This window comes from Mobula birostris, chromosome 5, assembly GCF_030028105.1.
Source record: "Mobula birostris isolate sMobBir1 chromosome 5, sMobBir1.hap1, whole genome shotgun sequence".
In the NCBI taxonomy this organism is placed as follows: Eukaryota; Metazoa; Chordata; class Chondrichthyes; order Myliobatiformes; family Myliobatidae; genus Mobula; species Mobula birostris.
The window spans coordinates 163,984,021-164,056,109 of record NC_092374.1 but is presented as its reverse complement, the minus strand read 5'-3'; positions in this window follow the sequence as shown (position 1 = coordinate 164,056,109).

Below are 72,089 nucleotides of genomic sequence, written 5' to 3'. Positions count from 1 at the left end.
CTGCAAAGACAGTTTGCTAAATGTGCCAATTCTGGACTTGCTATTGACCAAATATTGCCCTCAGTGTCTGAGCTTTGTTTCCATTGAAGTTAATGGAAGAAATTTTCAGAAGCAAATTTCAATGCGCAGTGGAGCAAGAAATAATTCTGCAGGAAGAATTCAGCAAGGTTCAAAGTATGTAGATATTATACAACCTTGAATTTAAACTCCTTGCAGACAACTACAAAACAAAACAAAGAAACCCAAAAGAGCCCATTTAAAAAAAAGAAGACTGTCATACACATTTTAAAAGAAAGACCATCAAACACCCAATGTGCATAGAGAAAAGAAATCGAGGAGCATCTGTGGGAATAAATGAACTGTTGCCATTTCAGGATGAAATCCTGCATCAGGCTGATCCCTATACCCTTCTCATTACCCCTTCTCCTTTGCAGCCTCTACACTGACATGGATCCCATTAAGCCAAAGGTTTCAGGGATTTCATTAATGCTAATAGCATAGACTGAAACCTGCACTTGAATGGTCTGGTAGTCAATCTCCCCAGAAAGTTTGCTGGTTTCAATGGGCTTTAGTTACTGTTGACTTCTTTGCATCCTGAAGATCACAGCTAAATTGTTCCAGTAGTCTGAGGCATTACCTGCAATTGTCTCAGTGGCATGTCTGACATGCTTGAGGAAACAGCTATCTACCTAATGCCATTTTTGTGACAAATTTTGTGTAAGCAGTTTACTCCAAGAGCAATCTAGGCCTCCTCAGTCCCGAGAGGCAAATCCAACCACTGACTTGTAAAATTCTTCATGTAAATTGAATGATTTCTATTTTGAAGATTTCCTGATTAAACCTCTGACTTACACATGGTATTGTTTTGTATAATAGAACATTAAAAATGAAACAATGAATAAATTATGCAGATTACAAAATGCATAGTGATATATTTTTACCTACATAGAATTTCCAACTCAGTGAATATATTAGTTCAGAACTGTTTTCTATTATAAATAAGTGGATTACTTTTTACCTATATATCTTAAATTAGAAAATTACTGTAGAAATATCTTAAAAGAATTGATACATAAACATGAGAGTCAAATTTCACAATTTGTAAGTAATGCAAAATGTGAAAATGGATTGTAAGAAGTTGACTTTTCCAGGGTATTGTGAGGCGAGCAGGGTGGGCAGACTCATGGTAGCTAAAGTTTAATATGGAGAAGTGTGAGTCAGTGCTGAACTTGGGATAATTACCTGGAGCTTTTGTTTGACCAGCAATCTTAAATTGATCATAAGGGATATTATTTCAAACTATTTATTATTGATATTTTTACCCTTTTTGGTAGAAGCACGGAGAAAAGCAGATTTCATGGTACAGCTTTAACCAATGCTGAGCTCTAGAGGCACTGAGTATAAGAGTTGAAATATATTACAGCTGTACAGCACATTAATGAGAACACACTCAGAATATTATGTGCACTTCTGGTTGACTGGATACAAGACTACCAGGTTCAGGGACAATAACTTTTCTACAACCATGAAATTCTTACACTGATCTGAACATCCCCAACCTTACCTCAGCAATGGAACAACTACAGACCACATCTTGTACTCTCATCGACTTCTCTTTGATGTATCTTTATGTTCTTTTGGAATAAGGTTTTACTTTTGTAAGGACTTGTTTTCTCACTGTATTGTATAATATTATGTATAATTTATGTATACTTTAAATTCTGTGCGCTATTTGTGATGCCACTTCAAGTAAATTTTTCATGTACCTCACTGTGCTTGTACACATTACAATAAACTCAACTTGACTTTACTAAGTCTGGAGGGTTTAAGCTATGGGTAAAGACAGAACAGGCTGGATCTTTTTTTTACCCACAGCACTGGAGGCTCTGAGGTAACTATACGAAGCTTTAGAAAATCATGAGGGGCATAGGTAAGGGGATAGAAAAGAACTTTATTCCTAGACCAGGGGTGCCAAAAACTGAAGGGCATAGGTTTAAACTGAAAGGGAAAAGAATGAAAAGAGACCAGAGGGACAACAATGATGTGGTACAGTTCTGGTCACTGAATTATAGGAAAGATGTCAATAAAATTGAGAGAGTACAGAGGAGATCTACTAAAATGTTGCCTGGGTTTCATCTCCTAAGTTACAGAGAAAGGTTGAACAAGTTGGGTCTTTATTCTTTGGAGTGCAGAAGGTTGAGGGGGGACTTGATAGAGGTATTTAAAATTATGAGGGGGATAGATAGAGTTGACACGGATAGGCTTTTTCCATTGAGAGTGGGGGAGATTCAAACAAGAGGACATGAGTTGAGAGTTAAAGGGCTAAAGTTTAGGGGTAACATGAGGAGGAACTTCTTTACTCAGAGAGTGGTAGCTGTGTGGAACGAGCTTCCAGCAGAAGTGGTTGAGGCAGGTTCGATGTTGTCATTTAAAGTTAAATTGGATAGATATATGGACAGGAAAGAAATGGAGGGTTATGGGCTGAGTGGAGGTCGGTGGGACTAGGTGAGAGTAAAAGTTCGGCACGGACTAGAAGGGCCGAGATGGCCTTTTTCTGTGCTGTAATTGTTATATGGTTATATGGTTGTTATATGGTATATGGAATAATCCACTAGAAATTGATCAGGGCAGGTATCATTAAAATGGTTAAAGGACGCTTACACAGGAACATAGTTAAAAAAGTTTAGGGTATGTCCCAAATGAAAGGAAATTGACTAGCTCAAGTGGACAAATTGGTTGGCATAGACAAGTGGACCAAATGGCCTGCTTCTGTGCTGTGCAGCTCTGTGATTATAACTTGGACTGTAATTTTCAGGAAGAGAGGAACCAAGTGTTGTGAATATGTAGCATACAAAAGGAGTAGTTATCAGGGCAGTGAAAAATTTAAAAAAAACTACAGGTGATGGAAATCTGAAATAAAATAAGAAAATGCTGGAAAAATCTCAGCAGGTCAGGCAGCACCTGCTAGAATGGAAAAAGAGACAACTTCAAAGATGCTTCACCTGCAATGTTAACTCTGTTTCCCTTCAATCTGAAGCATTAACTTTATTTCTCTTCCCACAGAAGCTGCCCAATGGGTTGAGCATTCCCTTCAATTCCTGCTTTTATTTCAGCTAATAAAGCTGGTCACATCTTGGGCTTCTTGCAAGAAGAGTAAAGATACTTATTCAAGGCTTTGGGCAAGAGACACGGGGAGGAGAGGAGGGTGTGAGTGAGGAGATTGTGAGGTTGAGGGGAAGTAGTGGGTGGTTACAATCTTGAACATTCTGCCTGTGAGACTGGTAGATGATCAAATGGGAATTGGATTGTTACCAGAAGAAAAGAAATCTACAGTGCTGCAGAGAGGGGTGGGGGAGGGTGGGGGAAGATGATGGGAGGGGGAGAGTATGTGTGTATGTGTGAGATAGGGACAGAGAGAGAGAGATGGGGAAGAGAAGGAAAGAAAGGGAACTGATGGGATTACAGGATTACTCCAGAGAGATGGCATGACTGAAAGGGCCAAATGGCTTCCTTCTGTGATATGATGTGATGAATCATTTCTTACAGAGACTATCTAAACTGCAGTCCTGTTGTAGTTTTACCAATAGCACCACACAATTGATCTGTAATGGTCTTGGTCACTGTCAGCAAATCGCATTTATTAATCTCCCTTGTGGATGATGATCTATACTGTCCCTTGATTAAACAGTGCCCTGAGATGAAGCTTCTTACTGGTGTTTTCAAATCTTGCAGCAGTGTTTCTCCTCCCTCTCTCTGCTGTCTTTCTGAACCTCTTAACATTTCTCTGCCCAGCTGATTCTGCTCCCATGTGCAGCACTGAATGGCCCACCATTGGCAAGTGTTCCTTCACTATCTCTGAAACTTCCTCCCGATATAAAGCCATAGTCATAGAACACCACAGCACAGTAACAGACCCTCATAGACCTCCATAACCCTTCCATCCATGTAGTTATCCAAACTTCTCTTAAATATTGAAATCTAATCCGCATCTGCTACTTCTGCTGGCAGCTTGTTCCACACTCTCACCACTCTCTAAATGAAGAAGCTTCCCTTCATATCCCCCTTAAGCATTTCACCTTTCACTCTTAGCCCATGACCTCTAGTTCTAGTCTCAGCCAACCTCGGTGAAAAAAGCCTGCTTGCATTTACCCTGTCTGTACCACTCATAATTTTATACGCTGCTACCAAATCTCCACTTGTTCTCCTACATTCCAGGGAGTAAAGCCCTAACCTATTTCACCTTTCGCTATAGCTCAGGCATCAAGTCCCAGCAAAATCCTTGCAAATTTTCTTTGCATTCTTTCAATCTTATTGATATCTTTCTAGTAAGTAGGTGACCAGAACTACACACAATACTCCAAATTAGCCGTCACATGCATCTTGTACAACTTCAACATAACTTCCCAACTCCTGTGTTTAGTACTTCGATTTATGAAGGCCAATATGCCAAAAGCTTTCTTTATCTCCACCCTTTTATCTCTCCTTTTTCCTTTAAATCACTTCATAAAGTCCAACTCTTTAACCAAGTCTTTAATGATCCGACTAAATACATTAGCCAGCAATGTTTGATAACACTCCTATGAAACCAATCTCTTGAACATGCTACAATACGTAAATGAAAATTGAAATTAAGGAATATTTGTTGAGATTTATGGAAGATTGTCTTGTTCATTTTGTTTTTCTATGAGATAATTAGGAGTACAAAACATATTGAACTTTACAATATTCCATTTTTAACAAATGCTCTTATAATTTTCCAGTTATAATTATCTTTATTACAATACTCTTGGACATATTCCATTCTTATCATTATCTTTAAATGCAAATGTATAGAATATTAAAAATTCTGTTGACTGAAGATTCCGAGAAAAAACTGCAAAATAGCCAGAAGCTGACCAAAATCTTTTCACTGTGCATTTCCAAACTGCTGAGTGGCATGGGTCAAATATTGTTGCTGATGAGCTACGAGCCATAAATTTTCAGACCAGTCTCACAGAAAGAGATGAGTGTTGATTTTCAAGGCATAGGCACAGAAACTGGGATGATCAAGGACCTTTTCTTGATATAGGAGATTTGTTTTGCTGATTTCCCTTAAGATATGCACAATTTTCTTGTATATTTAAGTGTAATGGTAGAGGATTCCAATTTTTTTAGCAACTTTTCAAGTTTTAAAATAATCTATCTTCAATATCCTTAGATACTTCAACCTCTAACCTCATCCAGCAGGCAGATTAAGTTGAAATTCATTTTGGCAGCAATTTTAAACTGACCACAAGAGATATAAATTTAACTTGTTTTTAATTAACATATCCCCTTTTCAATGTATTAACCTTGATCTCTCCCAAAATTTCTCAAATCTCTCAAAAATCCAAGGGAATGCAGATACTGGAATCTGGAGAAAAAAAAAATCTGCTGAAAGAATTGGTACTAGTACTGGTATTAGTTTACTAATGTCATATGTACTAAGATACGGTGAAATTCTTATCTTGCACACTGTTATACAATTCAAATCATTATGCAATGCTTTGAGCTAGAATAAGGTAAAACAATGACAATGCAGAATAAAGCATAAAAACAAATGAAAAAGTGCAGTGCAGGAGAACTGTAAAATGCAAGATCATAACAAGGTAGAATTTAATGGGTCGAGCCGCATCAGTGGAGGGAAAAGAATTGTTGATATTACAGGTCAAAGCTCTGCAGCAGACTTGGGGGTAGGAAGGTTGATTTGAAATGCAACAATTCATTTCCTCCCACAGATGCTACTTGACAAACTCAGTTCCTTCAATAGATTATTTGTCGATCTCTCGCAAAGTCACTGTTCAGAAGTTCAGATCTATTGCTTATCCTGGGTCTGGTGAATTTCATTCTAGTAGCAAACAGCAGCCAGGAATTTGTGGAGAAATAAGGGATGTACCTTATGGAACCACAAGCATTTTCACATGGTAGCGTCACCAAATTCGGAATTCCTGCCTTAATGCTGGAATCAGTAAAATCCCTGGATGACCTTCTCCAGTGATTTCCCAATTACACTCTGAAGTTGGGTTCCTTATGGATTGTATAGCCTTGTATAAATTTGAGGTAGTGATCACCATATTCCAGCTTTGCTGTGTTCAGATGTTCCTCCTAAATCCCCTGTTTATAACTAAGGTTTGCCCAGCCGAGCGCTTGTTTAACTTGTGAAAATTATTTAGCAATGTGACTGACATGAAATACAAGTGTACAAATGCACAATAAAAATGAGGAAATATTCACAGGCTTAAATTATATTACCTTTCATCTGGTACATTAACATTTTAATGCCATATGTTGCCCTCTTATTGTGATGGATATCCTCTACTATGTGAGAACTTTAATTACATTTCCTTAGCAGCTACCCTGGAGAAACTACCCCTCTCTCACCCTCCCTGAAGCCAGTCTGTCCTCTTTCCCACCTTCTCGCCACCCACCCAACACTAACCCTCTCATAACATGTTTTATATTTAAAGAAGCATATATTATTATCAAAGTGCAAAGATCCCATCAATGTACACATCCAATATTTCTCTTGAATTCAATTGTGTTTCCCTTTTCTGATCTTGAGCAACACACACAAACTGTTGATGGAATTTGATAGGTTAGGCAGCATCTATGAAGTATCCTGAAGAAGGATCTTGTCCCAAAGCATCGACCATTTATTTCCCTCCATGGATGCTGCCTGACCTGCTGAGGTCCTCCAGTATTTTGTATGTGATCATCAAAGTTAATACATCCTCCCGTAATACTGCATTCATTGTTAATGAACAGTGACATTAACTTATAATTGTTGGAAAATGCGATGCCAAATAGTTAAAATGCCATTGTTGTTCGTCCATCGTCGATGTCGATGAAGACCTCGACACCATTTAATGGTGTCGAGACTAGCGCTTGATTTGGATTTAAGTGAGGGAGAGTTGCGCAGCGCCAGCCTCACTCTCTCTTCCCAATTCCCATCTGGATCCAGTGGCAAGACAAGAGTCGAGACGGCTGGAGATGGGACTAGGCACAGTGGATGACCGGGACATCTTGTGTATCTTGTCGTGCTCTACACGTTCTATGACGCTTGCGGAGACCACCTTCTTGACCATTGGACCTTCCATTGGTCTCGTCCGCTCAATCCGCCGGAGTCTGTCTTCACATGCTGATAAAGTTAAAATCCCATGCTGGGATAGTTAAAATATGCAGTGAATGAAGCTACCAGGACAATACCACCCATGCTGCAAGATCCAATTTGTTTTTTTTTTAAAACCCCCATATGTGCAGGAATATAATTGCATGCAATAACTTTTTTTATTGAGTATTGAACAGCGTTATGATGATGTTGTCAACATTATGCCTTCTGCATTCACAACTTCTCCGGCAGAAATTTGAATACACCCAGAAGGTCAAATGAAAACATTAAGCATCCTATGAATTGAACTACTCTTAATAAACTCTACAATGGATGCAGCTAATGCTCTGATTCACATACCACAGGAGCCTATTGCAAAACATTCATAGCCTTGAACAGTTTTGTGAAATATTTCGAGAATAACTTTGCAAAAGTAAATTACATTAATAGACATCATTATACTCAGATACGCAATTCTTGTTGCGTGCCTCTGAAACAGCAATACTTTAATCTAACACTGTTGAGAGACACCTCTGAAAATCATTTTAAAATAGTGTTATTGGAACACAGCAGTTAACACCAGCTAAATACTATATGGATTGAAATGTTTCCCATTTGACTGGGAATTGAGAGCTGTCGGCCACTCATCATCAGGCTCTAAATGGTTTATACCTGATTGTTATTGGTGGCTTTTGGTCAGATTTATCTGGAGTTCCACAGTCTGCATCCAATTTAAGAGATTAGTTCATCTGGTTAAACAATTATTCAAACAGATCTTGGTGTCAGGTCAATGGGGGAAGTGTAAATTAGCACAAAGATTGGTATATAAGACACATTCTTGTGGGACAGGGACATAGGCAACTATTTGGAAAGCGATAGGAAATAAAGGTTGACTTTTTTAAAAGCTGCTTTTATCAAGAAGGATAGATCTGCAATAAACTAACTGGCTTTTAGAAACCTGTAAGATTGTTATACTCTCAGGCTGTATGTGTGGTTGAATTGTATCCTATAAGGTTGTTACCCCCTCTGCTTATATGCATGTTTGAAATAAAGCCAACGGATATTGACAATATTGATACTTTTATTGAGTTGAAGGGAATTGAGAGTTTATGGTTAAGGGGCAGGAAAGTGGAGCTGAGATCATTCAGATCCACCGTGACCTTACTGAGTGGCGGAACAGGCTTAAAAGAATTAAATGCCCAAATCTCACTCTTAATTCCATCAGCTTCCTTCTACATTCAATAATTCATATACATGTTCTTGACATCTCAAGACTTTTAAGATTAAGAATATTAATACTTGGACATATTATTCTTCTCTTAAGCAGATTCTCTTTCTCCAAGCCTACTTATTTGGCATGGATTCTCTCCTACCAATGACTCCTCCTGTCTTCAACCTTGCTCCTATTCTGTCGCCTGCCCACTCTGGATCTTTTTGTATGTGATACTGAATATTACGGGTTTTTAAAATCGGTTCTTTTGGAGTTTCTTTGGTTTGTGGCAGCCCGTAAGGAGACGAATCTCCAGGTTGTATAATGTATGCATACTTCGATAATAAATGTACTTTGAACTTTGAACTTTGAATTGTAAGAGAAAAAAAGGGAAAAAGAAGTGGAAGAATATCATAAATGGCAGGCAGTTAGAAAACTGGAAGGAGGTCTGGGCTGATATGAGCCATCCGCACTGAAGTCTTTAAAAAGAAGAGATGATGCAGAACGTTTTATAAGAGGTGGGATAAATAAGGAAGGAAAAAGCAAAGATACCAGATTCAACATAGACATTCCTCAGTCATGAGAGGGGGAGGAAGTTGTTCAACCTAATATCCAAGGCTTTAACCAACAATACAAAACCAGACTTTGCAGGGAAAAAAAATATGTTTCTTTTCTGACCAATAAAACTCTGTTCAGGTAATAAATGCCAATCACACAGATTTTGCATTTCCATTCCTTTTTCTATTAGAATGCTGTGCATGGCTTTTATGCAGACCATCAAACAATTCCATTTGTTTGAGAGATGCTCTTGGTCAGTGCTGTAAGGGAAGGGAAAAAGTGCTTTTGAATAAAAAAAATCTGTCTGGGAAAGGTGGGAAAAATGAAATATGCTCATGGATATGAAGGGGAACGAAGGCTTCAGAAAAATAATTAAGTTTAACTCTGAACTAGCTCTAAATCACAGTTGTTATTGATAATATTTCAGCATGATATTCTGGTCACTGAAACTTGATTCAACATGAGCAATATTTTTACACTAACTAAAAGTATCTTATTTTGTCAAATACAAGTAAACCTAAAAAAAACCCTACAAATTAGACCAAAAACAGACAAAAAATTTCAAGTGTAAATAATATCTCAGGAAGGAAGGATATTATATATTTTAATGATCAATATAATGTCTTGAAATGTGTTCATTATTATTATTTTGTTGCATATTTCATGGTGGGATGGGTTGTTATTACAGATAAGTAGGTAAATACAGCCAAATGAAAACAGCTTGGGTTTTCGTTTTCCCGTTCCTTTATTACACTGGGTTGCCCCAGAACTCAGATACAACTCAGATAAGATGGGAGCAATGGACTAAGCCATCGTCGCCATCAGAGATTGTGCTCACATGCTCACACCTGGGAGTTGCTCTGCAAGTAGAAAAAGTGAAAAAATCAGAGCAACAGGCAAAACTTCCATTTCAAACTGGTGAGAGGACTTCCACCGATAAATATTGCAGCACAGATGGCAAATTTGCTATTCCCTGACAGGATTCTGTTCATCTTGGACACAAAATTTTGTGCTATTAAGTAAAATATTGCTGTAGTGCAAACCTGATAACTAATTTTACCTCATGTTTTTTGTTGACTGAGACTGTTGCGATGTTGCAATCTATCAACTTTTCCTTTAATAATTCCCTCTATGCTGAGTCTCTTGTTGATATTGCACATAGCCTGGATGCTTCACAAAAAAAATACTGCAAGTGATATTTGCATGTGTTTCCCTCAGTCACAGACTGCCCAGGGAATCTGGTGTATTTATAGCTTGGGAGTCTAGCTAATGCATGGGATATATGAAACAACTATCTCAATGTACGACAATGCATAACCCAGAGCAATAAAGTGAATGGTATGGGGAACGGGGGAATCAATTCACTTTCAAGAGTCACTCCTCCTCTCAGAGAAATCATCTACTGTAAAACTCTTTCCAGTCGTACTTAATATAGTGTTGATCTGCAGTGGTGCTCCTGTGAGCTTTAGCTAATCGATATTCAGATTGATTATGTACAATGTCGGCTAATTTTAACATTGTACAAGACATCCTAGACTTGAATATTTGATCCTGCTTCTTGGACAAAAAGAAATGGTATGCCTGAGAGATCCGTGGCTTACGCTGAGGCTGTGAAGGTTATGATGATAAGTATCATCATGATAACTGGAACATAGGCAAAATATAGCTTTCTATGTCACCATTACTAGTAAATTTGTACTTTAAGCATTCCTTCATTTTTTTTTCAATGGTACAGTGGAAAAAGAAGGAATTTAAAACATCTTTCACAACCACAGAATATCCTTGGCTATGTTACAAGTGACAAGGCCTTGATAAAGTTGAGTCCAAACTATCATGTAGGGAAAACAGATCTATTGCATCCACCCAGGGCAACAGAACTGGGATTTGGTTTAACCCAAAAAGCTGGACCCACTTAAGTGACAGACTTATGCCCCAGAGAAACAAGTGCAGAATCAGAATCAGGTTTATTGTCACTGAATCAGTCATGAAATGTGTTGTTTGCAGGCAACAGTACAGTGCAGGTATAACAAATTCCTATAAGTTACAATAAAAAAAAGTGCAAAAGAAGAATAGTGAGTTAGTGCTCATGAACTGTCCAGAAATTAGATGGTGGTGGGGGGAGAGGTGTGGAAATTGGGTAAAAAGCCATTCCTAAAATGTTGAGCATGGGTCTTCAGGCTCTTGTACCTCCTCCCTGATGCTCGTAATGAGAAGAGGGCATATCCCGGATAGTGAGAATCCTTAATGATGGATGGCACTTTCTTGAGGATGTCCTCAGTGGTGGTGAGTCTTGTGCCTATAATGGAGCTGGATGAGTCTACAACATTTTGAAGACTCTTATGATCCTATGTACTGATGCCTCCATACCAGAGATGCAAAGAAGTCAGAATGCTCTCCACAATACTTTGGAAGAAATTTGCTAGAGTCTTTGGTGATGTACCAAATCTCCTCAGACTCCTTGTGAGGTATAGTTGCTAGCATGCCTTCGTTGTGATTACATCCATATGGTAGGTCCACAAAAATCTGATACTCAAGAACATGAAACTGCTCTACAGTAAATTGGTGTCAGTTTTATCTGTTTATTGTGTGGACCTTTATTGTGGTGAGATTGAAGTCTAAAGGAGTTTCATTTTAAACAATGTTGGTGAAATAGTTTATTATTGTCACTTCTAAAGAGGTATGATGAAAAGCCTTGTCTGCATGCCATCAATATAAAACAATAACCCATTGATGACCATGTAAGAGCCATGCAGCAAGGAAACGGACCCTTCAGCCCTCTGTGTCCATGCTCACCAACAACTACCCATTTATACTTAGCCTACACTAATAGCTTTTGTTTCATTCTCCCACATTCCCATCAACTTCCCCCTGATTCCACCACCCACCAACACAGCAAGGGGCAATTTACAGTGGCTAATTAACCGACTAAGCTGCATGTCCCTGGGATGTGGGATGAAACGAGATCACCCTGAGGACACAGTTACAGGGAGAACCTGCAAGGGCCACACAGACAGTAACCAAAGGCAGGATTAAACCCAGTGAAAGGCTTTGTTTGCACGCCGTTGGCACAGTTCATTTCATCACATCAGTACATCAACGTAGTACAAGAGAAAAGCAATAGCAGAATGCAGAATACAGTGTTACAGTTATAGAGAAAGTACAGTGCAAGCAGGCAGGCAATAAGGGGAAATTACATAATGCAGTAAATTTTGAGGTTAATGGACGGTGGGGTGGAGATATGTCTCCAATAAAGTAGGTGTAAGGCGTTCAATCTCTCCACTAGACTGCGGGTCACCCTTGGGCAAGGTGTAGCACCTGCCTGGCCTCTATATCAGGATCACATGAAGCCATGGGTGCATGTAAGCAGCTGGTGCATATTACAAGTCCTGGTTAAGTGACCGCTGATGCCCGGCAGACAACCCGTGGTAAGAGCTGAGGTCACCCGTCTTGTAAAGACACTGCCCAGAAGAAAACAAAGGTAAACCACTTCTGTAGAAAAAATTGCCGAGAACAATCATGCTCCAAGACTGCAATCACCTACGTCGTACGACACGGCACATAATGATGATGATAATGTGAGGTTAAGACTCCATCTAATCATACAAAAGGTCCATTCAATAGCATGATAGAAGCTATCCTTGAATCTGATTGTATGCGATTACGGACTTATGTATCACCTGCTCGATGGGACGGGGGGAGAAGAAAGAATATCTAGGGTGGTAAGAATCTTTGATTATGTTGGCTGCTTTACCAAGAAGTGTAGAAGGAGTCCATGGTGGGGAGGATAGTTTCCATGAAGTGCTAAGCAGTGTCCACATTCTGCAATTACTTGTAGAGTAGTTGCTATACCAACTCATGATACATCCTAGGGATGCTTTCTCTGGTGCATCTAAAAGTTGATGAGGGTCAATATGGATATGCCAGATTTTTTTTTTAGCTTCCTAAGGAAGAAGAATCACTGTTGTGCTTTCTCAATCATGGAGTCTAAGTGTTTTTCCAGGACAGGCTATCAATGATGTTTACTCCTAAGAACTTGAAGCTTTCAGCCATCTCCACCTCAGCACAGTTGATGCAAAACAGAAGCATGTGCACCACCCAGCTTCCTGAAGTTAATGACTAGGTCTTTTGTTTCTCAAGCAAGACATCTTCATCAAAGGTCAGTCTGGTGGTACAGTAGTATTGTAGGTAGTGCTAATGCCCCACAGCTCCAGTGATCCAGATTCTGATCCTGGCCTTGTGTGGAGTTTACATGCTTTTGCTGTGACTGCAAGCATTCCCTCCCAAATCTCAAAGACAGGCTGCTTGCTAGATTAATTGACAGTTACACCTCATGTCAAAAGGTCAAACTGATTTAGAGCAGAGATAAGGAAAGTATGAGAGCAAAGAGGTTACTGTGATATAAGAATGGGAGCTGAATAGCCACAATCTATTTCTTGAGAAAATATGTAAAATGTAAATATCAGATGGACACCAGTCAAGACCAAAGGACCACTGTGTTACCTTGGGAAAAATAAAGCAAAAAAATTGTCAAAGAGCAGAATTATTTTTGGGTAGATTTCTGGACTTTAAGAAAGCAGGTTGTATTTAAAAGGAAGTTAGTCAGAGGAATGACATTTTAAATCATTGGCTTCAAACAGTCAGAACATTATTGAAATGCTGAAATTAAACTTCCAGTTAATTGAAATTAATTTTAATGTGCTTTATAATAGGAGCCAATAGATCTTTAATGGCATCGGTCGAATTTAGTTTGGGCTGTGAGATACATTTGTCTAGATATTGGATCAATTAGGCCAGATTTTTAAATGCTAATCATGCAATAATCAATCTTATCCAGAATAGGTTGTGCTGGAGATTGATGCTGGGGGAGAATTTATCCAGTGTAAAGTTGGACAGGGCACTTCCAGAAGCTATACATGTAAGAGTGCCTGAAGCTTGCACTGAATGAGATGTGTATGAAATGGCTTCCCACAGTCAGCATCCTACCACTGCTCTAGTTACAATTGAATTAGAACTTCAGCAGGGAGAAGGACCATCATATTCAACCAAAGAGAAAACAAGAAGCCCAAATTTTCGAAAGCACCAACTGAGGCACATATTAACAGGTCTCATTTTGATGGTGCTTTTGATCACAATATCTGCTGGACTCCCATTCTAATCATCAATACATTTATCCAATCATTCCTTTCTTGTTTCATCACTATTTGCAGTCTTTTGAGTATTGTGCATCCTGATGCATCTTGATGTTATACTTTCCTCACCGACCACAGAACATCACAGTCCTGGAACAGGCCCTTCAGCTCACAACATCTGCACTGACCATGAAGCCAATCTGAGCTAACCCCTCTGCCTGTACTTGGTCCATGTCCCTCCGTTCCCTGCCTGTTCATGTGTCATCCTGAACGTTGCAGTGGCATTTTGGCTACTCTTAACATGGGGCTTCAGCAAATGGGTTGAGTTGGGGGCACCCATACGCACCAAAAGATCAACACCCACTTATTTTCCCATGCAGTAGTTGCAATAGGGATAAATCATTTGCATTTCAACAATCTTACTGGTTCGTGTTTCGACAAAGGCATAGCAATTACAATATTCCAAACATATGCCAGGATGCAGAGCTTCTGTTATGTGAGGAGCAATGACCACGATTCCAGTAGTCCTTGGAACCAATTTTGCAATATTTCAGAAGACTTGACATAGCAGTTGCATCCAATTTAACATCATTCTAGTGCACATGAATGAGCTTAATCCAATTTCTAAGCAATTGTCCTGTATATTCAAAGGATGCAAGTGTTTAGAAACAGCTGATGTTTTATTTCTCAACCATGACCTTGAAATCAATTGTCACTGCTACAAGAAGTGAATAAATATAAATTCAATTTCATATTCTGTGTGATTTTTTTGGTACTTGAATGGCTAAATCCTCTGGATTTATGACATAGACATAGACTCATAAGCATCTGCTGTGATAGTATTTCAGGCAGGATTTTGGAATTGTAACAGTAGAGTAACTTCTACTGTAAAATTGACCAGCAACTTCTGGTGAATGCAATTGAGCAGTCAAGCATGTGACTCCAGCACTGCTGTGTTCATCTTCATGTTCCTCCGCAGGGAGTATCATTTTCTACTTTCTCCAGCAAAATCTTCATGAATCGATGATCTAGTGAGAGATTCATCGTTGACCACCAACCCCAGGCCGGCTTGCTACCTTGCTCTCTCAGAGAGCTCTTGGTCGTTTTCTTGTTGCAATTTCAATGGTTGTCAAAAGACAACTAAATCACAGGAGTATCTCAACAAAGAAATGAAATTCAGTGCCAAAATGAAACAGCAGCAGATGTGCATTTTTAAAGCTCTGCTTAACAATAATTTTAGCTTCAATCATAATAGTGGGACTAATGTCTGTCAACTGCAAGACTGCTGTTTAACTTAGAGCAGGCATTGCATGTTAGAACAAAGTAGAAACTAACTGAAGGACACAGAGCTGTAAGGCTTGGTGAAGCCCTTATTCAATGGTAAAATTTTGAAATAGCTTTTTTATTGTCTATAATAGCCTACCAGCTTTCACAATGGATATTGTGTAACCCTTAAATATTTGTTTCAATATCTACTGAGGCACTAATTATAGCTCTCTTGAGTGCTTTGTTACAGTGAAAATGCTCTTAAATTGGAAATATTTTACTTCATTGATCTGGAAATATTACATTGCTGGGATTTGTTGAAAAGCGAAAGAAAATAATCCTGATATAAAATATATTACCATAAATTGATTCTTTTTAATGCTTAACCAAGTCTGTATATCAAGCAATGCCAGACAATGCTCCTTAAAAGTCTATTCCTGAGAATGTATTCATTATTAGGTGAAATCTAAGAGGATTTAGGCAATAGGAGTTGCCCCAGAGTTTGCACTCTTGCTACTTATACCAGAGCGTGTCCAGAGTAAACCACTTGTTGAAAAATACCGTCAACTCTCTGAGTGCCAGACATGATGCGAGTTTGTTCTCAGCTTTGGATTCTGGTATTGAATAAAGAAATGGGGATTGATATTGCAAAGATAGGATTGAGTAGCACCAGTACTGCAACTGAAGAAATGTTCTGAATTTTAATGAACACACTGTCCATTAATTGTACCTCCAAGGGTTCTTGAATGTGAGACTGTTCCTCCATCTTTAAGTAACTGTAACAACAAATATAGTATATTTTTTCCATGCATTTCCAATTCTTGAATTGCTTGCATCTTAGGAATAACAAGTTAGTTACCGCTTGCAAATTAGGAATGTCTGGCAACATCAAATATATCTAATAACACAAGGCAAATAATTAGTTTCCAGTATTTTTTTTCACCAGTGTTTTAATGGAAACATTAAAGTCTATTAAGTGTTAATCTACTATTACGATCAGCAATAATGATTGCCACACTTGAGGTTTCTGACGTTTCCTAACCAGGGATAATTTTATGAAGCTAGATTAACTACATTTTTCAACTAAACAGACTACTTAATGTTTGAATCTTAGATTTTGCAAACAACATTAAGTCTGAAAAGATTCCCCGCAAATCTTTTGGCTTGAAGGAAAGAGCATGTTGATATTTGTGCCAAAGCTTAGGTAGCAAGTTTTCCTGTGTAATGAACAACAGTTTTTGGCAAATTTTATATCAAAAATACACTTTTGAAATGATTTCTGAATGTTAATCATTTTCAGGACTGTCAATAAATGGTGAAATAAATCATTGCTCACAGAAATTATATTGGAACGAAGTTTATTGGAGTATCAGGCTGCTAAATAAAGGAAACCTTGCATTTAAGTGCCAAATATCATAATCTCAGGACGTCACTGAAGGATTTGGAAATCATAAAGTGTTTTGTTAGGTGTTGAAAGGAATGTGGTGTGCTTGCTGTTGTTGGCAGAGGTAAAAGGATCAGGAGTGAGAGATTTATTCTTCGCATATCAAGGATACTTTGTCCATAAAGTATCTTGTACACCTCTAACAGTTTCTTTGTCACTGCACTGCTGGAACAATGTGACAGAGTTGGAAAAGCGGTTTACTTGAATATCGCCAGCACTGGAGAATGGAGAAATGTGTGCTTAAGTTAGAGTTATTGTTTTTTGCTACAAGGGAGAGTGAGAGCCTATTTTAATGAAGGTGAATGTAATTTGAGCGTTCAGGACAAGTAATTTCAAATTGTGTGAGTGAAAGAGATCAATAGCTAGAGGAAATAAATTTAATTAGTTGGTAGAAGGATTGGATAGGAGTTAAAATAAAACATTTTCATCAGACATCTGTGAGGTATAGAAAGCAGGACCAGCGAGACTGCAGCATTCGTTAGACTACAACAGATTAACTGAATACTATTCTTGTCACTACATTATAAGAAAAATGTGCTTGGACTGGAAAGAGTTGCTGAAGGTGTGTACTCTGATGGTGCCAGGACTGGAAGTTGTTATTTCTGAAAAAAATAATTGGTTAAACTGAGAATATTTTCCTTGGAACAGGAGGAATAGAACTGAGGGAAACAAAATCCTGTGTGTGGTAGACAGGAAGAAGCTTTTATCATTGGCTCTTGTGTTTAAGCACAGAGCACAGTGATTTAATTGAAGAGTTAGTTGCGATCTGAGGACAGAGTTTTACATTTGTGTCTTTGAAATCTGGAATATAGATCTTGAGAAGGTATTAGTGGCGAGTTCTTTAAATTTCTTCAGTCAGGAGAATTGAACATAAGTAGCATTTCATCCTCTCCAAGCCCTAATACTGGTGCCCCCCAGAGTTATCTGCTCCATCACCTGATACAATACAACATGAACTCAATCTTTAAATTTGCTGTTGACACCACTATTAGAGACTAGATTAAGAACAATGATGAGACAGGTTTCAGGAAAATGATCACGAATCCTGTGTCATGAAGTCAATAAACGAGTCTAGCCCATAACGTCAGCATGGTGAAAGAAATAGTTATTGAGCCAAGGAAGTGATAGGTTTTAGCTTAGTGGATGAACACAACCGTATTCTCATCAATGATGCTTACAGAGAAGTGTGACAGCATCCTGGCATAGTGTCTCCTCTGCCCTGGACCAATGGAACTTGCAGAGAGTGGTGAACACTGTCCAGTGGCATGCTTGTCATTTCCTTTCATTTTGTTCATCTTCACAGTGGGTTGCTTCGGGAAGGATGCTTGCTACCCTACCTATTTCCTTTATCCTCTTTTACCTTCTGGGAGAAGAAGCAGGAGCTTGAAAACCTGATGACCAGACGCAAACACATCTTCTTCCCCATGGCTATCAGACTTCTGAGATGCTGGCCTCTTTCACATCCCCTTCCCAGCGGTACTGACATATTCTTGCACCTTTTAAATCTACCTCTTCCATCACTGTCACTCCAGCATTGCTTTTTGCACTACTTCGTAATGGATATATAAAAGCATCATTCTGCTGCACTTTACCCCATTTGTTCTATTTAGAGATCATAATCAGCATCGGTTTTACTGTCACTGACGTAAGTTGTGAAATGTGCTGCTTTGTGGCAGCAGTATAGTGCAAGACATAACAATTACTCTGTTACAATATAATTAAATAAATAATGCAATAGAGGAATAACGAGATTGGGTTCATGGACCATTCAGAAACTTGATGGCAAAAGGGAAGAAGCTGTTACTAAAATGTTGAGTGTGTGTCTTTCGGCTCCTCTACCCTTCCTTGAGGCTAGGACCTCTCCCCTGGTTTCTGTGACTGGGAGCAGGCAGTGCAAGTTTGCAACCTCTGTCTGAATATCTGAAGGGGCTGCTACTGTAATTCTGGCTGCATTTTAGCTGAACACTCCTGATCTTTGGCTACTGGGACAATGAGTAGAGTGTGGGGGGCTGGGTCACTTGGAATCTCCTGGTCAAGTTTGAAGGCAGAATGCAGGGCCAATGGCAGTATTCTTAGCTGTGTGGAAGAGCAGAGGAACCTTCGTTTCCATAGATCCCTCAAAGTTGCTGAGCATATTGATAGGGTTGTTAAAAAGTCATACGGTATGTTGGCTTTCAAACATTGGGGAATTGAGTTCAAAAGCTGTGGAATATTGTGTTCAGTTCTGGTTGCTTCATTATAAGAAGCATTTGGAAGCTTTAGAGAGCATGCAGCAGAGATTTACCAGAATGTTGCCTGGATAAGAGAGCATGTGTTATGAGTAAGCTAGGGCTTTTCTCTCTGGAGTGGAGGAAGATGAGAGCTGGTTGATGGAGTTGCACAAGGTGGTAATAAGCATAGATTGAGTGGATAGCCAGAGACTTTTTGCCAGGGTAAAAATGGGTAATATGAGGGAGCATAATTTTAAGCTGATTGGTGGGAAGTATGGTGGGGGGGGAAGTCAAGGTAAGTTTTTTTTTGCATTCAAAATGTAAGGAGGAGGGGAGAAGATGGCAGCGCGATGCAGCTCGCAGCAGCCACTCCGGTGGTAATGTCTGTTATTTGTCAAGTAGGGTGCCATGCACAATCCTGATTTGATGGAGATGGACGTGAGAGTACGGAGGAACATCTGGTGAAACTTCTGAAATGCCTGCTTCGCTGCTGCTGCTACTGTGTGGTCCGAAATCTCTGGAGGGGAAGGCCTCGAGTCCTTGGCTTTGCTTGTTACTTGGCGGTCGGGGCGGGGTCGAAGGGCTTGGCAGGAGATGGTGCTCAGCGTCGAAGGGCTGGTTGGAGGCTCGAAGTTTTCGGACTGACTCAGAGTCCGCTGCAGTCGGGTTCTTCCAATGGTGCTGCATTGGCAAGTTGTCGGCGCTTGGAGGTTCATAGCAGGGAGAGTTTCTCCCTTCTATCATCTGAGTAAGATGATGAGGCTATTGGGATTTTGAGACTTTTTTTTTACTGTGCCCATAGTCCGCTCTTTATCAAATTACGGTATTGCTTTACACTGTTGTAACCATATGTTATAATTATGTAGTTTTGTCAGTTTTAGTCTTGGTTTGTCCTGTGTTTCTTGTGATATCATTCTGGAGGAACATTGTATCATTTTTTTAATGCATGCATTTCTAAATGACAATAAACGAGGACTGAGTGTCCTCATAATCTAAAAACTGGTGGGTGCATGGAAAATGCTGCCAGGCATGATGGTAGAAGCAGGTACATTAGTGAGATATAAGATACTTTTGCATAGCTACATGGGTGAGAGAAAATAAGGGAGATGTGGGAGGGAAAGGGTTAGATTGATCTTAGAGTAGGTTAAGATGTTGGCTGAATGGTGGGTATTGTGCTGCAATGTTCCATGTTCTGAACCTCTTTACACTGCTCTCCAATTCTAAGCACTAAGCCCATTTACTACCACTTGGTTCATAACCTTTTGCACCCTGACTATGATGCTCTTGTCTAAATACTACTTATATTGTGTTCCAGATTCCAACCACCCTCTAGGTGAAAAATGTCTTCCTCTTATGTCCTCTTACTTATATACCTTTTCCATGTCAGACGGCCTTGCTATGGGAGGAGAAAAAAGTTCCCAATATCTACTCACCTCTATCTTTGCCCCTCATCATTTTCTGTAGCTGTATGTAGCGTCTCCAGTGACAGCACTAGGAGAGACATTACATTAAGAGTCAGGGACGCACTCAGATATTCTGGGTAAATTCCACTGGTCTTCTGAGTGGCTGGTTTGGGTGCTTGCACCACTCTGAGAACACCTTGAACAGAACATTCAGCGGTACTGCTGAGAATGCACCTGGAGAATTGTATGCAGTTCTGCTCTCCTTGAGGAAAGTTATACTGACTTTGAAGTCAGTGCAGAGAAAGTTCATGAGCTTGATTCTGGAAATGAGGGGGTTAGCCTATCATGAGAGATTGAGTCACCTGGGTCTATAATCACTGGAATTCAGATGAATGAGAGGGGATGTTATAGAAGCAGATAAAATAATGAAAAGGATAGATAAGATAGAGGCAGGAAAGTTGTTTCCATTGGTAGGTGAGACTAGAACTCCAGGACAGCTTAAGATTTGGAGGAAGATATTAAGGAAAGAGATGAGGAAGCAGCAGAGGCTACCTCATTAAATATATTTAAAAGAGTTAGACAAATTTTTGGATAGCAGGGGAAGTAATGATTATGGGGAAAAGGCAGGTAGGTGGAGCTGTGTCTATGACCAGATCAGTCACAGCTTATTGAATGGCAGAGCTGGCTTGACTGACCAACAGGCCTACTCCTGCTCCTGTTCCTTACATTCTTTTCTAATTCAACATGGAGTGCTATCTGCTATACACACTGGACAACTGAAGACTTTGCTGGTGTCAGAAATATAGCATGCACTCAGGATTATGATACACAGGCTGAAAAGCAGCAAGATTAAAAAGAGAAGGAGGAGGAAGTAGGTCAAAAAGAAATCCCAGCAGAACATCAACAGTCTTGTCTGAAAACAGAATGGAGGAGGTTGGCATTGGCCAAATAGTCATGAAAGATCTAGTAGAGCCACAGACCCAAGCATAGACATTTCAATCCATAATACCAATACAGGTCACTATTAACCAGCTGGGAGATCAGACATCATTATCCCTTCCATCCAACCCCACATCGTAAGCAAACTAACTTTGTCCATTCTCTTCTTATACAGTAGCTCATAACCTCTAATCCAGGCAGCATCTTGGTAAACCTTTTCCAAAACCTCTCCAAATTTGAATAAGACCATAAGACCATAAGAAATAGGAGCAAAATTATGCCATCTGGCCCATTGAGTCTGCTCCATCATGGCTGATCATTTTTTTCTATCTCCTCCTCAACATCAGTTTCAAAGCCTTATCCTATTAACCTTTGATGCCATGTCCAATCAAGAACCCTTCAATCTCTGCCTTAAATATACCCAGTGACCTGGCCTCCACAGCTGCATGTGGCAACAAATTCCACAAACTCACCTTTGGCTAAAGAAATTTCTCCGCATCTCTGTTTTGAAAGGGTGTCCCTCTATCCTGAGACTATGCCCTCTTGTCCTAGACTCTCCCACATGGGAAACATCCTTTCCACATCTACTCTGTCTAGGCCTTTCAATATTTGAAAGGTTTCAATAAGATTCCCCTTCATACTTATGAATAATAATCTCATTTACCAGCAGTCTGTCACAATCTTTCATTCCTTGGTTATAGTTGTCATGGTCCGGTCCGAGAAGTCCGCATTCCAGTTCACGGTCCAGTCCGTGGACTCAGGACTCGGGGTCTTCCAGCTGTTCCTTGTTTGATTGAGTTAAGCATAGGCATCTGATTCCCATCTCGGGGCTTTGAGTATAAGTAGCCTTGGGGTTGAGTGTGGGCTGCTGGTTTGTCTTGTCAGTCTCCCTTGGAGTGACCTGCTGATGGAAGGCTTGTGAAACCATTTGTGATCTCTAGGCCTGGTTGGAGGACCACTGCTTCATGGAGCCTTGTTACCACTCATTGGTGTAGTCTTTGCTGTATGGATTTGGCTGTTTCCTGGGCCAGCTGAGTGGCTGTCAGCCACTCTGAGCTAGGTAGGGATCTGGCTGTTTCTGTAGCTAGTGGAGGTTGCTGGCTGTAACTGTGACTTGGAGCAACCCTGAAGCAGAGATGGAACTGTCTGTTGTTCTTTGGTGTTTGTTTCTTCTTGTCCTTGCCTCTGTGGGGTAAGTAGGGCTGTTTTGTTGTTGACCTATGGGGGGACATGTCTTTTCTTGTATTTGCCTCTGTTGGGTAAGTCTGGCTGTTCTGCTGTTACCCAACAGGTGGACCTATCCCATCTTGGTGTGGAGAGGTTGAGTCCTGGCTTGTCTAAGTATAAATACTGGAGCCTATCAGAGAGAATGCAATTCTAGATTTAGTGTTTAATGATTAGATCAGGGACTTTGAGGTAAAGGAGCCATTAGGAGGCAGTGACCATAATATGATAAGTTTTAATCTACAATTTGAGAGGGAGAAGGGAAACTTGGAATTATCAGTATTACAGTTGAACAAAGGGAACTATGGTGCTATGAGGGAGGAGCTGGCCAAAGTTCAATGGAACAACACCCTAGCAGGGATGACAGTGGAACAGCAATGGCAAGTGTTTCTGGGAGTAATGCTGAAGGTGCAGGATCAGTTCATTCCAAAGAGGAAGAAAGATCCTAAGGGGAGTAAGGGAAGGCCATGGCTGACAAGGGAAGTAATGGACAGTATAAAAATAAAAGTGAAGAAGTATAACATAGCAAAGACGAGAGGGAAGCCGGAGGATTGGCAAAATTTAAAGAGCAACAGAAGGTAACTAAAAAGGCAATACGTGGAGAAAAAATGAAGTATGAAGGTAAACTAGCCAAGAATATAAAGGAGGATAGTAAAAGCTTCTTTAGGTATATGCAAAGGAAAAAAAATAGGTAAGACCAAAATTGGGTGCTTGAAGACAGAAGTGGGTGAATTTATTATGGGGAACAAGGAAATGGCAGATGAGTTGACCAGGTACTTTGGATCTGTCTTCACTAGGGAAGACACAAACAATCTCCCAGATGTAATAGTGGCCAAAGGACCTAGGGTAATGGATGAACTGGAGGAAATTTATATTAGGCAGGAAATGGTGTTGGATAGACTGTTAGGTCTGGGGCTGTTGGGTCTGAAGGCTAAGTCCCCAGGACCTGATGGTCTGCATCCCAGGGTACCTTAAGGAGGTGGGTTTAGAAATCGTGGACACATTGGTAATCATTTTCCAATGTTCTATAGATTCAGGATCAGTTCCTGTGGATTGGAGGGTGGCTAATGTTGTCCCTCTCCAAGAAGGGAGGAAGAGAGAAAACAGGGAATTATAGACCGGTTAGCCTGATGTCGGTGGTGGGAAAGATGCTGGAGTCAATTATAAAAGATGAAATTCCGACACATCTGGATAGCAGTAACAGGATCGGTCCAAGTCAGCATGGATTTATGAAGGGGAAATCGTGCTTGACTAATCCTCTGGAATTTTTTTGAGGATGTAACTATGAAAATGGACGAGGGAGAGCCAGTGGATGTAGTGTACCTGGACTTTCAGAAAGCCTTTGATAAAATCCCATATAGGAGATTAGTGGGCAAAATTAAGGCACATGGTATTGGGGACAGAGTACTGACATGGATTGAAAATTGGCTGGCTGACAGAAAACAAAGAATAGCAATTAACAGGTCCCTTTCGGAATGGCAGACAGTGACCAGTGGGGTACCACATTGTTCAGTGTTGGGACCGCAGCTGTTTACAATATATATTAATGATTTAGATGAGGGAATTAAAAGTGACATTAACAAATTTGCCGATGACACAAAGCTGGGTGGAAGTGTGAAATGTGAGGAGGATGTTATGAGAAAGTAGGGTGACTTGGACAGGCTGGGTGAATGGGCAGATGCATGGCAGATGCAGTTTATTGTGAATAAATATGAGATTATCCACTTTGGTGGTAAGAACAGGAAGGCAGATAGTTATCTAAATGGAGTCAAGTTAGGAAAAGGGGAAGTACGACAAGCTCTAGGTGTTCTTGTACATCAGTCACTGAAAGCAAGCATGCAAGTACAGCAGGCAATGAAGAAAGCTAATGGCATGCTGGCCTTCATAACAAGGGGGATTGGGTATAAGAGCAAAGAGGTCATTCTGCAGTTGTACAGGGCCCTGGTGAGACCACACCTGGAGTACTGTGTGCAGTTTTGGTCTCCAAATTTGAGGAAGGACATTCTTGCTATTGAGGGAGTGTAGTGTAGGTTCACAAGGTTAATTCCCGGGATGACGGGACTGTCATATGTCGAAAAATTGGAGCGACTGGGCTTGTATATTCTGGAACTTAGAAGGCTGAGAGGGGACCTTATTGAAACATATAAGATTATTAAGGGATTGGACACGCTGGAGGCAGGAAACATGTTCCCGCTGATGGGTGAGTCCAGAACCAGAAGCCACAGTTTAAGAATAAGGGGTAGGCCATTTAGAACGGAGTTGAGGAAAAACTTTTTCACCCAGAGAGTGGTGGATATGTGGAATGCTGTGCCCTAGAAGGCAATGGAGGCCAAGTCTCTGGATGCTTTCAAGAAGGATGGATAGAGCTCTTAAAGATAGCAGAATCAAAGGTTATGGGGATAAGGCAGGAACTGGATACTGATTGTGGATGATCAGCCATTCAGCCATGATCACAGTGAATGGCGGTGCTGACTCGAAGGGCTGAATGGCCTACTCCTGCACCTATTGTCTATTGCCTACAAGTCCTGGCTCTGTCTATGTACTGTTCTGTCTCATGTTGGTGTCGTGTTAACAATGAGTCTGGGCTTTTCATAGGACAAGTCCCAGCTCTGTTGTTTAGTTCCCAGTCTGTCTCAGCTCTAGTCTCCGAGTTATCAGCCTCTGCATTTCAAGATGGAGATTCTGCAGCCACACTCCAAGAACCCCAGTCTTGAAGACCCCGCAGACAAGCTCCAAGAACCCCAGCCTCCAAACGCCAGACTCAAGACCCAAGACCACAGCCTGAAGTCTCAAGAACAAAGATCCCAGCATATCTCCAAGCTCAGGACTCTAGTCCCCAGCCACGTCCTGTCCTGAAGCCATGTCATGGCGTCAAAGCCCAAGGCAAGATCCAGGTTCTGGGTCCTTGTCCAGTCTCAGGCTCGGAGTCGATGCCTTGTCTCCTAGTCCATGGTTTCTAGTTCTGGTCCTGCTTTCCCTTGCCCAAGTCTGTGTTCTTGTCCTTGCTCCTTGCCTGTATCCTGTCACGTCCCTACTCTAGTCAAGTTCTGTTCCTTACACTTCAGTGTCTGTGTCTCGCATTTGGGTCTGTTCCCAGCACCCCATTGTGACCATAGTATGCTTCTGTGAATTACTTTACAGATCAGGGAATCAGTGATCTTTTTTTTCCCAATGGACAGTGCCTTGCTTCCACAACCATGGGCTTTCCAATGACTAGGTTAAATATTACAGGAGTAAGCATTGTGCATCATTGTTGGGTGTTCAAGGCGGCCAGTTGGAGTATTTTTAAAGTTTCATCTAGAGATATAGCACAGTAACAGAGCCTTCAAGCCCAAAGAGTTGGCATCACCCAATTAGGCCCAGGTGATCAATTCACCTGTTAACGCACATAACTTTGCAATGTAGGAGAAAACTGGAGCAACTGAATGATATCCACATGATCATGGAGTGAATGTACAAACTTTTTAGAGACAGCAGTGGAATTGAACCAGACAGGTGGCACTGTAACAGTGTTATGCTAACCACGACATCACCAATACTCTGTGTGATAACTTTTTTTGAACGTGATATCAAAGAGTCCTAGTAAAAATGAAGTCAATGGGAGTCAATGAGAAAATTCTTTCAGCAAGAATCATATCTCATTCAGAAGAATGTGATGGTTGGCAGTTAGTTGTCTGTGCTCAATGACATTGCTGTATGTGTTGCTAAGGTCAGTGTTCTTGTTTTTCCTATATTTAACTGCTTTAACCATTTCCTTCCACTATAAGATGAGAAGTGGCAATATTAGCTAATGTGACATCATATTCCATTCCATTCACAACTCCTCAGAAAATAAAGCCATTCATGCAGCAAACTAAGCATGTGGAAATACCGCTCAATATGCAGTAAGTCACATTTGCACAAAGTCAATGCCAGGTGTCTTGAAGAAGAGGTAACCTAATCACACTCTCCTTCATGCTCAGCAGCATTACTATCACTGAATCTACCACCTTTTGCATCCTGGGTTTATCAGTGAACCAAAACTCAAATGTAATACTCACATAAAACTGGAGCTACAAGGGAACTGACAAATAGGTGACAAGAGACTGGTCTCAAAACTTTTGCACCAAATACAAGGCATGAGTTAACAGTATGATGAAATGCAGGTAATCCCCATGTAATACCCTGAAACACACTTTGATCAGTGTGGCACTGCACATGGGAGATGACATTTCAATCTAATGTTGGATATAATAAATCACTAGGTTCTCCATTAAAGGGTCATCTTAAACCAATTGTTTCAACAAGCCTTTGAAGTACAACTGCAGAAGCATTAGTCGTCAAGCAACCTGTTTTATTAGTTAACTCACAACTGGATCCGATCAGTGTAGCCTCCTGCAGAGGTCATCGTTGTCGTTTCAGACAATCATGACCCTTTCCATCTCCCTGCAAGAGGTGAGTGAATCATAATTATGATAGTTATTAACTTCTCAATGAGGATCAGACCAAATTATTGCTACATCACCTGGGCAGTTGTGACATGATTTTTAAATGTTACACTTTTATGTGATTTGCATCAATTTTAATGGGAAAGCATTGCTACAATGGATAGGTGCAGATTGAGCACTTTACAACCTTCTTCTCAGGAAGAAATGGGAGGATCTGAAAGATTGGCACCAGCTGCCACACCAGTGTCACTTATCTCTGCGCTATTAAGCATGTCATTGACAGTAAATGAGAATGTTCTGCAACAGTACCGTTGCCTTGAGAATACTTTATAGCTGTAGAAAATCAAAACACGGCATCTCAGGAATCATAATATTTTTCAGTAATGTGAAACTTTTCTGCTTCCAACATATACAAAATGTTGGAGGAAAGCAGTGACTCGGGCAGCATCTCTGGAGGGGAATAAGCAGTCGACATTTCAGGCTGAGACCCTTCATCCGGATGGTTCCCCTGCACACTTCCTTTCCAGTCCTGGTGAAAGCCCAAAACTTAGAATGCTGTTCAAAGTTCAAGTTCAAAGTGTATTCATTATTGAAGTATGTATACATTATTCAACCTTGAGATTCATCCCCTTACAGGCAGCCACAAAACAAAGAAACCCAAAATAATCCATTAAAAAAAAACAATAAACACCCATTGTGCAGAGAGATAAAAACAAATTGTGGAAACAATGAAAGTAAACTAATAGCATTTAGAGTAAAAGTGAGTCCATTGGCAAAAGATGTCCAGAGCAGCCATAGCAGAGTAAACATCACGGAACTAACCCACAGGCACGAAGCCCAGAGCTGTCAAAACAGGTCACAGCCTCAGACTCAGAGCAGATTAAACATTACAGAGCCGAAAACAGAGCTGTTGGATCCTCGCACAGAGTTTCAGCTGTTTGCGGATAACCAACTCGTTGCCCAGTGACACATCCTACTAATTAACTTCATCCACTTAAAGTGCCATGGAGTGTTAGGAGGTATCAGGCCAATGACACATTGTAATCTCCAGTCTCATGATCATCACTTTCTTCCTCCACCACTCCCCTCTGCTTAATATCCCATTTAAGGGATGGGATGAAACCTGGCCATAAAAGTAATTAACTTTAAGGTTATAGTTACTTTAACTATTGGGAAAGGTATTGATGGGCATATGTGAAAAAGAATAAACTTTAATGGTATGGAGAAATAAGAAGAGAGGGAAAGAAATGGAGATAGATGAACCATCAGGTTCTTGAAACAACACTCACTTCCCCATCCATTGAGATGTTCCAATAACCAATGATCTCACTTTAAAGATTTTTTATCTTGTTATCTCATATTCTCGCTATTTACTATTATCTATTTGTATTTGCATTTGCACAGTCTGTTGTCTTCTGCACTCTAGTTGATCTTTCATTGATCCTGTTATAGTTAGTTACTATTCGAAAGATTTTGCTGAGTATGCCCACAAGAAAATGAATCTCAGGTTTGTATATAATGATGGATATACACTTGGATAATAAAATTTACTTTGAAATGGTGAACTTTGAGATTGCCTCATTTGTGGGCCAGCATGGACCCAATCAACTGAATGGTTTCCTTCAGTGTAATAAGACATTTGTAGGCATATCCTAATTCATGAAGAGGGAAGTAAGAAAACAAATGTATACCTGAACCTTTGAAATTAGCTTTGTATTGATCCAATGCTTGGGCTTCCAAATGGGTTTCCTTTGTGTTGTCACCTGTAAGAAACAGAGAGAGCAGAGTAAAGCTACAAACAGAACAACCTTTACTGACCGTAATAACTCCAAACTTGACCACAGAGTCTTTGAGTACAAAAATGTATCTAGAGCAGCTAACAATGTTTTGGAAGAACCTAGCTGGTTGAGCTGCATCAGGAATATTGACATTTCAGGTGGAAACCTTGTGTTAATACCCAAAACCTTGTCATCAAGGCCGTGGACAAGGACAGTGCCATTTTGATCTGGTGGACTGACCCCTATCTTGCAGCGGCCCAATGATAGCTCTCAGATACTTCTTGTTACAAACCTCAGGATAAAGACCCTAACAACAAGGACCAAGCCCTCATCTCCTGTATTGTCACAAATCACTTCACAGCCTCTAACCTCTTAGTATCTCAGCCCCACATTTCTTGGTTCTATCTCTTGTCTCAGTGTATCAAGACTTAGAGTAGGTGATGGAATATAGCTCCAAAGGTATATATAAAGTCCACAAAATCTTGTCAGGATTGAATCCTAACAGAGGCACCAGAAAAGATTAAGGAAGGTAGATGACTACTCTTGTATGCATCTAAAATTCAGAGGCTGGAAAATTGAGAGGCTGTTGCAGATTACACAACAGGAATGCATTGCTTCTGTTACTAGCCCTCAGCAAAGGAACAAACAATGGTGTTTTATTGCAAATCGTATTTTGTCTAATGGATCTGTGGGTCTATGCAGCTGGACAGGTTGTACAAAAAGCTCTAGGAGAATAAAGACTTCTGTTCAAGAGCAACTATTATAATGAGACAAATAATTTCCTGGCCGATCTGCCGAGGTGTCATCAAACAGGCAATTTCCTGGCCAAGCTGAATAGGTGTCATCGAACAGACAATTTCCTGGCCAGGCTGAATAGGTGTCATCAAACAGGTTCACTCTCACTAGTTCCTTGTTCTTCTTGTTGCATTGACGCAGCTTGTTTAAGGAAACTGAATACTATGGCAAAACAGCTTCACCGTTGGCTCAAGATCTCAAATGGGTCTGTTCCATACAGAAACAACAGGAATTTTGCAGATGCTGGAAATTCAAGCAACACACATCAAGGTTTCTGGTGAATGCAGCAGGCCAGACAGCATCTGTAGGAAGAGGTGCAGTCGACGTTTCAGGCCGAGACCCTTCGTCAGGACTAACTGAAGGAAGAGTGAGTAAGGGATTTGAAAGTTGGAGGGGGAGGGGGAGATCCAAAATGATAGGAGAAGACAGGAGGGGGAGGGATGGAGCCAAGAGCTGGACAGGTGATTGGCAAAAGGGGATACGAGAGGATCATGGGACAGGAGGTCCGGGAAGAAAGACAAGGGGGGGGGGACCCAGAGGATGGGCAAGAGGTATATTCAGAGGGACAGAGGGAGAAAAAGGAGAGTGAGAGAAAGAATGTGTGCATAAAAATAAGTAACAGATGGGATACGAGGGGGAGACCCGACGCAGACTGGGAGACCGCTTTGCTGAACATCTACGCTCTGTCCGCCAGAGAAAGCAGGATCTCCCAGTGGCCACACATTTTAATTCCACATCCCATTCCCATTCTGACATGTCTATCCACGGCCTCCTCTACTGTAAAGATGAAGCCACACTCAGGTTGGAGGAACAACACCTTATATTCCGTCTGGGTAGCCTCCAACCTGATGGCATGAACATCGACTTCTCTAACTTCCGCTAGGCCCCACCTCCCCCTCGTACCCCATCTGTTACTTATTTTTATGCACACATTCTTTCTCTCACTCTCCTTTTTCTCCCTCTGTCCCTCTGAATATACCTCTTGCCCATCCTCTGGGTCCCCCCCCCTTGTCTTTCTTCCCGGACCTCCTGTCCCATTATCCTCTCATATCCCTTTTACCAATCACCTGTCCAGCTCTTGGCTCCATCCCTCCCCCTCCTGTCTTCTCCTATCATTTTGGATCTCCCCCTCCCCCTCCAACTTTCAAATCCCTTACTCACTCTTCCTTCAGTTAGTCCTGACGAAGGGTCTTGGCCTGAAACATCGACTGCACCTCTTCCTACAGATGCTGCCTGGCCTGCTGCGTTCACCAGCAACTTTGATGTGTGTTGCTGTTCCATACAGACAAAGTTTGCTGAAAGTGCATGGTTGAAAGCAAAACTTTACAAGTGCTGGAAATCTACACTAATAATTTGCAATATTCTACTTGCAATAGAAAAATGGTAAGAGTTTACATTCTTGAAATGTGAACTCTATTTTTTTCTCCATGGTTGCTCATTGAAAGATTCTAGTGTTTTGTTAAAAGAATTACTTTTCTAAGACTTTTCAAATGACCAGATACATAATTGGTCAGAATGAGAAAGAAAGGGAAGAGAAGATGGCGGTACGACGCAGCACGTGCCGCCGTTCCGAATGATATCATATGTGTTAACTAGGGACTGTGCACAATCCTGATTTGATGGAGACTGCCGTGAGAAGCACGGAGGAACATCTGGAGAAACTTCTGAAATGCCTGCTTCGCTGCCACTGCTACTGTGCGACCGAGAATCTCTGGAGGGGATGGCCCCAAATCCTTGGCTTTGCCTATTGCCTGTTGCCGGGGCCAGGGTTGAAGCGCTCGGCAGAGATGGTGCTCGGTGTCGGAGAGCTGGTCGGAGGGCTGGTCGGAGGCTTGGAGTTTTCGGATGGACTCGGAGTCTGACTGTGGTCGGATGCTTCCAGGATGCTGTATCATCAAGTTTGCGGCGCTGGAGGTTCACCATCTGCGTGAGATGATGGGACTTACGAGAGCCATTGAGACTTTTTACCATGCCCATGGTCTGTTCTTTATCAAATTACCGTATTGCTTTGCACTGTTGTAACTATATATTATAGTTATGTGGTTTTTCTCAGTTTTTCAGTCGGTTTGTCATGTGTTTCTGTGATATCATTCTGGAGGAACATTGTATCATTTCTTAATGCATGCATTACTAAATGACAATAAAAGAGGACTGCGTGTCCTCATAATCTAAAAAAAAAGATGTTTTAAATCTGAGGTTTACATTCTTTTTAATGCAGTGTCATCCAAATATTAAAATAAATGAAACAAGCATAAACAACCCAAAGAAAAATAACTCACTGACATTCAGTTCTGAACAAAGGTTATTAACCTGAAACATGGAACACTGCAGCACCCTTGGCCCATATTGCTATGCCAATGTTTAACCCCACTCTACGATCAAACTAACCCTTCCCTCCTACATAGCCATCCATTTTTCTATCATCCATATACCTACTTAAGACATTTTTTAATGTTCCTAATGTATTAGCTTCTACCACCACCCCTGTCAGAATGTTGTATGTACCCACCACACTCTGTGTTTTAAAAAAAATACCTCTGACATCTTCCTTATACTCTCTTCTAATCACCTTAAAATTATGCTCCTTTGAGTTAGCCATTTCTGCCCTGTGAACAAGTCTCTGGCCATCCACTCAATATACGAAACATTAACTTTCTTTCCAGATATGCTGCCTGAACTATTGGGTGTTCCCAAAATTTTCCATTTTTTATCTTCTGGTTTCCTTTGAAACTGAAGACACGATTACATGGGCAGAGTATGGAATGTCCAACACAACATCTGCAGATTCAGCCCAACCTGTGAATGCAATATCCGATAGCATACTGGTTCTAACCCATTTCTTTACACATCCTGTTTCTACGTTTATCCAGCTGTCCTTCATAAGCTACTCTCTAAACTCATTTCCATCATGGAGACAGCAACATTTTATAGCCAATTACTGGGAATTGAAATTGCTCTTGAATTTGCTGGTGTTATCTTCTTCCATAAATGGAAAGAACTTACTGAAGTCTATATGACTAATTATTCAAAGTTTCTAAAGTCATCTACTAAGTTAATCCTGTATTTCTTGGAGAATTGATAATGGCTGGGTGTCATCCGTCTTGTAAAGACACTGCCCAGAAGAAGACAATGGCAAACCAATTTGTTAGAAAAATTTGCCAAGTGCAATCATGATCAAAGACCATGATTGCCCATATCATGACATGGAATGTAACGATAATAATAATTTGTCCCTGCTCTAAGAGAAAAAATACATTATTAACACGATGGAGGTCTCTTCTGTATATAGAACATAGAACAGATCTTTCAGCCCATGATATCTATGCCGAACACGAAGCCAAATTAAAGTAAATCTCTTTTGTCTGTACATGATCCATAACCTTCCATTCCCTGTACATTCATGTGCTTTAAATATCATATCTGCTTTCATCTCTGACTCTGGCAATGTATTTCAGGCACCTACCATTCTCTGTGTAAAATAGAATTTTGCCCTGTATGTCTCCTTTAAGCTTTACCCCTCCATTTATTTTTAAATACCCCTCCTTTACATTTATTATGTGGGAGAAAGACTCTGACTGTCCAATCTATCTACGCCTAATGTTGTAGCGTAGATGAAATCACTGGAGAGACAGAGTCACTGGTAGAGACAAAGCAGCTTCTTTATTAGACACAACAAGGTACAGCAGGCATCATACGGATGGAGACGCTTTCGGTAGAAAGGTCTGCTAACCCAATGTGGGCTCGATATTTATATGCTAAACATAAAGGCAATCACTACTTAAAAAGTTATAGACAATGCTTCCTTTTGAAGCTACCTACAAACATCACACCTTCTGAATTCATCCTTTCCTTCCGAAGCCAACATGTCTGGGTCAGTATCCACTGTCTTTAGGAATGCAAGTTAAATCAACAATACATTTATTTGGCATTTTACATGTTAACACAGAAGACAATTAATATTTATAAAATATAGATAATACTGTCTTTGAAACTACAGCATCAGGTCATACTATGGCGCCAGAAGCATCTGGTGTTCACACCTTTTTAGGAAGCACATTGTTGTGGGCTCAATCCACAATACTTTGTCAAATAGAAGTCTGGTGGCCAAAGTCATTTAAGTGTAAACGAATCATCTACCCAAAAAACTCACTCTAACACCTATCATAAATATATGAATTTCTATCAGGTAAACACTGATGGAAATCATGGGGTGGAACAGTAGCGTAGCAGTCAGCACAATGCCTTACAGCACCGGCTGTAATGTCGAGTCCCAAGTCCCACCGCTGTCTCTGTGGAGCTGGTACGTTCTCCTATATCTGCTTGGATTTCCTCCACATTGCAAAGATGTACACTTTGGGTTAGTAAGTTGTGGGAATGCTGTGTTGGCACTGGGAATGAGGTGACCCTTGCGGACTACCCTGCATTAACCGTAGGGATCTGATTTGATGCAAAAGAAGCATTTCACACTATGTTTTGATGCCCATGTTACAAATAAAGCTAATCTTTCTTAAAATTTAAAATTAAACACCCTAGAAACAATAACTAAGTTGTTCATATTTCACCTCAAATATTACATAATAAGACTCTGATTCAATAACGATCCAGAAGGGTTAAAGAAAAGGTTTTATGATTTGAAACTTAAGGAATAAAAGAAATCGGGTAAATCCTTCAACAGGAGAAATCTTCAGGGCAATGAGAACAGGAATAATTGTGTGGTATTTTAAAAGCATCAGTTTTGTGACAATGGAGCATGTGTCACCATTCTGTGCTTTATAATACTATGAGGTCAGAAACATCCCCGAAGGGTGAAGCAATATAATTGGCTTGGGAACTGAAATCGCTATTCTTGCAGTGGAGTCCAGGGAGGAGATGAATCAAGGGAAAATTGAGAATCTCATGCTTCACCTTTTTGGAGCTGTATCATTCTATAATATCTGAAACAGAGTCCAGAAGAGTCTAAAAAGGCTCATATCCGCAGGAATCCACAGCAAAATCCTTTGTTTTGTCATATAAACTGAACGAATTATTTGAAATTGGAAATATATATGTTCTTAAATACATATCAGTCTAGCTTTCCTCAGTATGTTTAATCAACATTTTTCGTCGACTATTCCCAGAGGGTTGCTTAAACAAATGTACTGTTGAGTGATGCTATTAGCATATCAGAAATGAAACTGCTGGTTATTAATAATCTGCCGTGACAGCCTTGGCTGTCCATCAGTGTTCTTGCGATGCCTGACACATTTTAAATATTAAAAAATTAAAATGCCCTAATCAAATGAAAAATGTCCAACTGTAGATGAGAGTCAGTCACAATTTCAAATGCAACATTTATGGTTTAATCAAATTATTTCAGAAATAAGATTTATAAAATTTCTGGCAAGGTGTTATATGACAGCAAAATTGATGACTGGCCACACTCTGAATTAAAGCACAATTGGCTTTTCTCCCTTTGATCCTCGAACACTGGCTTTCCCATGCATATACATTCAGTGGTCACTTTATCAGGCACTGTAGGCCTCCACACCTGCTCAATAAGGCAAATATCTAATCAGCTAAGAATGTGGCAGCAACTCAATGCATAAAACCATGCAGGCATGATCAGGAGGTTCAAAACATTGGAATGGGGAAGAAATGTGATATAAGTGACTTTGACTTAGGAATAAATGTTGGTGTCAGATAGGGTGGTTTGAATATCTTATAAACTGCTGATCTCCAGGGATTTTCATGCAAAGTTCACAGAGAATGGTGCAAGAAACAAAATAGATCCAATGAGCAGCAGTTTTGTGGGTGAAAACACCTTGTTAATGAGAGAGGTTAGAAGAAAATGGCCTGATTGGTTCAAGCTGACAGGAAGGTGATAGTAACTCAGATATTGTGTTTGTCCATTGTCAACGTCGATGAGGACCTCGATACCATTATGATGGTGTCGAGACTAGCACGTGCTTTGGATTTAAGTGAGGGAGAGTTGTGTAGCGTCAGCCTCACTCTTTCTTTCCAATTCCCATCTGGATCCAGTGGCAAGATAGAGTCGAGATGGCTGGAGATAGGACTAAGTGCAGTGGATGACCAGGACGTCTTCTGTGTCTTGCCCTGCTCTACACATTCCACGACGCTTGCAGAGACCGCCTTCTTGACCGTTGGACCTTCCATTGGTCTCGTCCGCGCAATCCACCGGAGTCTGTCTTCACATGCTGGGATAGACAACTCCCTATCTCAGCTACCCTCACCTGGTTTAGCCGGCTTGTCGAAACCGTTGCCCGGGGTGTGGCTGCTGTTGCATGCAAACAGCTACGGGGAGCCACAGATGAGAGCTGAGTGCCAGCAGGTGGAGACGAAAGGTGGACTAACTACCTTGAAAAGGACGCGCCATGTTCCCCCACCAGAGATGCAACCCCTCCCTGACAACCCATACACCCCAACTCAGAGAACCACGCATTACAATAGTGGTGTGCAGAACAGCATCTCAACACGTCGAACTTGAAGTGGGTGGGCTGCAGTAGCAGAAGACCATGAACATACACTTAGTGACCAGCTTACTAGGTAATAAAGTACCTGTTGGATGTGTTTTGTTACACGGTGTATAACAAAGCTAAGGAAAACCTGATTGGAACAGGTCCTTTTTCCAGTAAGATGTTGATGTGCTTGAATGCAGCAATCACTCCAGGTTCAATCAAGGCATATTTGTTCATCCTGTACATCTTTTTTAGGGTCATCTGTCACTGCTGGATACAAAAAATGTCACGCACTGCAGGAATACTCCATTAGCGATTTGCTCAATAACAATGGAGTTGGACTGTGTTGTGTTGTCGCCTCAACTTGTGGCGTACTGTTGTGCTTAGATGGTGCGCAGTCTGTGTGATTGACTTGGACATTTTTATTGTAATCGCAAGACCGTATTAGACATTGGTACTGTAGAATACTGCAAGTCTGGTTCACTGGTTTACTGGTGAGACCGACTGCAGGGAAGCTGCATTACCTTGGTTGAGGCAAGGTCTAGGCCCTCACCACATGCATGCTTTTTGCAGATGCCCAGGAGTGGAGACACAGGAGGTGATGTGGGAAAGAGCAGAGGCCTCTGTGGGGTGTGCTGGAATCTGTACTGGGTTGGGGACAGGCCTCCTACTGTCAGTGCTGCCCTCTGGTGTTTGCTTTGTGCTGTCCATTAATGTTTGCCAGAGCATCTAACCACCAATCTACACTCATTTCATTGAGGGACTGGGGCTATATTATATTTTTTTTCCTTTTGACTATATGTTTTCCTAAAAACGTAACTGTTGCGTCTGTGTACAACTATGTATATATTAGATAAAAGCACATGTAGGAGAGATGGCATTAACTGGTGTATTCACATTGCAGTGAGAGAGGGAGAAAATATGCATGCATAGACAATAGATCAATATGTAGTGCTGGGGTGGGGGAGAGTCATTGCTCTAAAAGAAATAGATCAATACATTACATTTCCTCCCCTTTTAGAATAATGCAACAGAAAACCTTTTATATACAAAACATTGAACTTCACATTCACAAATCCATATTCCAAATAAACGTGCTTTCACAATAACAGTCCATTACTAACTTCACAGCTGTCAAGGTTCAGTCTAATGGTTGGCACTCTGTTTCTTTCAGGATAATTCCTCTGGACCTGTGGAATGGCATCATGTCTGGTAGGTGTCTTGACAATGATAATGTTCTCGGTTTCCGGTATTATGTTGCTGTCAGTGACATGATCATCACTGAGAGGTAAGTCCGGTGATTGTAATGTGTCCATCTTGTTGGATGCAATTGACTCAGGTGTGTTTTCCAGTTCAGCAATCTTGTATCTGGTCCACATGACGTCTCAATGTCTGATCTCCAACATCCACTGTGTACGTCAGTAGTTCAGTTCTTGTAGCTATCCTGTCGGGTGCCCACTTGTCTTCTTGGTAATCACGTGATAGGAGTTCCTGTCCTATCCTGAAGATCCTTGCTGCTTCACTTGGCAACTGGCTGAACTGTTTATTCTGTATTTCCCTTCGCTCCTAGGTTTCAGGTCTATGTGAGATCTGAGATTCCTGCTCATGAACAGCGTTGGAGTGTTTGAATTGTCTTTGTGTAACGCTCAGCTATATTGGCTCATATATATCTAGGGGAAATCCCGTCCGGTGCCCGCCTGGACACTTCCGGTTGTGTCGGTTGCTGTACCACTGCCACCGAAATCAGTTTCAAACATCAATCATCAGCCAGCACACACAGTACCTTTTACAAAGTACACTTTATAGATATTAATAAGTCTATGAAATTAATATAAGTTCAAAACAGAAAAAGGGAATGGAAAAGGCGCCAGACTTATCAAGTTTTTCATGCACAAGCTGGAGCTCGGGAATTTCTTCGGGACCACCGGGACCCCGTCGACTCGCGGCTCGGGACCACCCTGAACCCGTCGACTCGTGGCTCGGGACCACCCGGACCCTGTCGACTTGGGGCTCGGGAGTGATTGACCTGAGTCATCCTGCACGTCCGTAGTCCTCCTAGTCTGTCGTCTGACTGCCCGACAAAAGCCCCTCGTTTCCAGTCATATGAGACAGCATTATCACCCAAGAAAGAATAACATGAACACCCATTGGCTAATAGCATCCTGCTGTCTGTACTAACCCAAGCAAATGTCTAGCTGGAGACTTTCTCAGCATTTAACATAACATAGAAGCCATTTTAATCCATGTACACAGCAGTTTAGAAGATTAACATAACAAAGAAGCCATTTTAAATTTAACATAACAAAGAAGAAACCCCGTACATTTGCATGAACAGAGTTCCGATAGATGAAAAGGAAGTTGTCTGTCTTGTGTTATTGAGAAATGTCCTCCTTGTGCTTTGCTTTAATGGACCTGTTGAAGGTTTGGATAAACCTTTCAACCCATTCCTTGTTGGGTGATGAGGAGCTGTCTTGAAATATCTGATGCCATTTTTCTTCATGAACAGTCAGAATTTTTATGATGTACATTGTTCTGGAAAGCCATTTCTGGTGAAGATAGACCTCAGACTGGAGACAGTCATTGCTGAGGTGGTTGACTTCATTGGTATAACCTCCGGCCACTTCAAATGAACATTCATAGCAATCAGAAACATGGAGTCCATGAATGGCCCAGCAAAGTCTATATGTACTCTTTGCCATGGTGAAGGCAGCCACTCTCACGAGTGTAACAGTGCCTGCGGGGGTGCATTTTTAATATTTTGACATTCCGAACAGCTTTTGGCCAAATCTTCGGTTGTCATAACGGGGTGCTGGGAGCAGACCCAAATGCAAGACACAGACACTGAAGTACTAGGAACAGGACTAGGTTTATCAAGGTAGCAAGGTGGGTGAGGAAGAAACGACGCTGAACATTGACACAGGCCCTGGACTAGACTAGGATTCCGGGGCCTGGGCTAGGACTTGAACTAGATACACAGGACCTGGACGAGGAACCAGGAATCAGGAGCCTGGACTAGGAACATGGAACTCTGGAACCAGAGCCTGGACAAGGACCCGGAACCTGGGTCTTGACTCGGACCTGGAAACGAGGTCTAGCCTAGGACTCAGGACTAGGATCTTGGCAAGGACAGGACGTGGCTACAGGGCAGACGTGGAACTCCTGCACAGGATGAGGCACATGGACAGGATGAGAACACAAAGCTTTGACTTGGACAAGATGCGGTTCTTGGATGTGGCTTGGACAGGACGAGGTTCTTGGATGTGTCTTGGACAGGACGAGGTTCTCGGACGTGGCTTCAACAGGACAAGAGACTTCTGGACAGGATGAGGAAACTCCAGCACCGGGCTGGGCCAGGTACCCCTGGGCTGGGCGAGGAATCTCCAGCACAGGATGAGGAATCTCCAGCACCGGGCTGGATGAGGTACTCCTGGGTTGGACGAGGAATCTCTTGAGCTCTTGAAGTCTTCAGCTCTTGAACTAGATTTGGCTCGGATGTTGGACTCGGCTTGGTTAGGCTCTTGGGTGCGGAGTCTGGTCTCCTCTTTGGAGCGCAGGGCTGGGACCCTTTTAGGATGCAGGGCCGGGATGCTTTCTAGGATGCAGGGCTGGGACCCTTCCTAGGACGCAAGGCCAGGATGACTGCTGAGGACACTTGCCGAGGTAAACTGCCGAGGGACTCCTGGACTGGACAAGAACATAAATCCTTGACTTGGACAGCACTGGAACACGGCGCCTGGAACTTGGAACACAGGAACACAGAACCGGCACCCCTCCTTGGGAACAGGGCTTAGGGCCGGGACTTTACACAGAGTCAGGACCCCTCCTAGGGAACAGGACTTAGGGCTGGGACTCTTCTTTGACATGGACACTAAACACGGGGACACAAAGAGATAATTCCAAACTCAACGATAGATAGTTCCTTATCCTGGCGTGGCAAGGCTCTGGTCTCACTCCAGCGGTTGAACTTGATGGGGATGCAGGCGAGGATTCAGAAGGAAGGGGAAGGGAACAGTCCAAAAGGGAATCCTTGGTTTGAGAGGTATTTATGTGCTAGCCCAAAACGAGAATCAGGTGCCTCAAATAAGGCCCCCAGTTGAACAAGGGAAAACAGGAAAACCCGGAATAAGGCATCGATGGACCGGACCATGAACCGGAATGCGGAGTTCATGGATCGAACCATGACATCGGTCTGTTTATCGATTCTCTTTTCAATCACCTTCTGATTAGCATTAAGCAGCTGTGGCAGCCTCTGATTACTGCCACCATTTGGGGCTTCAGTTGTCTGTTGATACCACATTGAGAGCTTTGATTAAGTGGTAGTCTAGTAGGATTTTTCTGAACTATTGACATCCGAAAAGCACTGTCCCTCCACTTTTTGATACATAAAGCTCTAACTGTTGTGTTTGGGTGCCAGATGTCACATTTGTTCTTAGTGTGGCTCTGGGAGACTCTTCTTTCACCTGTATAAGTCTTTAACATCACTGAGGTCTTCTCTAATGGTATTTTAGACAACAGTCTTTTGTAGTCAGCCTCTGGAATTATGGACAAAGCTGACCCTGTATCCAGCTCCATTTGCAGTTTTATGCCAGACACATCGATTGTGATCCAGATGATTTTGTTAGATGCTTCAGTTATACTATGAAGTTCTAGCCAAGACAGTTCAGCTTTGTCAGACTCTATGTTGTCTGATTCAGTTTTACATTTGGAAACTTTATGTATTTACTTAGTTTAATGTTTGAGACTGTTCACTTGGTTGTGCTTTTTGTCTGCCTTGCACATTCTCTCTATGTGGCCTTGTCTGTGACACTTTATGTGGATTTTTTTTCTTTGAACCAATAGTCGCTTTCATCATGGGAGGATTTGCCACATTGTTAACATCTTTGGCTTTTTGCACCATTCAGTGACATTACTGGGAATTTTACATTCTAATCTCTTTTTCTGTAGTTCTGCTGCATCCTTTGCTGCAGTCTGTAATGATATTCAATAGTCAATGCCTATTCTAAGGTTAGGTCTCTTTTGGACAGTAGCCTCTTTTGAGTGCTTTGACTATGCATACCACGTACAAACCTGTCCCTTAATGCATCAGAAAGTCCATCTCTAAAGTCACAGTACAGGGAAAAGTGTGCACAGTTCTGCAATGTATTCAGAAATGCTTATATCTTTTGACTGTTTCCTTTTGTAAAATCTAAATCTCTCAGCTATTACCAGCAGTTTAGGGCTCAAGTGATTTTGTAAAATTGTAACAATTTTGTTGAACATCTTGCTTGCTGGCCTTTCAGAGGTTACTAGGTTGCTTAGGAGACTGTACTTTCTTAGGCTCATTAAGCTAAGAAGTGCTGGGGCTTTCTTTTGCTCTTCCAAGTAGTTTGAATTACAATACAGTTTAACCCTCTTGAAATACAACTCCCAGTCTTCATTAGCACTATCAAATTCATCAACATTCCCAACTGAAGCTATTACTAGGTTATTTTCACTTCAAATTTAACGCGTCTTTCTCTGTTAGCGTCTGTGACAGCTTTCTTGTGCTGTTTAACTCTCTCTGTTTCATCCTGTAACGGTTTGTGCAGTTCGTGCTATTTTCTGACATTCAGATTCATACTTATCGCCAATTTGTTGTGTCTGTGCACTACCACATGTACATTCATATACATTAAATGAAAGCAAATACGTGGGAGATGGTTTTAACTGTGTATTCACATTGCAACGAGAGAGAGAGAGAGGAAGAGAGAGAGAGTGCATGCGTGAACAACAGAGCAATATGTAGAGCTAAGGGGAAGACATTGCTCTAAAAGAAATAGATCCATACATTACAGTAACCATATGTGCTATGTGTGCAGTGTGCTGTATGCTGTTGCTAACGTGATTTTCACCCTGACCAAAGAGGAAATGCTGCTTTGTTTAGCTGTGTTCACGTATGGTGTAATGATAATCAAACCTGATCTTGAACAAAAGCGGCAAGTTCTGGAAACACTCAAGAGGTATGGCAGATATATGGAGGAATTTAAGGTAGGAGGTTATATGGGAGGCATGTTTGAGAGTCGGCACAACTTTGTGGGCCAAAGGGCCTTACTGTGTTGTACTATTCTATGTTCTATGTATATGTAGATAGGCAGATATCAAGATCAGTGGAGAGGCAATTAGTTTAGAGGAAGTAGCGAGGCTACAGAAGGACATAGACGGATTCAGAGAATGGGCGAAGAAGTGGCAGATGAAATATAGAGTTAGGAAGTGTCTGGTCCTACACTTTGGTAGAAGAACAGAAAGGATTGACTATTTTCTAAATGGAAAGAAAATACAAAAAAAACTGAGGTGTAAAAGAACTTAGAGCTTGCATAGGATTTTCTAAAGGTTAATTTGCAGGTTGAGACTGTGATGAGGAAGGCAAATGCAATGTTAGCATTCATTTCAAGAGGACTAGAATATAAAATCAAGGATGTAATATTGGGCTTTTTAAAGCACTGGTGAAGCCTCACCTGAAGAATTGTGAGAAGTTTTGGGTCCCCTATCTCAGAAAGGAGGAGCTGAAATTGGAGAGGGTTCAAAGGAGGTTCACGAAAATGATTCCAAGATTGGATGGCTTGTCACATGAAGAACATTTGATGGCTTTGGGCCTGTATTCACTCGAATTCAGAAGAATGAGAGTGACCTCATTGAAAGGAGAAGGCTTTGATAGAATTGATGAGGATAGGATGTTTCCTATGGTGGGTGAGTCTAAGACCAGAGGACACAGCCTCAGAATAGGGAGGGGGCATCCCTTTACAATGGAGAAGAGGAGGAATTTCTTTAGCCAAAGAGTGGTGAATCCATGGAGTTCTTTGTCACTGGCAGCTGTGGAGGCTAAGTCTTTATGTATATTTAAGGGAGAGGTTGATAGATTCTTGACTGGTCAGGGCTTGAGGGATCCAGGAAGAAGACAAGAGATTGAGACTGGGAGGAAAATTGGATCATCCATAATGAAATGGTAGAGTGGACTTGTTGGGCCAAATGGACCAATTATTCTCCTATATCTTACGGCCTTATGGAATCTATGAAAAGAGAGACAAGATTAACAATTCACTTCCATAATCTTTGTAAGGTGATTGAACTATAAAGTGAACTCTTTTTTTCCGTCTCTGTGGATATCGTCTGACTTGCCAAGTATTTCCAGCATTTTCTACTTGTATTTCAGATTTCCAGGATCTGCAGTAAATTTGTTTGATGAAATGAAAATCTGATTGTGAGGGAGCAAAAACGAATGTTGCAGTGCTATGAGAAAGTTTGCTGGTCTGATAGTCAAAGGAAGCAGAGATGTACTGTCCAGTACAATCTGAGGGAAAAAGTTATCTGAGAACTGTCATAGTCCAGTCCATAAAATCCGCATTCCGGTTCATGGTCCGGTCCATCGACCCGTATTCCAGGTTTTCTGGTTTTCCATTGTTCTGTTGGGTGCTCTAATTAAGGCACATGATTCTCGTTTGGGCAGACACATAAATACCTCCGGAGACCAGGGCTGGGCTGTTGGATTGTTCCTTTCTAAACCCCCTGTTGGGATCCTTTCTCTGCCCCTTCATCCTAAAGCTTTGCCCTGCAACCAGTGTCTGAAGCCATGCCTCACTGTCAAGTTCTACCACTGGACAAGAGTTGGAACTGTCTCTGTGTCCATGCCTTTGCTGGATAGGTCTGGCCGTTTGCCACTACCTCGTATTGGGAACCATCTTGTTGTGTTCAGCATTCTGTGTATGAGTCCTGACCCTATGTCCTGTTCCCAAGGAGGGGAACCGGCTCTGTGTTCTGCGTTCCTGTCTCCCAAGATGACCAAGGCTCTGTGTTCTGCGTTCATGTCTCCCAAGGTGACCAAGGCTCTGTGTTCTGCGTTCCTGCCTCCCAAGATGACCAAGGCTCTGTGTTCTGTGATCCTGTCTCCCAAGACCAAGTCAAGCCTTTATGTTTTCATCCTGTCCATGTGCCTCGCCCAGGCCAGGAGTACCTCGCCCAGCCCGGTGCTGGGGTTCCCTCGTCCTGTCCAAGCCACGTCCAAGAACCTCATCCTGTCAAAGTCAAGGCTTTGCATTCTTGTCCTGTCCATGTGCCTCATCCTGTGCAGGAGTTCCACGTCCTGTCCTTGCCAAGTTCCTAGTCCTGAGTCCTAGCCTAGACCCGGGTTCTGGTTCCGGGTCAAGATCCTGGTTCCGAGTCCCAACCAAGACCCAGGTTCTGGGTCCTTGTCCAGGCTCTGGTTCCGGAGTTCCATGTCACTAGTCCAGGCTCCTTGTTCCTAGTTCCTTGTCCAGGTTCCATGTTTCTTATCCATGTCCTAGCCCAGGCCCTGCATCCTAGTCTCCTCTAGGGCCTGTGTCAATGTCCAGCATCCTTTCTTCCCCATTTCCCTTACTTTCTTGACACACCTAGTCCTGTTCCTAGTACTTCAGTGTCTGTGTCTTGCATTTGGGTCTGCCATCAAAGCCCCCCTTATGACAAGAACTCAGCCAGAGAAGAGAAACTGGCAGGAGGTGTAACGAAACGTAAGCTCAGTTATGTTTTCTCCATTGAGTTAATTCCATTTCAATAGCATTTAACTCAACTCCATCCAGGATAGAGCAGCCAAATTGATTAGCATTCAGCCTCTCCACCATGGACACACAATGGCTGCAGATTGAGTCATTAATAAAATACTGTTATTCGCATGTGTATTTATGGGCTGCTCTGATTGTTACCGGGGTGTGTAATAATCACCTCCCCCATCTGTATGTGATTGAGTGGGTACAGTTACTAGTCTAGGTCACTTCGCCAGCTACTCCCCAGTTGGTGGCCTCCACCACCAAGAAGATCTAGTGAACGCAGGCAAATAGGAGTGTAGGTTTTCGCAAGTAAAATGAAGTGAAGCATTTTATATTTAATGAAACCCATAATACATTTTATTAAACTTCAAAATTTAAACACAAAAAAGGTGCTAAACTTACTTATATAACAATGTCATCACATCAGACCAGCCTCTCAAAGCGAAATCCGAACTTAATGTCACTGGTAGTGGACTATGTACATTTTTCCCAATTATGTTACCCTACACAGGCCCCCACAGAATTCACTAAAACCAGCATTGTCATCCTGTCTGGTGCTCAGAGGAGCCGTCTGGCTTGGGTCCGGTGTTCCATGGGTGGAGGAACCTCAGGTCATGCTTATGGTCATGTTGTGATGTCAGGCACACGGCAGTGGAATACTCCAAATCTGGGTGGGACAGTTTCAGGCGATCTACTCAAATATGTTCAGATTACCCCTCTTATCTATGATAAAAGTCTATTCTCCCCAGTGGTCCTGCCAGAGCTCAGAACTGCTCCAAAAGAGGATCCGCAGTGATCCACGGCTGGGCCAATATACACGTAGCCACTACGAGTGCCAGGCAATTTCATTCCTGACGCTACGACTGCCGGATCAGCCTCTCAACACCATTCTACACCCCTCAGTAAATTCAATTCTGTTTCACCTATTCCTCCCTCTACTCATGGCATACAGCACTCTTGGGTTCCTACTGATCTACATTCCTCCTCACTTCTTCTCGTCCACCATGACGCACACCAACATCCTCTTAGGCCCAGTTAAGGTCCATGATGACAAATGAGAAAAGCTCCTTTAACTCAACAGCCGTTTTTACTGCAACAAGCACAGAAACAAACCAGGCGCCATGACCAAAGGAGAGAACCCACTCAGTCACATACAGATGGGAGAGGTGTTTATCACACACAAAATAATCTGCAGATGCTGGGATCAAAGCAACACTCACAGCACCCTGGAGGAACTCAGCTGCCTATCACCTCCCTAATGGTTCTGCCTCCTTCTTCTACTACCCATTGTTTTCCTGCCTATGACATCCCTGCTTCCCCTCCCCCACCCCTTTGTCTTTCAAATTACTGGTTTTTCAACTGAACCTACAAGCATTCTTCAAATCCTTCTCCCTCCTTCTTTCTTCAGTCCTGACGAAGGGTTCCAGCCCGAAACGTTGACTCATTGTTTCCACTGATGCTGCCCGACCTGCTGAGTTCCTCTAGCGTGCTGTGATTAGTACACACCCCTGTTATAGTCAGAGTGGCCCATAAACACACATGTGAATAACTGTATAACACAAGTTAAAATGTAACAATAAATGAATGTGAACATCCCACCATAACCCCACAAAAGCACTTTAACACAAGAATAATAGATAACGGAGGTCATCAGGAATGCTGGGGCAGGCAGTCAACCACGCCTCCCAGGATCACCACACTGTGCCGCCTAAGAGGTGAGATGACCCCGGCAGCAGCCCCCCCACCCCCCAAGTCCAAAACAAACTCCAAGAGTCCCGGTGATGGACACTGCTGCTGCCTTGGGCACTGGGGGGTTTTCTGGAGACTCCCTGGGGCGGCACTGCTTGGTGAAGCAAGGGCCAGGGCACCCAGAGTGTCACCTCCTTCTTTCAACCTCACTGGGCTGGTGGTGGCTGAGGGTCGATACAGTGCAAGCTGTTCCTGGTGTAGCACAACTGCCTTCCGCCACTCGGGCAATCGCTCTCAATGTACCAATTGGAAAATGCATTTGAGCACCTCTCCCGGTCCCTTCCACTTGCTTCCCAGCTTGGGGGATAATTCCTTCTTCTGGGGGGGGGGGGGCAGTATTGGGGCAGTAGATGCATACCGGAGCCCTCACCATGTACTGCTGCATCGGTGCCCTAGACTGGTGGCCCGGCCTCTTCTGGGATGTGTAAGCATCACAGTCGTGCATGAATAGCTCCATGTCCTGCCTGTAGCCAATGTCTTTGAAATCCTGAAACGCCCGGCCCCCACCAGCCTGTGCACTGACCACAGCACCGCAGCACGGAGCTCCCAGGGAACTAACAGCTGCAGGAGATGTCTGTCACCATCGGGAAACTGTCGCCACTGGAACAGCAACCTGTCGTGCACCTCCAGCATGCCCACTGGGAGTATAGGGCTTTGGTGTCTGGATCCATGGCAGAGACCTCTGCCCTCTCTGGCTACCATCCCACACTCAGCCATCCAGGATCATTTGGCAGATTAAAGCATGGCTGATAAGCTGGTATGGTGGGTGGGGAGGTGGGGAAGGGGAACAGGGCTTGGATCACTGGGTCACTTCTGGGGGAGGTATGACCTGTACAAAAGTGGTGGGTTGAACCTGAATCTAAGAGGATCAATATTCTCGCAGGCAGGTTTGTTAGAGCTGTTGGGGAGCGAGTTGGGAACTGGAGTGGAGGGACTCAGGATAGTACTGATGGTAAAAATGTAAAAATAGCCTGCAGTCAGACTGTCAGGAAGGGCAGACAGATGATAGGACAGAATTGCAGCCAGCAGGGTGAGTATCAGTCCATTAAGAATACAGTCGCAAATACAGTACTCAGAGTGTTGTATCTCAATGCACGGAGTATAAGAATATAAGAAATAAGGTGGATGATCTTATTGCACTATTACAGATTGTCAGGTATGATGTGGCCATCACGGAATCGTGGCTGAAGGATGGTTGTAGTTGGAAGCTGAATATCTAAGCTTACCCGTTGTATCGGAGACATAGGAAGGTTGGCAGAAGGGGTAGCGTGGCTCTGCTGGTAAAGAATAGCATCAAATCAGTAGAAAGATATGACATAGGATCAGAAGATGTTGAATGCTTGTGGGCTGAGTTTAGAAACTGTAGGGTAAAAGGACCCTGATGGTAGTTATCCAGTCTCCCAACAATGGGAAATAGAAAAGACGTGACAAAAGGGCAATGTTTTGATAGTCAAGGGAGATTTGAATATGCAGGTCGATTGGGAAAATTAGGCTGGAAATGGATCTTAAGAGTGAGTTTGTTCAATGCCTACGAGATAGTTTTTAGAGCAGTTTGTCATTTAGCGTGTTAGGGGTTCAACTATACTGGATTGGGTGATATATAACGAACTGGAGGTGATTAGGGAGCTTAAGGTAGAAATACCCTTAGGAGGCAGTGATCACAATATGATAGAGTTCAACTTGATATTTGATAGGGAGAAAGTAAAATCTGGTATAGCTATATTTCAGTGGAGTAAAGGAAATTACAGTGGTATGAAAGACGACTTGGCCAAAGTAAGTTGGAACGAATTGCTGGTAGGGATGACAGCAGAGCAGCAAAGGTGTGAATTTTTGGGAAAAATGAGGAAGGTGCAGGATATATATATTCCAAAAATGAAGAAATACTCAAATGGCAAAATAGACAAGTGAAGTCAACGCTAATGTAAAAGCAAAAGAGAGGGCATTCAACAAAAAAAAATTAGCACGAAGATAGAGGACTAGGAAGCTTTTAAAAACCTACAGAAAGCAACTGAAAGAATCATTAGGAAGGAAAAGATGAAATATGAAAGCAAGCGAGCAAACAATACCAGAATGGATAATAAAAAGAGTATTTTTGCATCCGTCTTCACTGTGGAAGACATTAGCCATGTGCCAGATGTTGAAGGGTGTGAGGGAGGAGTAGTGAGCGTAGTTACTTTTACAAAGGAGAAGGTACTCAAAATGCAGAAAGACCCAAGGATACAGGGAGAAGGCTGAGGAGTGGGATTGAAGAGGGGGGAAAATATCGATCAGCCTGATTAAATAGCGGAGCAGACTCAATGGGTCAAGTGGCCAATTATGCTCCTCTGTCTTATGGTCTCATGGTCTTATCTCCTCACCCGGGCCAGCACGGAATCGCTCACCTGCTTGTTGCGCTGATGCAGGTCTTTTGTCAGGAGGTCTATCTTGCCACCGACTGGTACCTCAAGTACTGCCACTTCCGCTTGTCCCTGGTTCTGCGGTGTTGCATTAGGCCACTGCAGGGTGTGTTGCTCTGTGACGGGCAGCCGTGGGACCAGTGGTGGTTGTTGCCCTGCCTGTCTGGTCCATTTCCTGGAGCCGTCCTGCCAGAGAGCCACGGTTTCTGAGGTAGGCAGCGCACCCACACGGGGCCCCCAGCGGGACAGCAGCTCCAGGCCAATGATGCACAACTCCCGGATATCGGCTAGCCGTACTTCATGCTCCGCTGTGTTGTCCCCACTGTGATGTGCAGCCATCTCTTCCCTCTCATCTCCGCACAATCGCCAGTGACTGAAGCCAGCTGGATCGCTGTTGTTGTCCACCCAGGCGGGGATGGCTGGTCCATATTGGGAAGGACACCTGGATGGATGGTGGTGATGGCTGATCCAGTGTCCTCTATTGCATAGCAACTGATGTCCTCCTCCACGTAGTCCATGTATAAGCCTTGCTCTTCACCCAAATAGCCCACCAGCACTGGGCTGTGACGTGATGCTGCTGCCAGGCAGTCCCAAGCCACATGGCCTGTCTCACCACACCAGCAGCAGCGTTCGCCCTGTGGCATGTGGTGAGGGTTGGGCCTGTCTCACGGGCTCCTCCTCATCAGTTTCCTCCTCCGTCTTGGGACACAAGCATGGCTTGTTGGGGTGCAGGAAGATACTGGAATGCCTTGGGATGTTAAAATTCATCCTGCCATCTCCGCCTCGGCCAGTGATGATGCTGATGTCAGACGAGCATGCTGCCGAAGGCGCTCTGGCACCAGTACCTTTACAAAGGCGTGGAGGGCAAGCTCTTCCTGGGCCACAGGAGGGAACTGGGGGTAACCATGCCAAACACTGTGGTGGAGATGTGCTGCCCCCAGGCTTTCTCCCACATGGTGCTGTCTGCTGCCCTGATCTTTCTTCATTGCTTCCTCCAATGGCCTCTGCTTGAAATGCCACTCCAGCACCACTACGAGGGCTCTGGGGTCATGCTGCTCAGCCGGAATTAGGTTGAGGAGGCCGGCAGGACATGCAGTTCCAGCATCCCTGACCCCCCACACCCCCAGAACACCATAATATTTTGCTACAAACTGATTCAAAAATATATCCCTAACCTTTCATCTTCATCTGGTCTAAATCCTTGAACTCACAGCACTACAGAATGTGCTAGAATCTTCACCAGAAGTACTGCGGTTGTTCAAGAGGACGACAAACTATCACCTTTTCTATAGCGATTTGGGAGAATCAGTAAAATTGACTTTACCAGTCACATACATAATAGATTTATACAGTAAACTAATGTTATCTATATTAACCCAGGAGTATGAATTCATCTAACATCTCGCTATTAACATTACACATTGACCTGTAATTAGAGTCATTAACCTTTATTCGAGTGCAGCAATTAATGTGTTTCACTTAAAAGTATTTACAGCTGTACGAATCAGAAGTGGTTGGAACACCAGGCAGCATCCATAGAGGAAGAACTAAAGACAGGACTTCAGATTAAGGATTTTTTATTAGATCTGGGAGAAGTTGGAGATCTAGGAAGATTGAAGTGTGTCCAGAGAGAGTGAGGGGGAGCCGAAAGTTCATAGGAACATAAAAACTTTCAGAATAAATTAAACAGCCTCTTGAGTCTGTACCATCATTCAGTAAGATCATGTTTCATTTAACTGACCTCACTTTCATTCGTTCTCTACAACTTCTGTTGTCCACAACTCAATAAGTAAAAGATTCGAAGAAGTAACGGAAGATAAAAAGAGGATGGAATAATAATAACTTAATCTAGGTTTACCAGCAGTGTGGCTGAAATATTTTTGTATGCTTTGGACATAGAAATTGATTTTCCAAAGGGTAACTCATAGCAGGAAATGCCAAGTCCAATTTTCCAAGTGATATAAAGTCATTTGTAAATGGTCATTACCCTTTCTGGTTCTGGTGAAAAATAAATACTGTCACAAATTACATATGCTGAAAAGCTCGTTTTAGACAAGTGAATTTCTGAGAAGATGTCCATTTGCATGTTGTTATCTTTGCTTTGAGATAAGGAAAGTAAAGGGGTAAGATCCCTGAGTAAGATACAGGAACCAAATCATCCAAGACAGGGGTTGAGAAACAAGGCTGAATATTATTGAGTAGCTCATCTCACAGCGTTTTATTCCATTCAGAGACTTCTTTGGTTGAAAATAATTAGTAGATGGATGCTTCTTCAAATCCCTGTTTAATTCCTCAAAGCATCTGCTTGTTGAGTCTCCAAAGATGGTATAAAGATTAGACTAATCAAAATGCACATTGCTTGTGTGTCCTGAGGGGTATTAGTCATTCCACGGCATGATGCTAATGCAATTGCAGACTGTGCTAAGGAATTGGGTTTTTATGCTGTGCACGGATAATGTGCTACTTACTGCAGTGTAACCAACTACACAAAATAGATTAATGGCCAAATTATTTAATAGAATATCTCTAGTGTTTCAATGTGACTTATCTGCATCAATAGAGCTCCACTGCACATTGATGATGCCCGACTACAAAACAAAACGTTATAGAGTGCAGCAAGGTGTAATTAAAATGAATTTTGCAGCACATTTTGGCAGATAGCATCAGTAGCAATAATAACAAAAAAAAACTATTATTTCATCATCAATGAAATCATTCATAAAAATTTGCATGCAAATGAAATTGACTGGCAGAAAAGAGCAGCTAATTCCCTGGAACTGGAATGGCATCTTGGTGTGTGAGGTAGCTACCATGTAATATGTTTGACTGTTCTCTGGGTTTTAGTATTGGATGGCCTTCTGAGAAATTAATATCATTGTAATTGGGCAGCGCCAGTCCGTGGGCCAGACGAGCCTGTTACCATGCTATATCTCTAAATAAATAGCAGAACTTATACTGGACTGAATCACATTGGACACTGTCATGCCTGATGTACACCTCTCACTGGATGGTCAGGATGCACTTATGCGTTGCATCTGCACTTCCCCAATGGCTCAGCAACACTGCAGCCCATTATATTACAGGACTTCCTATTGGTAAGAGAACGAGAGATCAGATGGATCTGCACTGCTGCAGAAAGACAGAAGATGGGAATGGATACTGGACACTGTCATGCCTGATGTACACCTCTCACTGGATGGTCAGGATGCACTTATGCGTTGCATCTGCACTTCCCCAATGGCTCAGCAACACTGCAGCCCATTATATTACAGGACTTCCTATTGGTAAGAGAACGAGAGATCAGATGGATCTGCACTGCTGCAGAAAGACAGAAGATGGGAATGGATAACTAGTAGTGCTTCTCCACTGAACAGACAACAAAATATTAAGTGCAGTCAGGCTATTAAAATATTAGACGTCTCCTGAAAAGTTTCACCCACAACCGTGACATAGACTTGACACCGCAGTACAATGTGGTGTATGTGTGCCACTGATGAAGGTGCAAACCTTTGCGTAAGGATGTGTCAGGGCGCTGGAGCAGGGATCCAATGGCAGACCCAGTACTGTGCTCACAAGTGATATTAATTGAGTAACAAATCCCGAGGTGCAAACAAAGTCGGAGTCAAAATTCAGGCAGAGATCAAAGCATCCAGGGAAATCCAAAAACCAGAATCAGGAAATAGGCAGAGTCAGTATTCAGACGGATAGAGTACAGATACAAATGTTGGAAAAGCTCAGGAAAATTCATCGGCACAATCTGGCCACAAACAGGTGAAAACACAGGACTAAAATACACTGAGCAATAAACAGGGAGGCAGATGATAGGTGGAGCACAATGAGACAGAAGTGGCAGCAAAACAGGTAATAATGAGAAACAGGTGAGAGGCAGAGTACTCAGTAATACAGGGGCTGAAGTAGAGCAGGAGCAGGGACAGGAGCACATGGGGCATGAAAACGAACAAGAGCACATGGCAATACAAAACCACAGACTGATGGCTAAGGGAAAACACACAAAAAGACAGTTCAACTGGAGATACTGACAGGATGTCAAAGGAAGGTCTTGTCTCCTTGCCTGAGCGAATGTAATGAGGTATTATGAAGGAAAGTTCTGTCCTGGACAAACTTTTCGTCCCTCCACTCAATATTCAAAGGTAGATTGTTTGATCGTGATCACAATACTATTTCTCAGAGCCTTTTGGTTGAAAACAACTTTCTACATTGCACAAATTGATCTTTAGAAGTAACTTAGTGTAAAGTACTTTGCGATGTCCTAAAAAGGGGCACGTGAAAGGCAGCATAACAATTCTTCCTTTCAAAAAGGTAGCTCTTTGAATTGAAAAGTCATTGCAACCTAGTGTAAAAGGCACAGACGATGTGCGAGGTCAGTTTTAGCTGAGAATACATTTCCATGCTGTGGTGATAAGACTGATGCTCCTTTTTGGTAATCAGTAACCAGGGGCTACAAATTTAGAATTAGTGGTCAAAAAGATAAAACTATATTGTGTGTGATTCAAAGCAGAATGGGATAAATTGGGCAATGATAGACAGGTAGTTTTATTTCTGTAATATATATTAAATATAGGGACATGAAAAATTTTGCGGGTAATGCAAAAATTAACCCTGTGGTTTACTGTGAGAAGAAAAGCTTCCAAGCTCGAGGATTTAAACAGATGAATAATTTGGACAGAAAGCCACAGAAGGAAGTTCACCATGAGAAACATGAAGTACTGAAAGTACATAGAGTACAGAGTGGTAGTACAGTGATCTCAAAGTGTATGTCCTCAGATTCCTCAATGTAGCATGATCAAGTGGTTACAAGAAAACACATTTTTTTCCTTTATCAGCAGAGACTTAGAATACAAGAACAGTCTAGCTATGTTAGAATTCTATACAAAGCTACATAGACTACTACTGCAGTACTCACAAGATCCATTCACCAGGATATAGGAGAGAGATTATGGCACTGGTGAGGCGCAGAACAGAATGATGAGGAATTTTCCAGAACTGGAAACTATTAACTCAAAGATTTGTTAGACATGGCAGTTTTCTTTGGAATAAGGGAGACTGAGGGGGACACTTCAACTGAGGCGTATAAAATTATGATCAGCTAAGATGGAGAACCAGGAAGGATCCATTTTTCTTCGCAGAATAGGTCCTTGGTTATTAAGGAAAATCAGTGAAGAAAAAGGATTTCGTGAATTTAAGTCTGTTTCTGCTAATTTTCCTTTTGGAATCAAAAACTTGGGGTTATATACTGCAAGTAATTGGTAATTTGAGGGGAAAAGTATCAACCAAAAATATTTGGGATCGTCAGGTTTTGGAATTAAAAAGTTGTGGTGACAGAAGACGTTGCCAAATATTTGGAAGTGGATTTCTAGAGCTGTTTCCTGCAAGATTATAGACCCAGTGCAGCAAGGCAAAATTAGCTGGAGAATATTTTTTTCTTTGGCTGGCAGAAGTGCAGTGGATTTAATGAACTCTTTCTGTGCCACAGATGTTTTATGACTGGCGTGGAAATGAGTAATATTATTATCTGGAAGTTGGTTCAGGGTCTGGAACTCATGACATGAAAGTGTGGTGAAGAAGTGAACTCTAGGGTCTGGAAGATATTTGCAGTTTTGTAAAACTTTGCTCAGACAGACTCAACAAAGCTGCATTCAGTTCTGGTCACCCGATTATAGAAAGGAGCTGGAGGCTTTGCAGAGGGTGCAGAAGAACTTTACCAAGATGCTGCCTGGATTGGAGGGTATGTGATACAAGGAGAGGTTGAACAAACTAAGGTTGTCCTCTCTGATGTGGTGGAGGCTGAGACAGGACCTAACGGAATTTTATGAAATTATGAGAGGCATAAATAGAATAGACACCTGCTATCTTTCTCCTAGGGTTAAAATGACCAAAACTAGAGGGAAAATATTTATTATAAGAGAGGACAAGTTCAAAATTGATGTTAGGGGCATGTTTTATTTAAAACACAGTGAATGGAGGGTGTCTGGAATGTACTGCCAGAGGTGTTAGTGGAGGAAGATGTAACGGAGGGATTAAAGAGGCTCTTGTATAGGCTAATGAATATACAGAGAATGGAAGAATATGGATCATAATCAGCTTAATTGGTTGGGAATGACACTGTGGGACATGGGGACCATTCCCGTGCTGGACTACCCTGCATTCTATGTCTAGGAGTCACCTCATTTAAGAGGAATACACACAAAATTCTGGAGGAACTCGGCAAATCAGGCAGCATCTATGGAGAGGATTTCGGGCTGAAATGTTCCATAGATGCTGACTAACTTGCTGAATTCACCCAGCACTTTCTGTGTGTTGCTTAAGATTTCCATCATATGCATGAAATCTGTTTATGATTTGTTGCCCCATTTAAAATCTACCTAATGTATTCTCTAAGGGAGCAGATAGGAGCTGGAAAATGGGGTTAGGCTGCAGTCTTTCAGAATGGTCTTGATGGGCTGAATGGCTTCCTTCTGTGACTTAACTTATGTTCTGAGGAGGATTAAGTGTCAGCCACACTACTACACAGCACTGAATTGTAATGTGAGCCTTTGTATCCCTGTTCTATGTGTTGTCTTTGAATATAATAAATCTATAAGCCCACTCTTTATAACCAAACATTTGCAAGATGACACCGAGCCAACAGCTTCTTTGCTGATTTGAACAGCTTATCTCCCCGAAATGTTACCTGTAACTTATCAGTGCAAGCATGCAGACTCGAGCCAGGGCTGCTATTATTAACAATGTTTATGGATATCATGATGGCGTTCACATTTTACAGGTAGCGAGCAACAGGGAAAAGTAAAGGGAAGATAAATTTCAGAGAATGTCATAATATTATTAACTGGATGAATGAGCATCCATTTGTGCTCAGTACTGAGAAACACAATAACATTGGAAATGAAAATAAAATTACTATAGATACCAGAAATGTGAAATAAAACCATAAACTGTTGAAAGGACTCAGGAGGTCAGGCAGCATCTGTAGAAATACAGAATTAATCAAATTCGAAGTGTGTTCAGCCTGATACTTTCACTCTGCTTCTCTTTTCACAGAAGCTGCCTGATTTGCTGTGCATTTCCAGCATTTTATGGATTTATTAAAGAATCGACACCGGTGTTCAGAATTGGAAACCAAGACTAAGACCTCATTCCCCAGGGATCGCTTTCTGGGACATTAAAATCTCATCCACCTGTGTTGGCATGTGACTGTCAAGTCCAGAAACAGATTGTGAGAAGGTGAAAAATGATGAATCATTTGAAAATGGCAAGGATCAACGGTGACAATATATTACTCAGAGTAAAACAAGACAGATCTGCTTTTGTGCAGCACTTTTCAGAACAACCTGGACTAGTGCAGTCAGCAGAGTACTTTCCAGTTTTCTCAATGAGATGTACATGAGGTAGCTCCCACTGATGACATTGGATCTACTTATGGAGGTCAGGTGATTCGATCATTATTATATCACTGTCTGTGACAGTCATTTTGCACACTAGAAGCTCCCATAAATCATGACATATTAATAACCTAATCATCTTCAGGGATGTCTTCTTGAACTTATTCTTTATGGACTCTGCAGTGAGACTTCCACTCACTTAAAAGAACCAGTCTCCACCTACCGATTCAGCGCTTCCAGCCATCTAATCATCCCATGTCCTGGGCCTAAATCACTGTCAGTGGAACTCCTTCAGATTCCTGAAAACCCTTTAACACCACCCTGCCGACTAAACACAGCCTGGCCTTCTCTTCCCACCCTGGACCATTCATGTTCTTGACCTATTGATTTATGTTACCACAACCTCCATAAAAGCAGAAGAAAATCGGAACTGGAGTAGGCCACTGAAACCCCCTCACAATTCATTATGATCATGGCTGACTTGTTAAGGCCTCGTATCCTCTTCTCTGTTTGGTCTCATGTCAGATGCGTCCACTTCTACCACAAAGGGTTGGGAGGGGTTCAAATGGCAGAGAACGGGAACAGTAGTGAAGCATCACTTGAGCTCTTTGAAGGTCTGGTGTGCAGCAGAAGACCAAGTTATCCATGACACTGGTGATTTAGTGAGGGAGGTGAGCTGAGTGGTGATTTCTGATGAAATGGCGGTAGAGGTTAGGGAAGCACAAGAAGCACTCTAGCTACTTGCGGAAGCGTGGTTAGGGCTAATCAATGATGACGTCCACTTTCTTTGAGCCCCTGGTCATGCTTTGTGGTGAAAGAATATAACCAAGGAAGGAAATGACAGGGATGTGGAACTGACATTTTTAGAACATAGAACATAGAGTAGTACAGCCTTTCAGCTCACAATACTGTGCCGACCCTTAAACCCCACCTCCCATATAACCCCCCACCTTAAATTCTTCCATATACCTGTCCAGTAGTCTCTTATATCTGCCTCCACCACTGATTCAGGCAGTGCATTCCACGCACCAACCACTCTCTGAGTAAAAAACCTTCCTCTAATATCCCCCTTGAACTTCCCACCCCTTACCTTAAAGCCATGTCCTCTTGTATTGAGCAGTGGTGCCCTGGGGAAAAGGCGCTGGCTGTCCACTCTATCTATTCCTCTTAATATCTTGTATACCTCTATCATTTCTCCTCTTAGCCTCCTTTTCTCCAAAGATTAAAGCCCTAGCTCCCTTAATCTCTGATCATAATGCATACTCTCTAAACCAGGCAGCATCCTGGTAAAACTCCTCTGTACCCTTTCCAATGCTTCCACATCCTTCCTATAGTGAGGCAACCAGAACTGGACACAGTACTCCAAGTGTGACCTAACCAGAGTTTTATAGAGCTGCATCATTACATCGTGACTCTTAAACTCTATCCCTTGACTTATGAAAGCTAACACCCCATAAACTTTCTTAACTACCCTATCTACCTGTGAGGCAACTTTCAGGGATCTGTGGACATGTACCCCCAAATCCCTCTGCTCCTCCACACTACCAAGTATCCTGCCATTTACTTTGTACTCTGCCTTGGAGTTTTTCCTTCCAAAGTGTACCACCTCACACTTTTCCGGGTTGAACTCCATCTGCCACTTCTCAGCCCACTTCTGCATCCTATCAATGTCTCTCTGTAATCTTCGACAATCCTCTACACTATCCACAACACCACCAACCTTTGTGTCATCTGCAAACTTGCCAACCCACCCTTCTACCCCCACATTCAGGTCGTTAATAAAAATCAAGAAAAGTAGAGGTCCCAGAACCGATCCTTCTGGGACACCACTAGTCACAACCCTCCAATTCAAATGTACTCCATCCACCACGACCCTCTGCCTTCTGCAGGCAAGCCAATTCTGAATCCACCTGGCCAAACTTCCCAGGATCCCATGCCTTCTGACTTTCTGAATAAGCCTACCATGTGGAACCTTGTCAAATGCCTTACTAAAATCCATGTAGATCACATCCACTGCACTACCCTCATCTATATGCCTGGTCACCTCCTCAAAGAACTCTATCAGGCTTGTTCGACACAATCTGCCCTTCACAAATCCATGCTGACTGTCCCTGATCAGACCATGATTCTCCAAATGCCCATAGATCCTATCTCTAAGAACCTTTTCCAGCAGCTTTTCCACCACAGACGTAAGGCTCACTGGCCTATAATTACCCGGACTATCCCTACTACCTTTCTTGAACAAGGGGACAACATTCGCCTCCCTCCAATCTTCTGGTACCATTCCCATGGACAACGAAGACATAAAGATCCTAGCCAGAGGCTCAACAATCTCTTCCCTCACCTCGTGGAGCACCTGGGGAATATTCCGTCAGGCCCCAGGGACTTATCCGTCCTAATGTATTTTAACAACTCCAACACCTCCTCTCCCTTAATATCAACATGCTCCAGAACATCAACCTCACTCATATTGTCCTCACTGTCATCAAGTTCCCTCTCATTGATGAATAATGAAGAGAAATATTCATTGAGGACCTCGCTCACTTCCACAGCCTCCAGGAACATCTTCCCACCTTTGTCTCTAATCGGTCCTACCTTCACTCCTGTCATCATTTTGTTCTTCACATAATTGAAGAACGCCTTGGGGTTTTCCTTTACCCTACTCTCCAAGGCCTTCTCGTGCCCCCTTCTTGCTCTCCTCAGTCCCTTCTTAAGCTCCTTTCTTGCTACCCTATATTCCTCAATAGACCCATCTGATCCTTGCTTCCTAAACCTCATGTATGCTACCTTCTTCCACCTGACTAGATTTTCCACCTCACTTGTCGCCCATGGTTCCTTCACCCTACCATTCTTTATCTTCCTCACCAGGAAAAATTTATCCCTAACATCCCGCAAGAGATCCCTAAACATCGACCACATGTCCATAGTACGTTTCTCTGCAAAAACATCATCCCAATTCACACCCGCAAGTTCTAGCCTTATAGTCTCATAATTTGCCCTTCCCCAATTAAAAATGTTCCTGTCCTCTCTGATTCTACCCTTTTCCATGATAATGCTAAGGCCAGGGAGCGGTGGTCACTGTCCCCCATATGCTCACCCACTGAGAGATCTGTGACCTGACCCGGTTCGTTACCTAATACTAGATCTAACATGGCATACCCCCTAGTCGACCTGTCAACATACTGTGACAGGAATCCGTCCTGGACACACTTAACAAACTCACTTGCAGTACAATTGTTCCTTGTGGAGATACTGAAGGACTCAATAGATGTGACAGTTGTTTACTTGGGGGGGGGGAATTGTTGGAGAAGATGAGGATGTCTTCGAGGTAGACGAACACGTGTAGCATGTCTCAGGGTGTCTTGTTAATGATGACTTGAAAAACAGCTGGACTGTTTGAAAGTCTGAAAGGCATCACCAAGCATTCACAGTAGCCAGTGGGTGTTATGAATGTCATCTTCCATTCATTCCCCTGGTGGATGTGGATTAGGTTGTACTTGCTCCACAGGTCTAGTTTGATGAAGACCTGGGATTGCAGAGTGTTATGAATGCACTGTCTATCAAAGAGAGAGGGTAACAGTTAATAGTGGTTTTGTTCAGTGCCTGTAGCCAATGCATGGATAAAGACACCAATCTTAGTTTTTGATAAAGAAGAAACCTGCACCAGCTAGGGACTGGAATGGTCAAATGAAGCCACGCTGAAGTGGTTTGGTAATGTAGTCATTCATGGCTTGGGTCTCGGGAGGAGCGAGGAATATCAGATGGCCTCGGGGAGGGGTGATGCCTTGGAGAAAGTTGATCGTGCAGTCCAGAATTAGAATCAGGTTTATTATCACAGGTATAAGACCATAAGATAGAGGAGCAGGCCATTAGGTCCATCGAGTCTGCTCTACCACTCATTCATGGGCTGATCCAATTCTTCCAGTCATTCCCACTCCCCTGCCTTCTCCCCATACCCTTTGATGCCCTGGCTTATCAAGAACCTATCTATCTCTGCCTTAAGTACACCCAAAGACTTGGCCTCCATAGTTACTTGTGACAACAAATTCCACAGATTTACCACCCTCTGACTAAAGTAAATTCTCTGCAACTCAGTTCTCAAAGGACGTCCTTCAATCTTGAAGTCGTGCCCTCTTGTCCTAGAATCCCCGACCGTGGGAAATAACTTTGCCATGTCTAATCTGTTCAGGCCTTTTAACATTTGGAATGTTTCTATGAGATCCCCGTTCATTCTCCTGAACTCCAGGAAATACAGCCCAAAAGCAGCCAGACGTTCCTCATACGGTAACTCTTTCATTCCTGGAATCATTCTTGTGAATCTTCTCTGACCCCCTCCAACATCAGCGTATCCTTTTTAAAATAAGGAGCCCAAAACTGCACACAATAGTCCAAGTGTGGTCTCACGAGTGCCTTATAGAGCCTCAACATCACATCCCTGCTCTTATATTCTATACCTCTAGAAATGAATGCCAACATTGCATTCACCTTTTTCACAACTGACCCAACCTGAAGGTTAACCTTTAGGGTATCTTGCACAAGGACCCCCAAGTCCCTTTGCATCTCTGCATTTTCAATTCTCTCCCCATCTAAATAATAGTCTGCCCGTTTATTTCTTCCACCAAAGGGCATGACCATACACTTTCCAACATTGTATTTCATTTGCCACTTCTTTGCCCATTCCCCTAAACTATCTAAGTCTCTCTGTGACGTGAAATTTGTTAACTTTGCAGCAGCAGTTCAATGCAATACATAATGTCTGTCTGTCTAGGTACCATATCCGATGCGGACTTTGGTGACCATGGTTTTCCATATAGATCTATCCTTCATTTTTTGGATGACTTCCATTTCCTCGATTTGTAGACAACATCCACCGCTTTACCCTCATCAACTTTCCTAGTAACCTGGGTGTCAAGATCTCTGAGGATCTAACCTGGTCCCAACATATCGATGCAGTTATTAAGAAGGCAAGACAGTGGTTATACTTCATTAGGAGTCTGTGTACTATTATTAGTATTATGTACTATGGAGAGCATTCTGACAGGCTGCATCACAATCTGGTATGGAGGGGCTACTGCACAGGACTAAAAGAAGCTGCAAAGGGTTGTAAATTTAGTCAGCTCCATCTTGGGTATGAGCCTACAAAGTACCCAGGACATCTTCGAGGAGTGGTGTCTCAGAAAGGCAGCATCCATTATTAAGGACTTCCAGCACTCAGGGCATGCCCTGTGACGTGAAAAGGCCTTTGACAATGTTCCACACGTAAGGTTAATTAGGAAGGTTCAGTCATTAGGTATTAATATTGAAGTAGTAATACATAATAAAGAAGAAAAAAAATAAAATAATTATAAATAATAATAAATAAATAAATTACAGTATACGTATATTGAATAGATTAAAAATCAGGCAAAAAACAGAAATACTATATATTGAAAAGTGAGGTAGTGTCTAAGGGTTCAATATCCAATTAGGAATTGGAGGCAGCGGGGAAGAAGCTGTTCCTGAATCACTGAGTGTGTGCCTTCAGGCTTCTGTACCTCCTACCTAATGGTAACAGTGAGAAAAAGACATGCCCTGAGTCCTTAATAATGGATGCTTCCTTTTTGAGACACCACTCCTTGAAGATGTCCTGGGTACTTTGTGGGCTTGTACCCATGATAGAGCTGACTAAATTTACAACCCTTTGCAGCTTCTTTTAGTCCTGTGCAGTAGCCCCTCCATACCAGACTGTGATGCAGCCTGTCAGAATGCTGTCCATAGTACATCTATAGACGTTTTTGAGAGTATTTGCTGACATACCAAATCTCTTCAAACTCCTAATGAAGTATGGCTACTGTCTTGTCTTCTTAATAACTGCATCGATATGTTGGGACCAGGTGAGATCCTCAGAGATCTTGACACCCAGGTTACTCGGAAAGTTGACGAGGGTAAAGCAGTGGATGTTGTCTATTTGGATTTCAGTAAGGCCTTTGACAAGGTTCCACACGGAAGGTTAGTTAGGAAGGTTCAATCGTTGGGTATTAATATTGAAGTAGTAAAATGGATACAGCAGTGGCTGGATGGGAGATGCCAGACAGTGGTGGTGGATAACTGTTTGTCAGATTGGAGGCTGGTGACTAGTGGTGTGCCTCAGGGATCTGTACTGGGTCCAATGTTGCTTGTCATATATATTAATGATTTGGATGATGGGGTGGTAAATTGGATTAGTAAGTATGCAGATGATACTAAGATAGGTGGAGTTGTGGATAATGAAGTAGGTTTTCAAAACTTTCAGAGAGATTTAGACCAGTTAGAAGAGTGGGCTGAAAGATGGCAGATGGATTTTAATGCTGATAAATATGAAGTGCTACATTTTGGTAGGACTAATCAAAATAGGACATAGATAGTAAATGGTAGGGCATTGAAGAATGCAGTAGAACAGAGGAATCTAGGAATAATGGTGCATAGTTCCCTGAAGGTGGAATCTCATGTGGATAAGGTGGTGAAGAAAGCTTTTGGTATGCTGGCCTTTATAAATCAGAGCATTGAGTATAGAAGTTGGGATGTAATGTTGAAATTGTACAAGGCATTGCTAAGGCCAAATTTGAAGTATTGTGTACAGTTCTGGTCACCGAATTATAGGAAAGGTTTCAACAAAATTGAGAGAGTACAGAGAAGATTTACTAGAATGTTACCTGGGTTTCATCTCCTAAGTTACAGAGAAAGGTTGATCAAGTTGGGTCTTTATTCTTTGGAGCGTAGAAGGTTGAGGGGGGACTTGATAAAGGTATTTAAAATTATGAGGGGGATAGATAGAGTTGACGTGGATAGGCTTTTTCCATTGAGAGTGGGAGAGATTCAAACAAGAGGACATGAGTTGAGAGTTAAAGAGCAAAAGTTTAGGGGTAACATGAGGGGGAATTTCTTTACTCAGAGAGTGGTAGCTGTGTGGAATGAGCTGCCAGCAGAAGTGGTTGAGGCAGGTTTGATGTTGTCACTTAAAGTTAAATTGGATAGATATATGGACAGGAAAGGAATGGAGGGTTGAGGGCTGAGTGCAGGTCGGTGGGACTAGGAGAGAATAAGAGTTCGGCATGGACTTGAAGGGCCGAGATGGCATGTTTCCGTGCTGTAATTGTTATATGGTTAACTTGAAGCTGCTCATGCTCTTCACTTCTGATACCTCTATGAGGATTGGTATGTGTTCCTTCGTCTTACCCTTTCTGTGGTCCATAAGGCTGATTTCCCTTTTTCTGAAGGCTATGGATTGGTTGTAATATTCCTGTTGGGGTTTGGTGAGGTTAGGGCATCCTCCTTTGTAGGCAGGTGCTCTGGCAGGTGAGTCAACAACTCCGCAGGTAACCAGTAGACTAGGTGTAGTGAAGGTTGTGAGTGGAGAGCCAGGAAGAGAGTTGGGTGAGTCGATTAGATGTAATTTGGATGGACTCACGGTGCTGTCTGACACTCATGTGCACAGGCCATGTGCGGGCTCTGACTATCACAAAGCAATCAATGGGGGTGCGAGATAGCTTTGATAGGGAGTTCAAGGTGCATACATAGAAATCTTGTGCATTTATATTCCAACCTTCTGCTCTGTAGTTCTACTGCATCCTTTGCTGCAGCCTCTAATGATATTACAATGATCAATGCACATTCTACAGTTGGGTCGCTTTTGAATAATAGCCTCTTTTGAATGTTTTGACTATGCACGCCACATATAAACCTGGCCCTTTGAACTCAGCAGGCCAAAACGCCGACTGTACTTTTTTCCAGAGATGCGGCCTGACCTGAGTTCCTCCAACAATTTGTGTGTGTTGCTTGGATTCCAGCATCAGCAGACTTACTCTTGTTTGCAAACCTGTCCCTTAATGCATCAGAACGTTTGCTGGCTTTTCAGGGGTCCCTAAGTTACGTAAGAGACTGTATTTTCTCGGGGCCATTAAGCTAAGAAGTGTAGGGGCTTTCTTTTGCAACTCCACATTGTTTGCGTTACAATAAAATTCAACCCTCTCAATATACAACTCCCAGCCTTTATTAGTGCGATCAAATCCGTCAACTTCCCTGACTAAAGCCATCACCACAATAATTTCACTTTGATTTCAGTGCGTCTTTCACTGTGGCTCACGCGCCCTTTGGTTTTCTCATACTGTTTAACTCTTGCTGTTTCGTCCCGTAACTGTCGGTGTAGTTGGTGACATCCTCTGACATTCAGGTTCGTACTCATCGCCAATTTGTTGTGTCTGTACACAACTACATGTATATTGAGTAAAAGCACTTACTTAAAGCAGGAGATGGCTTTAACTGGTGTATTCACATTGCTGCGAGAGAAAGAGAACAAAGCACGTGTTGACAGCAGCACATGTACAGACAACAGATCAATACATAATGCTAAGTGGGGGGGGGGTGTCATTGCTTTAAAAGAAATAGATCCGTACATTACAGTTTCCTGCTGCTTCTAGATCACGTACTCACGTCAGTGGATGACCACCTTTAGGTGAGCACACTCTGCTGGGTCAATTGAGGTTTCATTTGTCCTGTCAGGAAATGCGGAGGAGGCTTGGCCCAAAAGCAGAGCAGCAGAGGTGATTCAGCGCATTTTTACAAGTAACAGGGTGGGGAGGGGTTTTGTCTAGGTAGCTGTGACGGTCAGTGAGTTTATAATAGACATTCTCTAGAGGTAGACACAGAGAGGTCGAAGAAGGGGAGAGAAGTGTTGGAAATGGACCAGGTAAATTTGAGGGTGGGGTGGAAGTTGAAGGCTAAGATGATGAAGTTGATGAACTGTGCATGGGTGCAGAAAACAGCACCAATGCAGTTGTTGATGTAGCGAGGGAAAAGTTGGGGAGTGACACCAGTGTAGACTTGGACACAGCTGACAAAAGGGCAGGCATAGCTGGGACCCATGTGAGTACCCAGGGCTACACATTTGGTTTGAAGAAAGTGGGTGGAGCCAAAGGAGAAGTTACTGGGAGTGAGGACAAGTTCCACCAGACAGAGGAGCGTGCTGGTGGAGGGGAACTGGTTGGGCCTGGTATCCAGAAAGAATACCAGGCTCTGAGACCTTCCTGATGAAGGATGGAGGTGTATAGGGACTGGACATCCACTGTAAAAATAAAATGCTCTGGGACAGGTAACGTGAAATTATTGAAAAGATTATGAGCGTGTAGTCATGGATGTAGGTAGAAGTGACTAAAACGGAGGAATGGGGTGAGTGGAGGTGGGGGGGGATAAAACTGAGTTAAAGTATGCAGATATGAGTTCAGTGGGGCAGAAACAAGTAGAAACAATGATTAGAAACAATCGGTGTATCTGGACAAGCAGTTTTGTGGATCTTGGGTAGGAGGTAGAAATGGGAGATGCAGGATAAGTAAACCATGAGGTTGTTGGCAGTGGACAGGAGATTCCCAGAGTTAATAAGGTTGGTGTTGGTGTAGGAGACAATACTCTGCTGTTCCGTAGCGGGATCCTGTTCGAGGGGTAAGTAAGAGGAGATGTCTGACAGTTGTCACTGGGCCTCAGCAAGACAGACGTCAATCTGCCAGATCACTATGGCACTCCCCCCCCACCCCATCTGTGCATTTGAAGGTGAGGTTAGGATTTTTGTGAAGAGAGTGGAGAGCAGAGCGTTTGGGAGGAGTGAGAATGAAATTGGAGAGAGGAGTGGTGAAGTTGAGACGGTTAACGTCCCTTCGGCAGTTAGCAATGAAAAGATCCAGAGCAGGCAGAAGACCAAAGCGGGGTGACCTGGAAGACGAGGAGGATTCAAGACGGGAGAAGGGGTCATCAGTAATACTGCTACAAGTTATACTCAGTGACCACGTTATTAGGTAAACCTGCTTGTGAATGTGATATCAAAAAGCGGCCGGTCATGAGCCCTTGGGAGCAGATCCCACCACCGCAAAGAACCTACATCTGAGTGGAACTACAGGTCACAGTCTTCAGCAGAACCCCATTCACCCTGAAAAGGAAAAAGGGAGACATCAAAGGTAAAAATTTCTACAAGAAAGAATACCATTAGAACCCAAACAAAAAAGTCTATTGTAGTGCCAAGTGGTCATGGTGTTGTTATGCTGATTAGGGTTGTGCAGTTTGGTTCAAGGTCTGATTTGTTGAAGGGTAAGTACATAGCTGTATGTGGTACCTCAAGCTTCAGTGCCTCCTACCTAATTGTGGCTGCAAAACAATGGCATGGCCTGTATGGTGAGGATCTTTGACGGTTGATATTTCCATCTTGATGTAACCCTTGATGTAGATACGACTGGGGGTGGGATGGGAGTTTTGGGTGACTAGGTCCTTCCATTCCTGTACAATGGAATTACCAGACAAGATTTGGAATTGGATTTCCTGGATACCTTTGACAGCACATCATAGAAATTTGTTAGAACCAGCTCTGATCTTTCAACAATCCCGCCACTGAGATTCTCCCACCAGCTCACATATGAACTTGTCTCATGTTAGGTGAGCCCATAGTTGGCCTCAGTTGAATTAACTTTTGCAAGTTCTTGGTTGACTCCTGTAGCACCATGACGATTACTTAACATACTCTGAATACGCAGAGGATCTTGCTCTGATTCACGTTATTTTTTTGAAGTATTTTTTAGCCAAGAAACCCAAGAAAGCAATTGTTTCCTCTTGGATAAAGAAGATCAAAATGATTATAATGAATGATAGCAATCAATAGGTAGTTGTAGACAGGGTTTCTTCACGGAATCTGGGAAATCAATAGGAGCTAACAGAATCATGGGCCTTAAAAAAGGGAGATCTCGGAGATGTTCATTAGCAGAATTGAATGAGTGTTGGAACAGTACAATTTGGGCCTTAGACTTTTGGGATGCATATAGTTTTGTTGCTGTGAAAATCTTGTGTCTGGGCTGCCTCAGCATTGCAACCAGCTTGAATTATGCAAGCACAGAATATAAGATTGTAACATCAATCACATGGGGGAGGAAGGGGAGCTATTCTGCACTCAGATGAGGTGTAAAGCTAATCCTTTTCTCTCCTGAGTAAGGGATCACATTAAGGAGACAACCTTTCTGCAACAAGCACCTCAGACATCATTAATTATGGAAGCACTGAGATTAGAGTGAGACTAACAGCCATTGCTCTTTGAAATACATTTAGAGATGGAGCAAGGGCCATACTTAATTGTTTCTTTCACAAATGTTCTACATTATTTGCGCCATTTGGTTCTTGCGCGATGTTGAATGTTCCTACACTTAACTACTCTATTTTATCATTACTATTTACAGGTACTTTCAGAATCAGATTTATTATCATCGATTTATATAATATAAAATTTATTTTTGGAGACAGCAGTACAGTGTAAAGATATAACTATTACCATGAATTACAAAATAAATAAAAAAAACAAAAATAGGAGTAAGAAGATAGTAAACAAGAGAAAGTTTGCAGATGCTTGAAATCCAAAGCAACACACACCAGATGCTGGAGGAACTCAGAACTCAACAGGTCAGGCAGCACCTATAGAAATGAATAAACAGTTGATGTTTTGTGCCAAGGCCTTTCTTCAGGAGTGGAAAGTAAAGGGGAGGACACCAGAAGATGGTGTTCATGGGTTCTTCATTTGTTCTGAAATCTGATGGTGGAAGGGGAGGAGCTGTTCCTAAATTATTATGGATCCTTCAGGCTCCTGTACCTCTTGCCTGATGTTTGCGACAAGTAGAAAGTATGCTCTGGTTGTTGAGAGTCATTACTGATTGATGTTGCCATCTTGAGGCACTGACGTTCATTCCTGTCTTTGTTTTGAACTCATACAGTATGGCAACAGAGCCCTCAGACAACCATGTCTATGTTGTCCATCAAGCACCTAATTACTCTAATCCTCCATTAATACTTGCACTTCCATCAACTTCTCCCCAGATTCTGCCACACACTTATACACTAGGGGCAATTTACAGCAGACAAATAACCTACCAACTTGTGCCTTTTTTGGGATTTGAGAGGAAACCAGCGTACTTGGAGGATGCCCACATGGTAACGGGGAGAACATTCAAGCGCGACACAGATAGCACCCGAGATTGGGATCAAAACTTTGTCTCTCCAGCTAGGGGGCAGCAGCTGAAGTAGGCATGACCCCCATGTTATTTTTGCATGTTCTCAACATGCAAATTGATAAATAAATAGAAGAATTCTCGATGGAGTATTTAAATCATGGTAGAGTGGTACAGTTGTTATTACACATGGTTCATAGCCGCAGGACCTGACTTTGGGTAATATCACTTCAGGTTTTACACATTCTATTCATGACCATCTCAGTCACCCCACAGAGTGCTTTGTTCATCTCCAACACCCAAAGATCAAAAGGCTATAATACATAGGAGCAGAATTACGACATGTGGCCCATTGAGTCAGCTCTACCATCCAATCATAGTTGTTTTCAACCCCATTCTCCTGCCTTTGCCCCATAACTTTTTGATGCCCTTCCTAATCAAGAAACTATTAGCCTCTGCTTTAAATATACCCAATAGCTTGGCCTTTGCTGCCATCTGTAGTATTGAATTCCATGGATTCACCACCATCCAACAAAAGAATTCCTCCTAATCTCTATTCTAAGGAGACACCCCGATATTCTAAGGCTATGCCCTCTGGTCCTAGACTCCCCCACTACTGGAAACACTCTCTCCACCTCCATTCTATCCAGATCTTTCAATTGTACAATTGAAAAATCCCCTCAGTGTAGGTTAATAATAGATCGAATCAAAGGAACGTTGATGGACATGTGTGAGAGCAAATAAGGTGCACAGAAGTAAACAGAGGGATGGGAATGGGACTAATGGGGTTGCTTCATGGAGACTGGCATGAAATAGATGCGCCAAATAGCTGTCTTATGTGTCATTCACTCGTACAGTCCCTTTATCTCATTGTGTCTCTACTAGCCTTTATCATTGTGTCTATACTGCTCCTGGTTTTGTTTTGTTCTTGAATTACTGATATTTTTTCTTAGAAAGTTATTAAATTCAATTACTTAGTTCCATGGATGACATTTCCAGTTTATTTAAGTTATTTGTATGTTGCAATTCTATTATGCATTAATCTTTTTACAGAAAACAGATCGCAACCTCTTTAGAAACACAACAAAATATTGAGCTGTTAACATCAAGCGTTACTTTCACGATTATGTTGCTTATTCTTGAGTTAATTAACGTCCGTGAAAGATACTTACATCTGCACCTGTGAAAGATGGTAAAATATGTACATTGAAATTGTAAATCTTCTGTGGTGAAACCAAGAGTCTGTCAATTAGTTTGGTTTTGTAAATTAATTATCATTATATCCATGCTATTGATCCAAACTGGTCTGAAGTAATGTGGTGTGCTTCTTTCCCAGGGTGTATGGTTGTAAGAAAGTACTGGTGCATGGATATTGAAGCATATTTCCTCATTTGTCAAAATCTTACATCGGTCTCCTCTCCCAGATTAAGAACAGAGGAATTTCCTTTGCTAGAAGATGCCAACAATTCCCTGAAGAACAGTGGGAACTTATCCCCATAAATACCAATGGGATGGTGGCTGTGTGGACATTCTGGCCAGGCTGCTGTTTATTTCCCCATGAAGAACTCAAAAATAGAACACAGACCTGTTGAGATCATTTGATTAAAACATCATAGAGGGAAGACGTTTGGACCATTAGCTTCCTGCTAGCTCAGATGAAACAAGCTTCAGCACTATTTCTGCTCTCTTTATTCCCCTGTGGTTTTGCAACTTATCTTCTTTCACATGGCCATCAGCTCTCATTGCCACTTACCTACTCACGGGGTAAGCTGCAGTCGCTAATGAACCTGCCAGTATTCGGCTGTGGCGGGAAAGCAGAGCACGCAGGAAAAGTGTCACTGGGAAAACATGCAAGCTCCACATAGACAACATGAGAGGTCGGGCTCAAAGTCGAGTCTATTGTTGCAGGGACTGCTGTGCCCCTCTCCGCTGGGGATCCTGCTACCTCCATTGTGTCCTTGGTCCCGCCATGTCCTCACTGATTGGGCCCCGGGTGCTTTTGGTTTTGCAAGTTTATGAAGAAGCTCTAATGCAAGGTCTAGATCTGTATCCAGGACAATGCCCCAATTCCAGATGTTTGTACTGAGGATAAAAAAAACACAAGAATGAAAAGGAGATGGATCTGCACTGTTGGCTAATGTCCTGGGTTTGATAGCTAATGAAACACCAGAGGAAGGGAAACGATAATGGCCCGGGGAGAATGTACAAAATCCTTACATGCAGCAGCGGGAATTGAACCTCAGTCACTGATCACTTCGCACTGGACAGTGATGCTCTAACCTCTATGCTGCCATACCGGGTCGAATTTAAAGGCAGAATACTGGGTTAATGACAGGATTCTTAGCAGTGAGGAGGAAAAGAGGGATCTCAGGGTTCAAGGTCCATGCAGGTTGATAGGTTGATTAAAAGGGTGTGTGGTTTGTTGGCCTTCATTAGTTGGTGGACAGAGTTCAAGAGCAGCGAAGTTGCAGCTCTACAAACTCTGCTTGGAGCACTGTGTTCAGGTCATTATAGGAAGGCTGACGAAGCATAAGATAGGCTGCAGATGAGATTGACCAGGATGTTGGCTGGATTAGAGAACATGTTTTATGAGGGCAGGTTGAGTGAGCTAGGATTTATCTCTTTGTAGCAAAGGAGGATGAGAGATAATAGACGTGTACAAAATGATAGATTTTTCAGCCAGAGACGTGTTTTTTCTGGGGTGGAAATGGCTAATACATCATCATCATTCTGTGGTATGTCGTATTGCAGGGGTGATCATGGTCCTCCATTTGTCTTTAATCTGTTAATTCCATTCTCTAGTTCCATGATCATGATTGTTCTCGGCAAATTTTTCTACAGGAGTGATTTGCCATTGCTTTCTTCTGGGCAGGGTCTTGACAAGATGGGTGACCCCAGCCATTATCAATACTCTTAACAGATTGTCTGCCTGTCCTCAGTGGTTGCATAACCAGGACTTGAGATATTCACCAGCTGCTCATAGGACCATCCTCCACCTGCTCCTATCGCTTCATGTGACCCTAATTAAGGGCACTAAGCAGATACTACACCTTGTCAAAGAGTGACCAGCAGGCAAGCAGAGGGAAGTGGAGGTGAATCTCCACCCCACCGCCCTGGGCTAATACAAGGGGTCATAATTTTAGGGTGATTGAATGAAAGTACAGGGGATGTTAGAGGTAGATATTTTACACAGAGAGTGGTGAGTACATGGAATGTGCTGTCAGGGGTGATGGTAGAGTCAGATACATTAGTGACATTTAGAAGACTCATTGAAAGGCACATGAACGAAATAAAATTTGGAAGGCAAGCGTTAAATGGCTCTTTAGAGTAGGTTAAAAGGTTGGCACAACATAGCAGATAAAACTGTTTTATGTTCTAAAAGTGTTCACTATTAATGAAGTGTAAATTGAACAGCAATTATTACTAATGGTTAATCAGGGAAATTAAGGAATGAGGGCGATCAAATTGAGATGTTCCTTGTGAAGCTGTTACATAAAAATATTCTGCTGTTACACTCAGAGTGTGGTGAATCTGTCGAATTCATTGCCACAGATGGCTGTGGAGGCCAAGTCACTGGGTATATTTAAAGCTGTGTTTGATTAGTAGGTGTGTTAGAGGTTTGCGGGGAAAGAAAGGGAATGGGGTTGAAAGGGAAAATAAATCAGCCATGATCGAATGGCAGGGCAGACTTAATGGTCTGAATGGCTTAATTAAGCTCCTACATCTTGTGGTATTACAGTCTTAAGTTAATCTTTCAGGCAACATAGACAAGAACCTCTACCACAGAGAACGACAACAGCAGCAAGCTTTTGAGTCACTACCAACTGCAGGTTCCCATCTGCATCATGCCACCCCGTGTCAGAAGTATATCACTGCCTGACGTCCTGAGTACTCGTGTCACAACCACGGATTTGGCAGCGCAACAGATTCGGCCATTGCGCTTGTGAGTATGCACGTGTCAGCTAATTATTATTTCATTGTGATTGTATTTAACTCCATTCATTCTGTCGTAGTATTTGTCGAGACTTAGACGCAGCATCGCTTCGCTGCCTGCTT